The sequence below is a fragment of the Dama dama genome, chromosome 18, assembly GCF_033118175.1.
Source record: "Dama dama isolate Ldn47 chromosome 18, ASM3311817v1, whole genome shotgun sequence".
Classification (NCBI taxonomy): domain Eukaryota; kingdom Metazoa; phylum Chordata; class Mammalia; order Artiodactyla; family Cervidae; genus Dama; species Dama dama.
In genome coordinates this window covers 27,147,359-27,219,447 of record NC_083698.1, presented here as the reverse complement: position 1 = coordinate 27,219,447, position 72,089 = coordinate 27,147,359, and the positions used below count along the sequence as shown (strand labels likewise).

General features: G+C 37.5%; 1 protein-coding gene across 1 annotated transcript; it reads left to right on the top strand.

Moving 5' to 3' along the window:
• The first annotated feature begins 27,753 nt into the window (after window positions 1-27,753).
• Window positions 27,754-52,957, top strand: MACC1 (MET transcriptional regulator MACC1). The gene is made up of 4 exons (XM_061166315.1): window positions 27,754-27,868; window positions 29,344-31,388; window positions 34,291-34,479; window positions 52,745-52,957. The coding sequence occupies exons 1-4, from the start codon at window positions 27,754-27,756 to the stop codon at window positions 52,955-52,957; spliced, it is 2,562 nt and encodes an 853-aa protein (XP_061022298.1).
• Window positions 52,958-72,089: the final 19,132 nt, after the last annotated feature.

Sequence of the window (72,089 nt, the reverse complement as noted above, 5' to 3'; positions counted from 1 at the left end):
CCCCAGAGTAATATTTTTGCACTTTGGCTCTTGACTCTTTTACTTCTTTGCTGTATGACATTAGGTAAGTAAACTAATCTCTACATACCTCAGTTTCCCTCACTGCAAAATGGAGATAATAATATCACTTACCTACTATGCAGGTTAGAGGAGATAACAGATGTAAAGTACTTAGAACACTACCTAGCACATGGTATACCTAGTAATCTTTAGCTGTTATTAGTTACTGCAAGTTTAAGTTAACCTATATTAGACAAACTCTTTCTTACTTCTGTCAAATTTCCCTTATTTTCAGTCTATTTTGTATTATTTTATTCTCAATGATTTTTAAATATTAATAGTAATATTTACTGTATTCTCCATGTTTACCCTTTTCCCTTTGTAACTAAGCAGATTAGGTATTCTTTTAAAAATTATCTTCATAGACTAAAATCTACTTAAATGTTCCATATATTTTCTAAGTGCCATCTCATTTTTAGCTTGGACATCCAACCTTATCCAAAGAAACCTCCTTATATTCTTGTCTTTCTTCCATGATTACATGTCATTTTCAGTCAATTTGTCTCTTTGGTTAAGTTGGAATGTTCATTTTGGTTATTGTTTGACTATCAGAATATATATTTTAGAATAATACATGTTTTTATATAGTCTTATAAAAGCTTGTAACAGATATTGTAGGATATATATTGTAATAATGATAATATAATAATGTAAAATAGATATTACAGTCTTATAAGAACTTACAACAGATATTGTAGATAGATAGTGGTGGAATTTTAAAGAACAATTTTTCAGTCTCTTATTAATTCTTAAAACAGCAAATTGTAAACCTCTGTACAAATAACACTTTCTTAGTAACTCGGGTTCAGCATTTTACTTCTTAAGAGATGACTGAGACTCCTCCTCCATAGTGTCACCAGGAGGCTAAAGAGACGCATGATATATGTTTAGAAACTTGGAGTAGGGAATGAAAGGAATATTGAAAATTTTATCAAACCAATAAAAGAAAGAAAAATAAGTAAAAATATGATATGAGGTGGTAGAAATAAGTAAAAATCATGACATTTAATGACTTTTAAATGATTATAAAATGATAGAATTCAACTATTTAAAGACAGAGATTAACAATCAATGTGAATTCTTAAAAATCCAGCTGTTAGCTGTTTATGGTAGCATATCTAATAACCAACCAGAAGTGCTGAAATAAAGAGAAAAAGATGTCACACAAATACTGAATTTCCCTGAGTTTCAGGCACCATTCCATTTTAAAACACAACCTGAAATACCAGAAAACAGAAAGTCACCTCAAGTCTGACATTAATTGTTTATGCATTTTGATTTCTAAGATTTTAAACTGTGTAAAAAATGTGCCTTAAAATTGTGAAATACAATAATGAAAAGTATGTTGGTATGGAAGTATTAATACCACATAAAATAAGATTTAGGTCAAAAAAACATTTATAGTGATAAAGAGAAATGCTAGAGAAAAATAAAGAGAAAATCCGTTAAAGAAACATAACTACTGCTTCCCTGGTGACTCAGTGGTAAACAATCTGCCTGCGATAAAAGAGTCACTGGTTCAGTTCCTGGGTTGGGAAGATCCTCTGGAGAAGGAAATGGCAACCCACTCCAGTATTCTTGCCTGGGAAATCCCATGGACAGAGGAGCATGGCGGGCTACAGTCCGTGGGGTCGCAGAGTCGGACATGACTTAGCAAGTAAACAGCAGCAGCAGAAATGTGTGTAGTCTTTTTTTTTTTTTTAAGTTGGAGGCTAATTACTTCACAACATTTCAGTGGGTTTTGTCATACATTGATATGAGTCAGCCGTAGAGTTACACGTATTCCCCATCCCGATCCCCCCTCCCACCTCCCTCTCCACCCGATTCCTCTGGGTCTTCCCAGTGCACCAGGCCCGAGCACTTGTCTCATGCATCCCACCTGGGCTGGTGATCTGTTTCACCATAGATAATATACATGCTGTTCTTTCGAAACATCCCACTCTCACCTTCTCCCACAGAGTTCAAAAGTCTGTTCTGTACTTCTGTGTCTCTTTTTCTGTTTTGCATATAGGGTTGTCGTTACCATCTTTCTAAATTCCATATATATGTGTTAGTATGCTGTAATGTTCTTTATCTTTCCGGCTTACTTCACTCTGTATAGTAAAGCCTTTAGCCTTTGAAGGAAAAAAACTGACAAAATTACAAGAAAATTTGACAATTTAAAAATGTGGTTAGCAATTTTATGACATCTCCAGCAGAAATTTATAAATCAAACAGGTGTAAAATTAACTGTAAGGACAGAGTAAGCTTGAACAATGTAGCTTAAAATTTTCATCTAGTAAGTACAACTGGATAGAACAATTTCATACATAATGTTAGTAATTTGTCCTTTAATTTCAAATATTCTGTTTGTGTTTTTCCAAATTTTAAAATGAGAAAAATGAAAATGTATTGTATATCACACAAAACCCTGAACTTCTTTCCTACAAATGTAACAGAAAACTACTAAAACACATGTGCATGAAATACTATATAGTTAATATAGATGTATAAAAAATATTGCTTAGTTCCAGTAGCTTAGAAATTCATAACCCCTTTATTTATACTATCTTTATTTTGCAGTGGCTACTTATGATTCTGATGTTCTATTGGTTGAATTTGAAATGAAACTTTGCTGTTGTTGTTCAGTCACTAACTCATGTCTGATTCTTTCCAACCCCATGGACTGCAGCACACCAAGCTTTCCTGTCCTTCATTATCTCCCGGAATTTGTTCAACTTCATGTCCATTGAATCAATGATGCTATCTAATGATCTCATGCTCTGCTGCTCCCTTCTCCTTTTGCCCTCAATCTTTCCCAGCATCAGGGTCTTTTCCAATGAGTTGACTCTTCGCATTAGGCGGCCAAAGTGTTGGAGCTTCAGCGTCAGCACCAGTCCTTCCAATGAATATTCAGGGTTTATTTCCTTCAGGATTGACCAGTTTGATCTCCTTGCTGTCCAGGAGGCTCTCAAGAGTATTCTCCAGCTCCAGAGTTTGAAAACATCAATTCTTGAGCACTCAGCCTTCTTTATGGTCCAACTCTCACATCTGTACATGACTACTTGAAAAACCATAGCTTGACTATGGATTTTTGTTGGCAGAGTGATGTCTCTGCTTTTTATTATGTTGTCTAGGTTGGGCATAGCTTTCCTTCCAAGGAGCAAGATCTTTAATTTCATAGCTGCAGTCACTGTCTGCAGTGGCTTTGGAGCCCGAGAAAATAAAGTCCATCACTGCTTCCACTTTTTCTCCTTCTATTTGCCATGAAGTGATGGGACCAGATTCCATGATTTTAGTTTCTTTAATGTTGAGTTTTAAGCCAACTTTTTTACTCTACTCTTTCATCTTCATCAAGAGACTCTATAATTCCTCTTCACTTTCTGCCATTAGAGTGGTATCATCTCCATATCTGAGGTTGTTGATATTTCTCCCAGCAATCTTGATTCCAGTTGTGATTCATCCAGCCCGCATTTCACATGCTGTACTCTGCATAGAAGTTAAATAAACAGGATGACAATAGCCTTGCTGTACTCCTTTTCCAATTTTGAATCTGTCTGTTGTTCCCCGTCTGGTTCTAACTATTGCTTCTTGACCCATATACAGGTTTCTCAGGAGACAGGGAAGGTCGTCTGGTACTCCCATCCCTTTAAGAATTTTCCACAGTTTGATGTAATCCACACAGTCAAAGGCTTTGGCATAGGCAATGAAGCAGAAGTAGATGCTTTTCTGGAATTCTCTTGATTTTTCTACGATCTGAGGAATGTTGGCAATTTGATCTCTGGTTTCTCTTCCTTTTCTAAATCCAACTTGTATATCTGGAAGTTCTAGTTCATGTGCTACCAAAGCCTTGCTTGAAGAATTTTGAGCATAAATTTAATAGCATGTAAAATGAGCACAATTGTATGGTAATTTGAGGATTCTTTGTCATTGCCCTTCTTTGAAATTGGAATGAAAATCGACCTTTTCCAGTCCTGTGGCCACTTTCCAAATTTGCTGGCATATTCAGTGCAGCACTTTCACAGCATCATCTTTTTAGGATTTCAAATAGCTCACCTGGAATTCCATCACCTCCACTAGATTTGTTTGTAATAATGCTTCCTAAGGCCCACTTGAATTTACACTCTAGGATGTCTGGCTCTAGGTGAGTAATCACACCATCATGGTTATCCCGGTAATCAAGGACTTTTTTGTATAGTTCTTCTATGTGTTCTTGCTACCGCTTCTTAATCTTTTCTGCTTCTGTTAGATCCTTACCATTTCTGTCTTTTGTCAAGCCCATCCTTGTAGGAAATACTCCCTTGATCTCTCCAATTTTCTTGAAGAGATCTCTAGTCTTTCCCATGCTATTGTTTTTCTCTATTTCTTTGTATTGTTCATTTAAGAAGCCCTTCTTATCTATCTCTCCTTCCTATTCCCTGGAACTCTGTGTTCAGTTGGGTATATCTTTCCCTTTGTCCCTTGCCTTTCACTTCTCTTCTTCCCTCAGCTATTTGTAAAGCCTCCTCAGACAACGATGTTGCCTTCTTGCATTTCTTTTTCTTGGGTATGGTTCTTGTCACTGCCTCCTGTAAGCAATTTGACTTAGGTCATACCTTAATGGCCTAGTGGTTTTCCCTAGTTTCTTCAATTTGAGCGTGAATTTGCAATAAAGAGCTGATGATCTGAGCCACAATCAGCTCCAGGTCTTGTTTTTGCTGACTTTATAGAGTTTCTTCATATTTGGCTGCAAAGAATATAATCAGTCTTATTTTGGTATTGACTATTCAGTGATATCCCTGTGTAGAGTTGCCTCTTATGTTGTTGGAAATGGGTGTTTGCTGTGACCAGTGCGTTCTCTTGACAAACTTTGTTAACCTTTGCTCTGTTCATTTTGTACTCCAAGGGCAAACTTGCCTATTACTCCAGGTATCTTTTGACTTCTTACTTTTCTATTCCATTCCCCTGTGATGAAAAAGGACACTTTTTCGGTTTTAGTTCTTGAAGGTCTTGTGATAGAACTGGTAAACTTCAGCTTCTTCAGCATTAGTGGTTGGGGCGTAGACTTGGATTACTGGGATGCTGAATGGTTTGCATTGGCAACAAACTAAAATTATTCTGTCATTTTTGAGATTGTACCCAAGTACTGCATTTCAGACTCTTTTATTGACTTTGGGGCCTACTCTATTTCTTCTAAGGGATTCTTGCCCACAGCTGTTGATATAATGGTCATCTAATTAAATTCACCCATTTCTGTCCATTTTAGTTCACTGATTCCTAAGATGTCAGTGTTCACTCTTGCCATCTCCTTGACCACATCCAATTTACCTTGATTCATGGACCTAACATTCCAGATTCCTATTCGATATCGTTCTTTCCGGCGTCAAACTTTACTTTCACCACCAGACACATCCACAATTGGCCGTCATTTTCATTTTGGCCCAGCTTATTCATTCTTTCTGGGGCTGTTTCTCCACTCTTCCCTAGTAGCATATTGGGCACCTTCCAACTAATGGGGGCTCATCTTCTGGTGTCATATCTTTTTGCCTTTTCATATTTTTCATGGGGTTCTTGTGGCATGAATACTGGAGTGGTTTACCATTCTCTCCTCTAGTAGACCATGTTTTTGAGAACTCTTCATGATGACCTGTCCATCTTGGTTTTCCCCACATGGCATGGCTCATAGCTTTCTTGAGTTATGCAAACCGCTTTGCCACAGTAAGTCTGTGGTCAATGAAGGGGACCATGTTTTGTCAGAATTCTTCACTATGACCCATGTGTCTTGGATAGCTCTGCAGGGCATGTCTTATAGCTTTATTGAGTTATGCAAACCCCTTTGCCACAACAAGTCTGTGGTCAATGAAGGGGACCATGTTTTGTCAGAACTCTTCACTATGACCCATCTGTCTTGGATAGCTCTGTAGGGCATGTCTTATAGCTTCACTGAGTTATGCAAGCCCCTTTGCCACGACATGGCTTTGATCCATGAAACTTTAGGTTTTAGCTAAAAATATTCCTTTGAATTTAGGGAAAATAAACGTATTGTTTTCCCAGAGAGACTGCCAATAGGTCCTAATGAGAGGTTCACATGTTATGTAAAATTTGTGTATTAAAAGCTGGAAAGCTTTTACTGGGAAATGTTAACTAGGGGGGTGTTCTTTGGGGATATATCTATATGTATGTTTGTTTGTAAGTGATAAGCTGGAAAATGCTACCCTGAACATAAGGAAACTCTTTTGGCCTAACATAACCAAGGTTTATGCTAAAAACAGGCTTTTGTATTACTTTAGTATCCAAAAGTGTCTGCATCTTGATCTTATAATACTAAGAGAAAGAAAAGAGGAATACATAAACCCCAACAAAGTGTGCTAAGGGAGAGAGTATTTGCCCTTAAAGCCTAAAGTAGCACTGGTCTTCGAAATGATCCCTGGGCTATACCAGGAAGGGCCATGCCACTTACAGGAAAGAGAGAATCCTACATGTTTCCTTTATCACCTTGAAATCCCATGCCTCTTACAATGTCCCAATAATTGTTTTTGCCCCAGAAGGTTTGCCTTGTAAAGATGGACATCTTGAACTGCTTATATTTTATGATGTACATTTTATGCTTGTCTAAAACCAAGCAAAATGAAACAAATATATTCAACATATATATTCTCATACATATGAGAATATTCTAATATTCAGCAATATATTCTTATCACCTTTAAATATGACTCAGTGGCTCTCAATGTTTGTTGTGCATCAGAATCTTCTGGGACATTTTCATGAAAAATAATGATACTTGGTTCTACTCCAGGCTCTTGTGACAGGTTCTGGACATCAGTATTTTTTTTGTTTTTTTTTTTTTTAAGTTCCATGGTTGATGATGCAGAAGAATGGCTGCAAATCTCTATTTTACATTAAACTAGTTAAGGCAATTGGAGAAGGCAATGGTAACCCACTCCAGTACTCTTGCCTGGAAAATCCCATGGACGGAGGAGCTTGGTAAGCTGCAGTCCATGGGGTCGCTAAGAGTCGGACTCAACTGAGCGACTTCACTTTCCCTTTTCACTTTCATGCATTGGAGAAGGAAATGGCAACCCACTCCAGTGTTCTTACCTGGAGAACCCCAGGGATGGGGGAGCCTGGTGGGCTGCCATCTATGGGGTCGCACAGAGTCGGACACGACTGAAGTGACTTAGCAGCAGCAGCAGCAGTTAGGACAATCAGTCAGGGGGCTGGAAGCAAGACCATCACAAAGCTCCAAAGCAGCCGTCCAGGAGGACCCCGACTAGGCACCAGATGGTGCTGTGGGCACAACTCTGAGCCTCCTTCCGGTTTCCTCAGCTGAACACATGGAGTTCACCAACTCTCACAGAGCAGTGAGGGTCTCAGCAGAGGGAGGCGCAGCCCTCTACCTTGAGTGTTTCACCTGCTTTGAATGAAAGGCGAGAGGTGGAGGAAGGGAAAGGAAGAGTTCCTTCTGGAAATGTTCGAATTTCTTTTGGGGGAAGTGAGAGAGTTCAATTTTTCAGTCTGATTTAATGAAATAAAAAGGACAGTGATGGACAAGTCTATTCATCCCATTCTGGATGGTTTCCTTTGTATTTAATTTGCTATTTCTATTAGAATTTAACACATGAAAATAGAACCAACAAAGTCTAATTTAAACATTAAAATTTGCCATTCCTGATGGCTCAGTTATGGGTATGTTTACTTTTTTCCTCATGATGATTTTAAGTATTTAAAAATATTTACAGATAGAAGGAATGTATATTGACTATTTCACATCCTCTATGTGGGACCATAGAAGTTTGTACTATGTTTGTACTCTAATATAGTGCAATTACTGGAGAAGGAAATGGCAACTCACTCCAACATTCTTGCCCGGAGAATCCCATGAACAGAGGAGCCTGGCAGGCTACGGTCCATTGGGTCACAAATGTTAGACACAACTTAGCGACTAAACAGCATAGTGTAATTACAGTGACAACCATCCTGGTTTCCCTGGACTGAGAGGTTTTAGTTTCAAAACAGGACAGTCCTGGGCAAACCCTCATAAATAGTGTGTCTCCCTACTTGTAACCCATATATTCATTTGGGCAGCTGTGTTTTCCTGTTATTCATGCCTTTGAGTAGGGCTCAGCATCTCTTATTAGTGATCCACTATAAGCCTTTTTTACATCAGTGTTCATGCTGTTATCATTTAATAGCAGCTGAACATTTGTACTGTCTCTCTGTCAAGAAGGTAGACTTTATATATGTAAATGATTTACACCAGCATTTTAAGTTCAAACCTAGGAAGACTGAGTATACACAAAATATTTGTCAGAGGGTGTTCTTTCCTGGCAAAGAATTTGGGGAATCTTATAATTAATTCAATTCAGTAACAATGGGGCAAGTATTGGCTAAAAAGCATTAGATTTTGTTGCAAAATAACTGAGAAAAACTAGTTAGGAAAAAATACAGTAATTTTTCAATTACCCTTCTTAGAGAGATAAAAAGATCATAGTTGAATATCAATCATGTTAAAAGAGCAATTAAACTTCCAAAGTACTTTTTCTGGTTCCTCTTTTCCAATATTTCTTAAGTATCTTTGTCAGTAGCTACTTGTTACTTATGCTAAAACCAACTTTGATGTGATTTTTTCACAGATATGAGAAAAATAAAACAAATAAGAGCTATCATTTTCAGCAGTAATTGGTATTAATTTGGGATTTATGGTATTCAGTTTAATCTTTACAACAACTTTTTAACCAAAAAATCTGCAGCTTTATTGATATATAATTCACATACCACTAAAACAACTTTTAAAATATCTTTATACTTTGTTGTCAAGAAAGTGATGCTCAGACCAGTGAATTCAGTTGTCAGCTTTGTTTTGAAGTTGTATCTATCTAATTTCAAAGTCTGCATTCTTTCTCTTGCACCCCAGTCCCTCTGTTGTCATAAGCCCACCACTGTTTTTGACAGGAGTAACGCAGATACCTATTAAAATGTTCTATGAAGAATGCCATCATTCTTCATAGAGATAGGAGATAGGGTCCCAAAAGACAACTGACTAGCAATTATTTATTTTCCCGTAGGGGCTGAGGTCAGGGTCTCAAATCATCTGAATAACAGGAGAAGCTTCTGGAATAGGCCTAGTTGGAGAAATTATTTCTATATGCACAGGAATAATAGGAAGGAGGGAGAATCAACTGGTCCTACCACTTTTTATATAGTACTTTGACTATTAAAGCAGCACAATCAATGTGGGCTCATTAATAGCAATAACAACAACAATACTTATTATTAGTCTTAATTTTTTACAGATGATAAACAGTCACAGGATGTTTAGTAACTTTCCTTAGTTTATACCCAGGGGTCCAAAACAAGAGAATTCTAACTTTAAAGCCTCAATTCTTTGTACCTTGCAGAAATGCATTTACACATAAAAACAGAAACAAACACTGCTGATCAGGGAAAACTACTGAGATCTCATAATGTTAAGTATTCTATAAAGTGGTGGAGTTTTGCAGGGTGTAAAACTTATAAGAAAACAAATACAGCATTAGTCTCAGGGTCCTGGAAAGGGCTATGCAAGTCAGAGACCTACAGGTTCAGCCCTCTTAATCACAATAAATTTGACTCTAGCTCCACCCTTTCAGAATCAGCACTTCACCTCTGTACCTTTTGAAAAAATACAAGCTGAGAGACTTCTCTTGCACTGAACAATGCAAAAATTTTGCTTAAGTTCACTATTTAGACAGTCAAAGTAATACCTAGGAACTCATGCAACAGTTAAACTTGTTCAGTTATCTACCAGCTCTCTGAAAGTGTCACCTTAATTTATTCACTTGTTTTGTTTTCATTTTATTTTAACTGAACAACAATATATACTTACTTGTTTAAGTGCATTGTATTGTTTTGAGTATTTGTAAACAGTCTCCAACTTTTTTTTTAACCAAGAAAAATTGTGTGTGTGTGCATATGCACATTAAAAAAAGTTTTGTAGATAATTCATCTTCCAAGATTTGCTAGGAATATATATTTCTTAAATTTAAACTTAAGAGACATATTACTAGGGATATTACATGGCAGCAACAGACATTTGATAACACCTTCATTAAATGTTTTCCACAGTAAAAGTACTAACTTTGTTCTATGACTCAGAAGGTTAGTACCCATATGTTTCTATGTGGGAGCATTAACACAGCTGTGATCTCAGGAAGATTTCAGCCCATGTCATAACTGTAATATGCAGAGGTAGAGTGATCTGTTCAGGTTTGCGATTTAGCTACTCCTCTTAATTGCACAAGTGGGAGTGAATCCCATCTTTAGCTTAGCTGATTGTTTGGATCAAGAGATAATGCTTCTCTGGATCCTCATCAAGAACTGGAGCATATAAATCTGTGTGGGTTGAAATGTGTAAACAGAAACTCAGTTGAGAGAAACTAAGTCGATTGGGCTTTACTGGACCCGATGATCTGTGCTGCCCTTTTGTAACCTAACATTCTTCTATTAGGACGGGGAAATAAATAGCTGCTTAGTTGGACCCCCTGCTCTCTATTCAATTTGACAGAATTGCCCTGGGAGAGATGCCATCAGCACAGAGTAAGAGAGAATTCCATGATGGAGACTCACAGTGTTCAATATGCAGTAAAGGGTGGGCCAGAGATGTCCTTCCTAGCAATTACAAGCTCTCCCACACTCCCAGTGATGTTGATGCTTCCGGTAAGTGGTTGGTTTGTATCAAATGCTCACTGTGTAGCTATAACCAGGAATGTTTTCCTTATTGTGGTCTCTATGAGAAAGTGGAGAGACAACTTTTTGGTCTATTGCTAATAATATACTGGAACTTACAGCATGATGTTGGTAAAATTATTTATTTTTATTTCCTACTAACTCTCTGCAAGTATCACCCTAATTTATTTGCTTATATGTTTTATTTTTTACTGAAGAATAACACACACTTACTTGTTGGGTAACTGCATTGTGCTATTTGAGTATTTGTAAGCATTTTCAAATTCTTTTTTAAACCAAAGTGTGTGCATGCATACACACACACACAAAACTCCATCCTTAAATGAACATACTGAAAGGACTTCAAATTAATAAAACAAAATGTTTACTGATTATCAATTATGTGCTTAGGTCAATGTTAAATATTGATGATTTATAATGAATATTTATAAGAAGTAAGAAGTATATAATACTCTCTGAAACACTTCTCTCTCCATGGATTAACCTCTGAACTTTTGAAAGGTTTCTTACCATTTTTTAAGTGTTGGTTACATAGTTCTGCTCTCTGAAGTAAAAGGCAGGGTGTTGCAAGAGTGAGATAAAGTCAGGATGAGTAGAACCAACTTTGCCAAGGAAGTGATTTTTCTTTGCTTTGGCCAAATGTCCTACCTAAAAAGTCCTTGTTTGGTAGGAGGTACAATGTATGAGGCTGGAGACCACTTTATTTTACTCTCATTGAATTAAATTTTTTATTATTTTTGGTTCAAAGTCTTAAAATTTAAGCCATTGTTACTTTTGACCTCATATAGCATCAGAATTTTAAAAGATCTCATGTGTTGTTCTTATAGAACTCATGGAAATGGCTAGAATTATTCTCATACTCTTCTCATAGAGTTCAAATCAGGAGGTGAGAGTTTGATTCTTGCACCTACCAGTGATGATTCTGGTGTCTTGGGCAACTCATTTAACCTCTCTTCAGCTCAGTTGTACCATCTGCAAAATGAGCATTCTTTGTCTAAAATAATGCTGTTCTCTTTTCTTCATGGTCCCTTGTAACTGCAGTCACTTCCATTAGTTCTGAAGGCTAAAAATTGCCAACTGCCTGAGCCAAGACCACACCATAGTTTGCAATGCCCAGTGCAAAATGAAAATACGGAACCCGTTGTTCGAACATAGTACTTCAAGATGGCAGCAGCAGAGTATTAGGGCAAGCATGAGTCCCTGCTGAGAATGGGACCCTGGTTCATACATTCTTCTCGTGGGTCCTGCTAACTTGGTAACAATCTCTTGGGATCAAGATTGTGACTTGATGATACTCTCCAGCAACAAGGCTGGGCATAGCCTCTCATCTTACTTCTTTGTTCTGACCAATGGATAGGAAGCATACTGTAGGGTTCAAAAGCTTGTTCTCTAGAATCATTTATCCCTAAGTTCAAACAACGGCTTTGCTGTTTAGTACCTACGTAATTTTGGGCAAATAAACTCCCAAAGCCCGATTTCCTTATCTTTAGAACCAACTTTCTAGAGTTGTTGCAAGTTATAAATGAGAAAATTCATGCATGACACTGGGAATGATAATAATAATAGCTCTTATTATGAATTGTTGTTGTTGTTTAGTCTCTAAGTAGTGTCTGACACTTGTGATCCCATGGACTGTAGCCCGCCAGGCTCCTCTATCCATGATATTTTCCAGGCAAGGATATTTAAGTGGGTTACTATTTCCTTTTCCACTTATTATGGATATGTTTTATTATCTTTCAGGTCTGAAGTATTCCTTTTGTGTATTTGTTTAGAGTCCTTTACACTTTATATTTCAGACTACGGTTCCTGGGGAAGTTTCTTGGCTACATCATGAAGCTGAACATAAAACAATTTCCACCGTACTGTTTCTTTGTTTCTGATTTGTACTTGCTAATATGATGTTATCCTGCATAATTATTGTAATTTTCCAAAACTTCAGCTCTGCCAGTGATGGAAGGGTGGTAAGATAAAAAGGACATGATAGAAATCTTGACAAGGTTATATTAACACTATGATATATTGATAGAATGTTTTGAGTCACAACAATTGGAGGCATCATAGAGATGATTGTCCATTACTAACACTGCCTAATGCACCAGGGTCCCTGCTGCCCTCCCTGGAGAAAAGCATAAAGCTATTTTTCTTGGGACATGTGACTGCTGATATTTTCCCTGTCAGGTCTTTTAAATCTTTGATCATAATTACCAGAGGTAACACTCAAATGGTTTAATGACTAATGGTAAGGATATATGCAATACCAATCAAAGGTTGCCAGTATACAATCAAAAGGTGCCCTGGGGTTAATATCCAGTGAGGCCATACACATGATGAAAACATCCAGTGAAGTCACAGCAGGTAAGCATCATCACATTGATTACAGTTCTTCTGTGTTCCATTGAGACTTTTTATACCAGTTGCATTTTCAAGAAAGTGCAAAGTTATTTAGGTAGGTTTGGCCTTTTGGGAGTGAAGTCCACTAATCCAATAATTGCTCTTCTGACATTTTAGCATGTACTGTCACCTATAAGAGTTATAACCTAGATGGAAGTATTTTTAATATCACATAGGTCAAGAATTAAATGCAGTACAGATCATAGAAATATAAAGGAGATCTGAGATATTCAAGGACAAGTTGGAAAATACTTTGAACCTGCTGCTGCTGCTGCTGTTGCTAAGTCGCTTCAGTCGTGTCCAGCTCTGTGCGAGCCCATAGACGGCAGCCCGCCTCCCCCGTCCCTGGGATTCCCCAGGCAAGAACACTGGAATGGGTTGCCATTTCCTTCTCCACTTTGAACCTACTTGGTAGCTAAAAATAGCAATCTTTCCTGTATAATGACTAGCATAAACATAATGACTTGAAATGAATGCATTTTAAAGGAGTAACTCTGTTAAATGGTATTGCTTCTCAGGTTACTCTTGGAAACACTGCCCCCCTTCTGAAAAAAAAAAAAAATCTGCAATCTTTTACTAAGTTATACACTTGGTAAATTTTCTGTCACTTAAGGTCTAATTTAAACATTAAAATAAATGAAGATCAAAACTTTACTCATTGGTTCTTTAAGAAAAAAAAAAGTAGATCATGTAGAATCAGAATAATTGTGTTGTAAAAGCATACTGGCAAGAGCATGTCCCCAGTTAAGTTAGTAAGGTAGTAGATTGCTCTTTTCCTACTTACTCATTCCAACAAAGACTGACTCATGCTTCTTTAGATGAAGTTTAAAATTTCCCGTTTCAGACAGCAGTTGCAGCTGAGTATGAAGTTTAACTAGAAGAAAACACAAGGAAATGATAAATGTACCTAGTGCTATTTGCACCTGTGTAAACACGCACTACCCTCTGCATGCCAGCACCGTGTTCCTTCCACTCAAGAGCTTTTCCCTTATACTGCCTGTCCCTATATTTATAGGAAAAGAATTCCAGATTTAGGAGAAAGTCCAGTGAGGTGTGTGTGCATGTGTGTGTGTGTGTGTGTGTGTGTGTGTGTGTGTGTGTGTTGATACAGAAAAAAAATTACAAGAAGAAAGATCTGTTGGGGGGTAGTGGGTACAGCCAGAAGATAGGAGAAATCTATTGGGAAAGAAATTAGCAGGGTGGTTTTTAGAATGTGATTCTTAAAATGTGTCCTACCCCAGAACCACTGCATCCTATCATTTGGCCACTTCCTTAGAAAAGCAAATTCTCAAGTGCAACCCCAGCCCTTCTGTTAATAGATTAGAAGGGCTGATGGGGTGGCTCCAGCAATCTGTTTTGTTTGGTGTTTGTTCAAACCTTTCGTGTCATTCTAGTAGGGTTGCATTTTACAACTACCGGCTTAAATGATAGTGCAGATCTTCTTAGGTGACTGGAGAAGAGGGCTACTCCACAAAGAATTCCAGCACAACCACCTTGTCCCTTTGTTTCTGAGGAGTTATGGTCCTACAGGAGCATAATGTCATAAGGCATCACTCCTGGTTCTTACATGTTTGAGATATTCTCACTATATCCCATTGGGACATCAAGGGTTATTTGCTGCTAAATAATCCTTGGTATAAATTATTCCTTTCTGTATTTTTTCTATAAGAAATTAAAGAGTTAGATTTCTGTCTAAATTGGTTTTCCATTTAAAATGTACTTTACCTTTTTGAGAAATACTTTTTTTATTTAAGTATTTTTCCTCATTTTAATTCGCTTAATTTTGCTGAGGGAGGTGAACTTAGTTTTCCTGTTTTAAAGTTTTGGCTACACTATTTCAAAGTGTTCTAAGGATTTTAGTATTGGGCATTACATTTGGTAAAATCAACCAGAGAATTTTGAGAATCTGCCAGGAAATGAGGTTCAGTATAAAACGCACATATAATTCTGCTTTTCACCAAAACTTTCCATGTAGCTTCACCTGTTAGAGAAAAAAACTGCTATTGCGCCATTTTTTAATGAGATAATTTTTGAATTTGCTTATACACCATGTTTGGGTAAAGTGCCTGCCCGCAGTGCGGGATACCTGGGTTCGATTCCTGGGTCGGGAAGATCCCCTGGAGAAGGAAATGGCAACCCACTCCAGTACCTTACCTGGAAAATCCCATGAACGGAGGAGCCTGGTAGGCTACAGTCTATGGGGTCACAAAGAGTTGGACACGACTGAGCGACTTCACTTCACTTTCGTGTTTGGAAAATATGACTGCTTTTTCCTTTTCTTTCTCCACCTTCCTTTTCTTTGGCTGTGCCACACAATATGTGGGGTCGTAACTGCCCAGGCAGGGATTGGACCTGCTTCCCCTCCGTTGGGAGCATGGAGGGAGTCTTAACCAGTGGACTGGCAGGGAAGGTCCTTCTTTTTATTTTCTTTTCCTTCCTCCCCTATTCTCCTTTTTCCTCTTTAATGTTTTTTCTTTTTTATCAGAAAAGGCTTTTTATTTCCTTAAAAAATAAGTTTTTGAAATAAAATGTCAAGAACTTGAAAGTAATGTACGGCAAAAAAGACAAGTGAGAGGTGAAGGAGGTGTGGTTAACAGATGGACGGCAGGAAGTAAGGTTAAGCAACAGTGGAAACTGTAACTGGAAGGTAGGATAGTCTCAGAATGGAATGTTAGGAACCTTGAGTCTGAGAAGGGATAAATGGCAGCTTGCATTATGGAGTGTATGGGTTAGCTGTAATGTGCATGAGTAATTATGACTGGTCAGCCACTCGCCAGCTATTCGATCTTGTAGGTTACTTATGTTCCATGGCTAAGATTCATTTTTGGACTCTATGAAATCTGATTTAATATACCTGTTTTTCAGTGTTGTCATAGGTCTCAGAGAAAACATATATGTAAAGAAAGCCGAAGCTCATCAATGCTGTGTCTACAGTTAGTACATGCTGATACTTCTACTTGTAATTCATTTGTTTTCATAGTTGCCTGTTACTCCATTGTACTATAACACCACAGTTTATTAATTTATATAGCAAAGGATATTTTGATTGATTCTAGTTTTTTGGTAAATATATAAAGAATATTCTTATGTATTTCTTCTAATGCGCATATGCAAGGTTTACTAGAAACAAATAACTGAAATTAAAATTGCTAGGTACCACCATCCCAGGTGGTGCTACTGGTAAAGAATGCACCTGCAATCCAAAAGGCCCGGGTGGGGAAGATCCCTGGGATAGAAAATGGCACCCCATCTTTGTCTGGGAAATCCCGTGGACAGAGGAGCCTGGCAGACTATCATCTATGGGGCCACAAAGAGTCAGACAGGATTGAGCACGCACACACACACACACACACAGACCATAAGCATCTCTCCTAGATAATACTAGATCGATTTCTAAGTGGCTGTGCTTATTGACACTCCCACTAGGAGTGTATAAAAGTTTGCTGTGCTCCAATAATTAGTGTTTCCAGATTTTAAAACTTTTCCAAATTTCATGGTTGATAATGGTATCTCATGTGGCATCATTTAGCATTTCCCTGATTACTGATAAATTGAGCATATTTTAATATATTTGTTTGATATTAACAAGAGGTGGCAAGAATACACAGAAGAACTACACAAAAAAGATCATAATGACCCAGATAACCACGATGGTGTGATCACTCACTTAGAGCCAGACATACTGGAGTGCGAAGTCAAGTAGGCCTTAGGAACAATCACTACAAAGTTAGTGAAGGTGACGGAATTCCAGCTGAGCTGTTTCAAGTGCTAAAAGATGATGCTATTAAAGTGCTGCACTGAATATGCCAGAAAATTTGGAAAACTCAGAAGTGGCCACAGGACTGGAAAAGGTCAGTTTTCATTTTAATCCCTAAGAAAGACAGTGCCAAAGAATGTTCAAGTTACTGCACAATTGCGCTCATCTCACACACTAGCAAAATAATGCTCAAAATTCTCCAAGCTAGGCTTAACCAGTACTTGAACTGAGAATTTCCAGATGTTCAACCTAGATTTAGAAAAGGTAGAAGAACCAGAGATCAAATTGCCAACATCCATTGGGTCATAGAAAAAGCAAGAGAATTCCAGAAGAAACATCTACTTCTGCTTCATTGACTACGCTAAAGCCTTTGACTCTGTGGATCACAACAAACTGTGAAAAGTTCTTCAAGAGATGGGAATACCAGACCATCTTACCTGCCTCCTGTGAAACCTGCATGCAGGTCAAGAAGCAACAGTTAGAGAAGAAGGTGGCGGAGGAATAGGTGGACATGCAGTACATCTTTCTCCACAGATACAAATAGGAATACACCTTCAGACACAGAAGTGCATGGAGAACACCAGGTGAGAGTGGACAGGAGTACCTGACAAGTGGAAAAGAATATATAGAACCACGCAAAACTTGGTAGGATGAAGGAACTAGGGGGAAAAACAGGAGTGTTAATAGGACTGAACCTGCTCTTGGTGGGTGGGGGAACTGAAGCAGGGGTCCAATCCCCATATTGGGGCAATTGTCTGAGTCAGACAATTTAAGGCTGAGAGTGAAATAGCTGATCTGTGTCAGCCTAAATGGAATGAGAATCAGAGAGTCCTTGCTACAGCCATATGTACCCTGGACAGGAACGCTGGTCCCCTGGAAGGCGCAGTGGCTGGGAGCTGGAGTTAAGGGATTGTGGGGCAATCCCAGGGCGAGGGCTGCTGTTGACTCCAGAGAGATGGATTGAGGGGATGTGAGGGAGGAGATCATGGTGGGAAATGCCTGTGGAGGAAAGCCAGGTAGCCATGGAAGCAAGGCGATGCTGCTGAGTCGTGTGTAGCAGGTAGAACCATCACCATAGCCTCTCTCCCCACACGCCAGCACCGGCAGCTGAACAATAGAGAGGCTGGCCCATCAAACACCTGACGCACTGAACTACAGAGTAGGACCCCACCCAGGGTGCTCCTTTAAGTGATTGATGCGCCAATCTACAGAGTAGCACCCCAGTCAGGGGGCCCCCTCTATGTGCCTGAACAGGCAGAGCTATGGAGAAAGACTGGCCAAAGAGGCCTTCTGATTGCCAGCTGCAAGAGGCTTGAAAAAAGACTCTGATAGGGCCGTCACTCCTGCGGCAGAGGCAGCCAATGTCCCTGCACACTTGGCTTCACCAGGATCCCTGCAAGCCAAGCAGCTGCTCCACCTTCACACTCAACTCTCATTGGGGCAGAGCTGCCGCAGGCAAAAAAAGTCTTGTGTCTATGCACACAGGGTCGCTTCGGTCGTGTCTGACTCTTTGCAACCCTGTGGATTGTGGCCTGCCAGGCTTCTCTTTCAGAGAAGGGGTTGTCCAGGCAAGAATACTGAAGTGTATTGGCCAATAGTGGTTGCCATACCCTTCTAGAGCACTATATTTCCTGCTGTCCTAGCCACCAACCCCCCTGAGTACCTGGTGTTGCCAGAACCCCTGTGACCCAAGCAGCTGCACCACTTCCACACCTGGCCCTCACAGAGACAAACCCAAGTCCTCCAGGGCAGCCTCAGGAGCTAACCCCCAGTGGGTGACCCACATGCAGAGGTGGAAATAAAACCACAGTTGAAACCCAGGGGCAGTGTGGCTAAGGAAGAAGACCCAAAACCTTCCCACCAGCTGTATGAGCTGCAGATTAAACCCACAGGATCAACTAGGCAGACGTTTTGTCTATGGAATATATAAAAGGCCGTTGAGAGCTCCCACAAAAGAAAATGCAGTAGCTCTGATAGCCGTGGACATTGAAGGCAAGACACACAGGAGGAGGACCAGATTAGAATCTGAGCTGCCCCCACAGCAGGTCCAGAGATCAGCACAGTGTTGGAGGGCATCCTAGGGAGGTGAGGTGGACTGTGACTCCCAGCACAGGAAAGGACTCTGACAGCAGTCACTCAAGAAAAACATTTACTATTCTTATTTTTTGAGTTCTTCTGTAGATTCTTTTTGATATTTTTTTATTTTCTGTTTTTTCCCCCCTCTATTGTAATTGTTGATTTTATTGGCACTAAGAAATCCAATTAAGCCTTGGAAAAAAAATTTTTTTTAAGTCACATTTTTATTGTTATAAACCTCTGCTTGTACATTGGGCTTTTGCAGCTGTGGAGGTTTCTGTTTTTAGTTTTCTTTTCTCTTTTAAATTTAAATTTTTAAATCTGTTATTATTTTTTCTGCGTTTATTCCTTTGTTTGCTTTCCCTGCTGTTCTTTTCCTCTTGCAGTTAATCTTTAACATGTATAAATCTTCTTTATCTACCTCTATTTAACTTTGCATATCTATTCTTTCTTTCCTGCTCTCATTTCCTCTCAACAGATTTGTTAGTTTTATTTTTATTGCTTTATTCCCAAATTGGCACCTTGCTTTAGTTTTCTAGTTTGTGCTTTAGTTTTTATTCTGGTAGATAGAATTTTTGATTTCCTTTGTTCGCTGGGTCAATCTATTTGTACTTTATTTTTATTGGACTGTTTTGATTTTGCTTATGGGTGTATATGTATATGTGTGTATTCAGTCACACTGTTTATTGTTATTATAAATCTCTGGCTCTTCCTTTGGCTTTTGCAGTTCTGTGGTGTTTTCTTTTTTTTTCCTCTTTTTCTTTCTTCTGATTTTTCTTCTTTTCTCTTTTTTTATAATTTTAATTTTTAAAAACCTATTATATTTTTTCTACATTTATTCCTTTATTTGCCTTTCATACTGTTCTTTTCCCCTTGCAGTTAATCTTTAATGTATATAAATCTACCTCTATTTAAGTTTGCACATCTATTCTTTCTTTCTTTTCTTTCTTCTCCTTTTCTCTCAACATATTTGTTAGCTTTGTTTTCATTTCTTTATTCCCCACTTGGCACCTTGCTTTAGTTTTGTTTTCCAGTTTGTGTTTTATTTAGTTTTGTTCTTAACTGCTAAATATAATTTTTAATTTCCTTTGTTCACTGGATCAATCTACTCTACTTTATTTTTGTTGAACTGTTTTGACTTTGCTCATGGGTGTATATGTATATCCCAGTATTTTAATTGTTATTTGCCTGATTTAGTAACTGCCACTTATCTGGAGTTCATCATTGGTTTCTCATTTTTGGATATTTGTTTTAATCTCACTTCATGCCATAACAAACCTCTTGTGGAATCTTTGTTCCTGAGCAGATATCAAGCCCTGAGCCTTTGGAGTGGGAGCACTGACTCCAAGACCCTAGACTACCAGAGAACTAACCCTAGGGAGTATCAAATAATGAGAACTCACACGAAGGAAACCACTTGAATACAAGACCTGGTATCACCCAACCACCAGTAGCAGCCTGTGCAGGATGCCTCATCTGAATAACAAATGAAACAAAAATACAAACCCAATCACCAGCAGACAGGAGTACCGCCTCACTCAGCCTTGCCCATCAGAGGAAAAACAAACAAACAATCAAACAAACAAAATCTCAGCACAAATCTCACCCTATACAAAGCTTACAGAAACCACTGGACCAAACTTAGGAGGGCAGAAACCAAAAAGGAGAAAGAATTCAACCTTCTTCAAGGAAAGAATTCAACTTTCTTTGAAGCCTAGGAATAGGAGACCTCAAACAAATAACTTAAAAAAAAAAATAATGAAAAGGCAGAGAAATACTGTACAAATGAAGGAATAAACTGGAAACACAGGAGTCCAAATAAAAGAAGAGGAAATAGGCAAACTATCTGAAAAACAATTCAGAATAATGATAGTAAAGATGATCAAACACCTTGAAAACAAAACGGAGAAAACGCAAGTATCAATTAACAAATTAGAAGAATTAAAGAATAAACACACAAACAGCACAATTACTGAAATGAAAAATACTCTAGAAGGAATCAATAGCAGATTGTCTGAAGCAGAAGAACGAATCAGTGAGGTGGAAGATAAAATGGTAAAAATAACTTCTGAAGAGCTGAATAAAGCAAAAAGAATGAAAAGAACTGAGAACAGTCTCAGAGACCTCTGGGACAATATCAAACACACCAATGTTCAAATTATAGGGGCCCCAGAAGAGGAAGAGAAAAAGAAAGAGTATGAGAAAATTTTTAAGAGCTATAGTTAAAATATTCACAACATGGGAAAGAAAATAGTCAATCAAGTCCAAGAGGCACAGAGTCCCATACAGGATAAACCCAAGGAGAAACATGCCAAGGCACATACTAATCGAACTAACAAATATTAAACACAAAGAATATGAAAAGCAGCAAGGGGAAAGCAATAAGTAACACATAAGGGAAACCCCATATGCTTAACAGCTGATCTTTCAGCAGAAACTCTGCAAACCAGAAAGAAATGACAGGATATATTTAAAGTATTGAAAGGGAAAAATCCACCCAGCAAGGAAAAATGTGCTTGGCAAGGATCTCATTCAAAATTGATGGAGAAATAAACAGCTTTTCAGACAAGCAAAAGTTAAAAGAATTCAGTACCACCAAACCAGCTTTACAGCAAATGTTAAAGGGACTTATATAGTCAAGAAATACAAGAGCAGAAAAAAAGATTTACAAAATCAACCCCAAACAAATAAGAAAATGGAAATAGGAATATATATATATATATATATATATATATATATATATATATATATATATAATCACTTTAAATGTAACTGTATTAAATGCTCCAACCAAAAGACACAGGTTGGCTGAATAGATACAAAAACAAGACCCATATATATGCCATCTACAAGAAACCCACTTCAGACCTCAAGACACATATAGACTGAAAGTGAGAGGATGGAAAAATACTTTCCATGCAAATGGAAGGAAAAGAAAGCTGGAGTAGCAATCTTCATAGCAGACAAAATAGACCTTAAAATAAAGATTACAAGAGAAAAGGAAGGACACTACATAATGATCAAGGGATCAATCCAAGAGGAAGACATAACAATTGTAAATATCTACACAATCAACATAGGAGCACCTCAATACAAAAGAAAAGCATAACAGGCATAAAAGGAGAAATTGACAGTAACACAATAATAGTAGGAGACCTTAACACCCCACTCACACCAATAGACAGATCATCAAAACAGAAAATTAATAAGGAAATGCAAGTCTTAAGTGATACATCAGATGAGGTGGATCTCATTGATATCTTCAGGACATTCCATCCAAATGCAGAAGAATACGCTTTCTTTTCAAGTCCGCATGGAACATTCTCCAGGATAGACCGCATCTTGGGTCACAAATCAAACCTCAGTAAACTTAAGAAAATTGAAATCATATCAAGCATCTTCTCAGACCATAATGCTATGGGACTCGATATCAATTACAAGAAAAAAACTGTATGAAACAACAACACATGGAGATTAAACAACACATTTCTAAATAACCTAACAGGTCACTGAAGAAATCAAAAGGGAAATCAAAAAATTTCTAGAAACAAATGACAATGAAAACACAACAACTCAAACCTATGGGATGTAGCAAAAGCACTTCTAAGAGGGAAGTTTATAACAGTACAATACTACCTCAAGAGAAAAGAAAAACATCGAGTAGACAACCTAACTTTACACCTAAAACAACTGGAAAAAGAAGAACAGAAAGAAAAAAACAAAATTAGTGGAAGGATAGAAATCATCAAGATCGAAGGAGAAATAAATGAAAAAGAAAGGAAAGAAACAATAGTAAAGATTAATAAAACTAAAAGCTGGTTCTTTGAGAAGATAAACAAAATTGACAAATCGTTAGCCAGACTCATCAAGAAAAAACGACAGAAGAATCAAATCAACAACACTAGAAATGAGAAATGAGAGGTTACAAAAGACAACGCAGAAATACAAAAAATTATAACAGACCATTAGAAACAACCATATGGTAATAAAATAGATAAACTGTAGGAAATGGACAGATTCTTAGAAAAGTTCAATCTTCCAAGATTGAACCAAGAAGAAATAGAAATTATGAACAACCCTATTACAAGCACTGAAATTGAAGCTGTGATCAAAAATCTCCCAAAAACAAAAGCCCAGGACTGGATGGCTTCACAGAATTCTATCAAACATTTAGAGACGAGCTAATGCCTATCCTTCTAAAATTCTTTCAAAAAATTGCAGAGGAAGGAACACTGACAAGCCATTTCTACGAGTCCAGCCTCACCTCAATACCAAAAGCAGACGAAAACAACACACACAGAAAAAGAGACGCAGTTGTACAGAACAGAATTTTGGACTGTGTGGGAGAAGGCGAGGGTGGGATGTTTCAAGAGAACAGCATCGAAACATGTATATTATCTAGGGTGAAACAGATCACGAGCCCAGGCTGGATGCATGAGACAAGTGCTCGGGCCTGGTGCACTGGGAAGACCCAGAGGGATCGGGTAGAGAGTGAGGTGGGAGGGGGGATTGGGATGGGGAATACATGTAAATCCATGGCTGATTCATGTCAATGTATGACAAAAACCACTGCAATATTGTAATTAGCCTCCAACTAATAAAAATAAATGGGGAAAAAAAAAAGCAACACACAAAAAAGAAAACTACAGGTGAATATCACTGATGAATATAGATGCAAAAATCCTCAACAAACTTTTAGCAAACAGAATTCAGCAACACTTCAGAAAGCTCGTACACCATGATCAAGGTGGGTTTATTCCAGGAATGCAAGGATTCTTCAATATATGCAAATCAATCAATGTGATACACTGTATTAACAAGTTGGAAGATAAAAACCATATGATCATCTCAATAGATGCAGGAAGAGCCTTTGACAAAATTCAGGACCCATTTATGATTGCTGCTAAGTCACTTCAGTCGTGTCCAACTCTGTGTGACCCCATGGACGTCAGACCACCAGGCTGCCCCATCCGTGGGATTCTCCAGGCAAGAATACTGGAGTGGGTTGCCATTTCCGCCTCCAATGCATGAAAGTGGAAAGTGAAAGTGAAGTTGCTCAGTCGTGTCCGACTCTTAGCGACCCCATGGACCGCAGCCCACCAGGCTCCTCCATCCATGGAATTTTCCAGGCAAGAGTACTAGAGTGGGGGTGCCATTGCCTTCTCCCCATTTATGATTAAAACTCTTCAAAAAATGGGCATAGAAGGAACCTACCTCAACATAGTAAAGACCATATATGATAAGCCTACAGCAAACATTATTCTCAATGTTGAAAAACTGAAAGCATTCCCCTTAAGATCAGGAATAAGATTAGGGTGTCCACTTTTGCCATTATTATTCAACATAGTTCTGGAAGGCCTAGCTACAGCAAACAGTGGTGAAAAATAAATAAAAGGAATCCAGATCAGAAAAGAAGAAATAAAGTTCTCACTGTTTGCAGATGATATGATACTGTACATAGAAAACCCTAAAGATAGTATCAGAAAGTTACTAGAGCTAATCAATTAATTTAGCAAAGTTGAAGGGTACAAAATCAATAAGAAATCACTTGCATTTCTATATACTAACAATGAAAAATCAGAGAAATCAAGGAATTAATCCCATTCACCATTGAAACAAAAAGAATTAAATATCTAGGAATAAGCCTACCTAAGGAGACAAAAGAACTGGACACAGAAAAGTATAAGTCACTAATGAAAGAAATCAAAGATGACATAAACAGATGGAGAGATATTCCATTTCCCTGGGTAGGAAGAATCAATATTGTGAAAATGACTATACTACCAAACACAATCTACAGATTCAATGCACTCCTTATCAAATTATCATTGGCATTTTTCACAGAACTAGATCAAAAAAGTTCACAATTCATATGGAAATACAAAAGACCCCAAATCACCAAAGCAGTCTTCAGAAAGAAGAATGGAGCTGGAGGAATCAGCCTTCCTGACTGCAGATTTTACTACAAAGCTACAGTCATCAAGACAGCATGGTACTGGCAAAAAACAGAATTATAGGCCAATGGACAAGATAGAAAGCCAGGAAATAAACCCATGCACCTGTGGGTGCCTTATTTATGACAAAGGAGTCAAGAATATACAATGGGGCAAAGACAGCCTCTTCAATAAATGGTGCTGGGAAAACTGAACAGCTACATGTAAAAGAATGAAATTAGAACGCTTCCTAACACCATACACAAAGATAAACTCAGAATGGATTAAAGACCTAAATGTAAGGCCAAAAACTATAAAACTCTTAGAGGAAAACATAGGCAGAACACCTGATGACGTAAATCAAAGCAAGATCCTCTATGACCCACTTCCTAGAGTAATGGAAATAAAAACAAAAGTAAACAAGTGGGAACTGATTAAACTTTAAAACCTTTTGGACAGCAAAGGAAACTATAAGCAAGGTGAAAAGACAACCCTCAGAATGGGAGGAAATAATAGCAAATGAAACAACTAATAAAGGATTAATTTCCAAAATATACAAGCAACTCATACAACTTATACCAGAAAAACAAACAACCCAATCAAAAAGTGGGGAAAAGACCCAAACAGGCATTTCTCCAAAGCATACATACAAATGGCTAACAAACAAATGAAAAGATGCTCAACATTGTTCATTGTTAGAGAAATGCAAATCAAAATTACAGTGAGATATCACCTCACTCCAGTCAGAATGACCATGATCAAAAAGTCTAAAAACAATAAATCTGGAGAAGGTATGGAGAAAAGGGAACACTCTTGCACTGTTGGTGGGAATGTAAATTGATAGAGCCACTATGGTGGACGGTATAGCGATTCCTTTAAAAACTAACAATAAAACCACCATATGACCCATCAATTCCACTCTTAGGCTTACACCCTGAGGAAAGCAAAATTGAAAAACACACATGCATCCTATTGTTTACTGCAGCATTATCTACAATAGCTCCCTCTCTACTTGATCCCTCTGGGTCTTCCCAGTTTTTTTGTAACATTGTCTTATTTTGCTGATTTGTAGAAGTCTTCAATATATTTTGGAATCCAATCCTTTTTTCTTCTTCAGTCATATAAAATTAAAATATCTTCTCCAAGTTTTTGGCTTGTGTTTTTACTTTTTGTGAACAATGTCCTTTGATATATAGGATATCTCATTTTTTTTTAAGTTTGCATTTTGTGTTTGTGCTTTGCTTCAAAATTGTTTCTGAACACCATCAAGATAAGTCTTTAGACTCTACTTTTAAAGTTTTGCTTTTCAGTCTTTAAATCTCTTGGAATAAATTTTTGAATATGATCAATGTAATTTATTTCAGCATGAACCACCGATTGTCCCATCACTGTTAATTGAATTATCTATTTCCACACTGCTCTGCCTGGCCATCTCTATTGTATTTAAATATTAAGTTTTCATTTGAGGGTGATACTACTTCTGGGGATATTGTGTGTCCTTCAGTTCAGTTCAGTTCAGTCACTCAGTCGTGTCCGACTCTTTGCAACCCCATGAATCGCAGCATGCCAGGCCTCCCTGTCCATCACCAACTCCCTGTCCATCAAGTCAGGCCTCCCTGTCCATCACCAACTCCCAGAGTTTATCCAAACTTACATCCATCAAGTCAGTGATGCCATCCAGCCATCTCATCCTCTGTCGTCCCCTTCTCCTCCTGTCCCTAGTCCCTCCCAGCATCAGGGTCTTTTCCAGTGAGTCAGCTCTTCGCATGAGGCAGCCAAAGTATTGGAGTTTCAGCTTCAGCATCAGTCCTTCCAATGAACACCTAGGACTGATCTCCTTTAGGATGGACTGGTTGGATCTCCTTGCAGTCCAAGGGACTCTCAAGAGTCTTCTCCGACACCACAGTTCAAAAGCATCAATTCTCCGGCACTCAGCTTTCCTCACAGTCCAAGTCTCACATCCATACATGACCACTGGAAAAACCATAGCCTTGACTAGACGGACCTTTGTTGACAAAGTAATGTCTCTGCTTTTTAATATGCTATCTAGGTTGGTCATAACTTTCCTTCCAAGGAGTAAGCATCTTTTAATTTCATGGCTGCAATCACCATCTGCAGTGATTTTGGAGCCCAAAAAAATGAAGTCTGACAGTTTCCACTGTTTCCCCATCTATTTCCCATGAAGTGATGGGACCAGGTGCCATGATCTTAGTGTGTCCTTAGTATATTTCTATTCCAAATCCACATTGTCTTACTTAGCACCTATTTCTAATAAATGATGATATCTGGTATCACACATCACTTCTATCATATCCTTCTGGATTGTCTTGAATAGCCCTTTGCTTTCCTTCGTAATTTTAAAAACAGTCTAAATTACAAACAATCATGTACCTAATATGTTATTTTTCTTGAACTGCATTGAATTTATAGAAGGATTTGGAAAGAATATCCATTTTAATGATTTTTTTAGTTTTTCAATCATCAAACAAGAAATGCCTATTTAGTGGAGTGTCAAAGTACTATTCTTTTTGTTATCCTTGGGTTTTTCATCATTAGTTTTTTATAGTATAGTATCCTTAATGCATTTCTAGGTTTGTTTGTTGCTATTAATCCAGAATCTGAGTGTTTTTCAGTGGAGTATTAATATCTACATTAGGATATCTAGTCAAGCATCACACCAGAAGTAGAGGATCTGTGCAGAGTATTTTTATAGGTAGTTTTCTATTTAAAGCTGTGGATTTCTTTGAGTTTGGTTTCTATGCCAACCTGTTTATATTATCTTGTAAGAAATATACATATATATATAGCATATATATATGCATATATATTGTTTACTTTGTAGGTGGAATAATGTTAACCAGTGAAAAAGCCCATCTTTGGTCAGGAGGAATTTCACGAAGTAGGTCTGAAGGAAATCTGTTTGACATGGAAGCCCAAAAATCCTCAAGAAATTGTGATATTACAGGTACAGCAATTTATATTTATTGAAATTTTTTCTATCCATCATGACTAATTATTGGGGGACTACTTCTGAAAAGTGTTACAAACAATTAAGAGAATTGTAAAATCACAACTTTATCATTGAAATACTTACACTATCATTAAAAAGATGAGAAAAATAAAATAATCAAAATAAAATAAAACAGGTAATAATAAGTATTACAAGGAGACAAAGTTCTTTATTAAATGAGCAGTATATGCAGTAAATACAGTGAATTTTGAGGTCAAAGAGATCTGTAGGTTGCAGTGGGCCAATAAATCCAGTATAAAAGAATTGAATAGATTCTCAGAGGAAATGTAGGTTTTAAGAGAGTTTGAAGGTCCTGGATTTGAAGAAAAGTGTAAAAATAAAAGAAATGCAGCAATTGTTTTTCAAAATATATCTTAACATTTTTAATATATGACACTTAAAACTAATTTCAATCAATATATAGTTCTATATATAACAAACCAAAACATCTGAAAGCTTACTTGAATTCATTTTTCTATTTTAGCTTTCATTTTCTCTAAAGCAGCCACAATTTTACAAAGTCCACAGATTCATTATCAATATTTATTGAAAAAGTGATCAAATATAATTTGCTCTAAACATAAATAGTCTGTATTTTTTTGAGATATATAGAAATTCATTACAGTTGATATAGAAGTATTTGAATGTGTTGCTGATTCTTAAAATGCCAACTTTCCAAAGTAACAGTGTATTTCCCTTTTGTGGTGGCAATAAGCCTGTTCTTTGCCATTTTAAACTTTAAAAAGCTCAGTGAATTCCTTCAAGTAGTAAATCTAATGGTGGTCTATTTTTTCAGTGCTTATTTTCATGAAATGTTCATTTTTCATGAAAAAAAATCAACCTATTAAAATTTATCAATATGAAATTTTCAGAAAATATTCTAAGGAATCCATGCGTGTCTAGTTTGTTATTTTTTTTTTTAACATTTTAGCTGTTTATAGATATATTTGATATTTTTCACATCTTGAATATTATCAGGAAAGAAAATGTTAAATAAATAATCTAGATGTAATGAGACCAACCACTGTATATTTAGAAAAATCTGGATAATAGGCTATTCTGTTAATTCACAGGTACTCATTATGAAAATGACATATTAAATGAGACATAAATGTATGTAGTCTGAGTAATTTTCACAAATATGTGTTAAATGATTATTATTGAAATTTCTAAATGTTTTTGTTTATAAATCATTGTGTCTTAAGATAAAATAATGTTTCATAGAGTCAAAATAACCTGGTTGAACAATTTCTCTTTCCTCTCAACATGGAAGTTTGACCAAACTTAACATTAATTTTGTAGTACTTAGACTGGAGATCAAAGACAAATAAAAATTCTTCAATTTTTAAGCTATAATAAAAATTAATCTTGGTTGTATCTCAGAATGCCATTTCATCTTTGTTTTGCTTTATTTTGGTTTAAACAACAAGAATGTCCAGATCCTGGTTTGCCTCTTGATTGGCCAGAGGATTTCACACTTCATGACAATAATGCTTCCAATGCTACAAATCCATTCTGGAATGAACTGTCTGCATCTAACCCATTTTTGGATGATATAACTCAGCTAAGAAATAATCAGAAGAGAGATAATATTTCTATCTTGAAAGAAGATCCTTTTCTTTTTTTCAGAGAAATAGAAACTGGAAACTCTTTTGATTCATCTGGTGATGAACTTGATGTGCATCAGTTGCTTAGGCATTCTTCTTCAAGGAAATGTGGAAGATCTAAAAGTGTTTCAGAACTTTTGGACATTTTGGATGACACTGCACATGCCCATCAGAATGTACGTAACTCTGACCGGATCTTAGAACAAGACTTAGAATGGCTTCGAAACGATCGAGAGGCTTATAAAATGGCTTGGTTAAGTCAGCGCCACCTTGCCCGTTCCTGCCTAGATTTGAGTACAATTAATCAGAGTCCTGGATGGGCCCAAACACAAGTTGCAGAGACTACAGTGGTTTGCAAATTAAACCACCAAGGAGGGTCAGTACAATTACCTGAATCAGATATCACTGTTCATGTGCCCCAAGGCCATGTAGCTGTGGGGGAATTCCAAGAGGTATCTCTAAGGGTTTTTCTAGATCCTCCACAAAAGCTTAACCATGATTTTTCATGCACCATAAGCCCACTGTTGGAAATCATGTTAGGTAACCTTAACACAATGGAAGCCATTTTGCTGGAGATGAAAATTGGGGCTGAAGTGAAAAAGGATCCTTTCAGCCAATTCATGGCAGAAATAGTGTGTTTACACAGTCTGGATAAAGAAGGCCCTTTCAAGGTATTAAACAACTGCTACATTTATAAAGACACCATCCAAGTCAAGCTAGTAGACTTAAGTCAAGTGATGTATCTAGTGGCTGCCGCACAAACTAAAGGTACTCAATCACCAGCTGCCACCATCTGGGATTATATCCACAAAACCATTTCAGTTGGAATTTATGGACCCAAATATATCCACCCCAGTTTCACTGCTGTTTTCACAGTTTGTGGACATAGTTATTTGCCAAGAAAACTTACCATCTCTGATATTAAAAAAGGTGGGAACCCCAACACACCTCCAGTAGTATTTCAGCTCTGGGGGAAGCATTCCTTCTTACTTGAAAAGCCACAAGATTTAATTATATCTGTCTTATCATGTGATCCTGATTTTGAAGTAAAAGCAGAAAGAAAAAGGAAAGAAGTTGAGCAAAAGCACTTGCAATCAGGTCAAGTAGTTCATGAACAATTTTTCTTCTCTTTAGCTGGCTCCAGAGAAATGCACTTGTTTGTTTTCTGTGTTCAGGTGGAGCCTCGCAGTGGTAGTCCAGTGACACAGTTCTTTATAACTTCACCCGATCCGGCTCCAAACCTAAAAAGGCTGTCAAATCTGCCAAGTGATTTGCAGAAAAAGAAGGAAATCAAATCTTCTCCTTTATTACCAGCAATGCATGTTAAATATCCTACATTTCAAGACAAAAAATTGAACTTTACCAGTTATGGAATAACCCAGAAGACAGTGATAAGACAAAATAAGATTGAATACTTACTTGAATATTTCAAAGGGGACACAGTAGCTCTTCTTGGAGAAGTCAAAGTAAAAGCCATTGGACAGTCCAAAGTGAAAGAATGGTATGTGGGAGTCCTGAGAGGTAAGATTGGACTTTTACATTGCAAAAACATCAGAGTGATTGCAAAGGAACAAGTAATGTCTATGTCAGATAATGTCTTCACAACCTGGAATCTTCTTGAACAAATTACCCTGCCTCTTAAAAAACTGACTTACATCTACTCAGTTGTCTTGACCTTGGTGTCAGAAAAAGTGTATGATTGGAAAGCTTTAGCTTATGTCCTAGGCTATTCACATCTGGCACTGGAAGACTTTGATCAACTACAAGCAGACAAAGAATCAGAAAAAGTTGCTTATGTTGTAAAGAAGTTAAAGGAAGATTGCCATGCAGATAGAAATACCAGGAAGTTTCTTTATGAACTTACTGTGGTGAGTATTGCTTGATCACAGGAATTTACTTACCATGGAGAACTCTATTAACTTGGCAATATTTATAAGTAAACATATGAGAGTAGTTTAAAAATCTCTCAGCAGTCTCAAATAAATTGAAGTCACTTCAGAGCTTTGCGTACAAGATCATATAACTAGTTTCTTAGATTTGACATTCAATTGTGATTTTCCCAGAAACTAGGCCCCAAGGATCATCCTTTAATGGAAGATTAAAGATTCTGTTTGTGCTAAAACATAACAATTAAGAGATCCCTTTTTTTTTCCTCTCTCAAATATTTAGATAGCTCTTAAAATATCAGAGGAGCTCCAATTACATGAAAGTAAATAAGACAAAACTGAAACAAAACTACGTAACTTGGGCATTGCTGTAGATTCACTTTTTAGTGTTTTTTAGATGTATCACCGATGTCCTTACCTTTAGCAATTTAACATTTGTCTTCTGTATGCAGTGCATCACAATCCAAAAGTGATATTGCTAATTCTCTTCTTAATCTTTATGTTTGGATAGGACTCTAAGAATCATGATTTTTTTCAACATAGCATTCACCCCAGTGTAAGGCTCAGCAGAGAACTATAAAAAACATAAAGAACTGTTTTGTCTTAAATTTGGACATTCAGTAATTTATAAAAGTAAAAAAAAATTAAGAACATATTTCTAAAAATGGCTAAAATGTGACTGTGTAAATAATAATGATGTATACCACTTTCCTAAGGATTTCTATATATTTGGCACTGTGCCCAGCACTCTATACATACTCTCTCATTTGGCCATTTTAACCACAATATAGGATGAGTCTAGTTAGTATCTCCATCTTCAAATAGAGGAAAGTGAGTCTTGGGAGGTTGGGCAACTTGTCCAAGATCTGCCAGTTGGTTAGTATCAGAGATGGGATTTGAAATCTTTTTGGTTCCAAAGCCACACATAAAACTACTACTTTCCCTGAAACAAATTTTTTAACAATGTACATAATGTATATAAAGATATTTAAGTATGTGTGTTGGTGTGTAGTAAATATCATTATAACTGTGCAAAACTGGTGCCCTATAAGAGATGAGTGGTTCATGTAAGATGAGGCAGATTCATATAGAGGAGTCAAGTTTTAATCAAAGTGCAAAATGGGAGAAAAAATTTTTGGCAAGGAGTTTGTGATGTTAACAATAGCTAACATGATGTAGTATATACATGCATATGGGCTTATGGGCTTCCCAGATAGCTCAAATGGTAAAGAATCTGCCCGTGGTGTGGGAGACCCGGGTTCAATCCCTGAGTCAGGAAGATCCCCTGGAGAAGGGAATGGCAACCCACTCCAGTATTCTTGCCTGGAGAATTCCAAGGACAGAGGAGTCTGGTGTGCTATATTTCATGGGGTTGCAAAAAGTCAGGCACGACTGAGTGACTAACACACACACACACACACACACAGATACTCTTCAATTGTGTACCTTTTTCTTGGGTTGTATACTTGGGATTCTAGCTTGGAGTAGCTGGAAATGAACTTACAGAGATTGTGAGTTACAATCTCCTTAATCATCTCTAGACATTAAGACTGTCTTTATATATTTTGGAATTTGATACTCTAAGCACTTCAGCATCTAATTCAACTTTCATAATTATTATAGGGGGTTAGATGGGGTAGTATTACTATCATATCCACTTTAAAAGTCATTAAATAGAGACATTTTGTGATTTATCTAAATTCCTATTCTTTGTGGAGTTGGATTTTAAACTTGGGTTTTATAACTTTAAGTGCAAATTTATTTTCCTTAAAACAAGGAACTGGTATAAAGCTAAACCCACTCCACAGTTTACTAAAAGCACCCTCAGAGGCCTGCTGTCTCAGCACTGCTTTTCTCTGAGGTCACAACTCCTCTCCATAAATTTGCGGATAAATATAGTCTATGTATAGAGACCATGGGTAGTTCTCCTAATGCATCCATAAGAATGAACATTCTTTCGACTTTAATAGTTGCTTCGCTCAGTCATTCATTTTTACTTATTGCTTCATAATGATAGATAAAGCTTTTAAGTGCCATTAAATGAGGAGGGACTACTGAACATTTTTATTTAAACAGAAAAGAAATATAGATAAATCTCATCTTGTACTTTAAAAATATATTCAAGACAAAAGAGAAACTTGTAGACCTGTTTGAAACATGCATGGTGACTGACAAAGCTCAGATGCTTAATTAAGGAAGAAAAAAGAGTCTGAAGGTTTTCTTTTTTGCATTGTTGAAACCCAAGTGTTTTATATTTGATACCTTGTGATTTAAATTTAGCATTAACTACATTGATGATAAAGGGAGAGAGCTAATTTTTTAAGTTATTAATAGCAATAGCTTTGTTCAGGTTGTCTAAGTTTCTCATTTTTATGCAATACACATAATTCTGGGGAGCTTTAAATCATATTTTGATTAAAAAATTAAATAATATTTACCAACAGCTGTGTGCTCACTCTAGAAATCCTATAGCCAGTCCTCTGGAAGGAAAGTAATTACTGTTTGTATAGTGAATAATCATGGGTTAATAAATTATTAACTGCTAAAACCTCAGGGTATCTTTGGAAGTGGCTAATTCAACTTCCTCCTTTGGTAATTAAGGCTATTAAGAGACATATTAGTTAAGTGGTTTATTTAAGGACCTATAATTAGTTACTGAGTTAGCCCTAAAACTCCCCTTAATTCTGGTCTAGTTTGTATCCTCTGTACTTTGCTTGTTGGATTTGCTTAAAAGTAAATCAACTCTTTGAATTTTAGAAAATTCAAAATATATGTGTGGTGAATAAAAGGATGCCAGTTCCCAGAATATGTAATAACAGATTTAATTTCTAGATAAAAGTTCAAATTAGTTGCTTTACATTATGACATGCAGTTGTTGCTGCAGGCTCTGCTGAAGATGGATTGCCAAGGGTTAGTAGTGCATCTTGTCCAGGAGGCTGCTATTCTGACTTCAGCCGTCAAGCTTGGGAAAGGCTGGAGGGAACTAGCTGAAAAGCTAGTGCGACTCACAAAGCGACAGATGGAGGTGTATGAAATTCCTCACCAAGGAAAATCTGGAGATGTGGCTGCAGAGGTAAGCTTTCTGTTCATCTAAGTAGTAAAAAACTGCAGATAAAGTAAATCAAATGCAGTCAAGAGTCCACTGCATATACTAACTGATTGAGGGAGTGTCCTAAAGGATCCACTCACTGAAATCACTGCACCTATAACCATTGATGTTATCTGAAATATACACATGTCACTCTTTGATGGCATTAAGAGCCTTTAAGATATATTGATGTTTCTCCTACTGGATTGCATATGGTCTTTTATCAAATTGACCAAATCAGATAGGCAGTTGTTATGGAGGGCTATAAGGACTTGAGGCGGAGAAAAGATAAACTTTGAAGGAAAGAGTTGGGACCTGGTCAGGACAAGGAAAAGGGACACAATAGTAAGTATTTATCAGCTTCAAAAATAGAATTAGTCATTGGTGATAAATAATGTTTGGTGACAAAAAAAACATTTAAGAGAGTAAATGATGTGAGGTCGTTGGTAACAATAGCTAGAGATATCTGTGTGCGTTATCTATCTCCTTCACAATTTTGCATACAATAACTATAGACATCAAATACAGAATGATTTCAACTTAAAATATAGTCACAAACTAGAAGTTGAGAGTTATGTTTTATTTGGAAATTTGGGGGAGTTAAGCCTGGGAGGCAGCATCTCAAGCAGCCCTGAAAGAACTGCTCTGAGGAAGTGGGGGGAGGAGTCAGGTCATATAGAAGTTTGTGACAAAGGGCAGGTCGTCTGAACATCAAAAGTTTCTGGTAAATTCCAGAAAACCAGATATCTCAAGTTAAGGAATGTAGCACTTTTCTGTGTATGCGAACATACAAGAGTCTGGGCTTACTGAAATCATTCCTTTCATATGCATCTCAACCATCTGGGCCCAGCATCCTGCATTTTTCACATCCAGAATTCCTCCATGCTCACTGTAGGGAGCGACTGGCCCAATGGGCCAGAGAGGTCAGTTACTCTTCCTGGGTACCCTTAGAAGTCAGGAATTCACATTTGGAGGGTTGGAATCACTGATATCTGTGATCCTTGTTTGCTGGCATGGCAGGAAATACTCCATTTCTCACAGCATGTAAAACAAAGCAAATACATAAAATGCAAAATTTTTATTAATATTAAAACAAAGTATACTATTCAGTGTAAGTTATATAAATATTTTTTCTATTTACCACAAAGACATATGAGTCATTTTTTTTTATTGACTAAATCAAATCCCTTACAATTATATATTAGAAGTGACAAATAGATTAAAGGGATTAGATCTGATAGAGACAGTGCCTGAAGAACTATGGAAGAGGTTCATAACACTGTACAGGAGGCTGTGATCAAAACCATCCCCAAGAAAAAGAAATGCAAAAAGGCAAAATGGTTGTCTAAGGAGGCCTTACAAATAGCTGAGAAAAAAAGAGAAGCAAAAGGCAAGGAGAAAAGGAAAGATATACCCATTTGAATGCAGAGTTCCAAAGAATAGCGAGGAAAGATAAGAGAGCCTTCCTAAGTGATTGATACAGAGAAATAGAGGAAAACAACAGAATGGGAAAGACTAGAAATTTGAAGTACCAAGGGAACAAAACATTTAGAAATACCAAAAAATTAGAAATACCAAGGGAACATATGATGCAAAGATGGGCTCAATAAAAGACAGAAACAGTATGAACCTAACAGAAGCAGAAGATATTAAGAGGTAGAAAGAATACACAGAAGGACTATACAAAAAAAATCTTAATGACCCAGATAACCATGATGGTGTGATCACTGACCTAGTGCCAGACCACCTGGAGTGTGTGGTCAAGTGGGCCTTAGGAAGCATCACTATGAACAAAGCTAGTGGAGGTGATGGAATTCCAACTGAGCTATTTCAAATCCTAAAAATAATGCTATTAAATTGCTGCTCTCAACATGCCAGCAAATTTGGGAAACTCACAAGTGGCCACAGGACTGGAAAAGGTCAGCTTTCGTTCCAATCCCAAAGAAAGGCAATGCCAAAGAGTGTTCAAACTACTGCACAATTCCACTCATCTCATACGCTAGCAAAGTAATGCTCAAAATTCTCCAATCTAGTCTTCAACAGTACATGAACCTAGAACTTCCAGATGTTCAAACTGGATTTAGAAAAGACAGAAGAACCAGAGATCAAATTGTCAACGTCCTTTGGATCACAGAAAAATCAAGAGAATTCCAGAAAAATATCTATTTCTGCTTCATTGACTCCATTAAAGCCTTTGACTATGTGGATCACAACAGACTCTGGAAAATTCTTAAAGAGATGGGAATATCAGACTACCTGACCTGCCTCCTGTGAAATCTGTATGCAAGTCAAGAAGCAACAGTTAGAACTGGACATGAAACAATAGACTGGTTCCAAATTGGGAAAGAAGTACATCAAGGCTGTATGTTATCACCCTGCTTATTTAACAGGGTGCAGAGTGCATCATGTGAAATGCCAGGCTGGATGAAGCACAAGCTGGAATCAAGATTGCTGGGGGAAATATCAAAAACCTTAGATACACACATTAAACCACCCTTATGGCAGAAAGCCAAGAAGAACTAAAGAGCCTCTTGATGAAAGTGAAAGAGGAGAGTGAAAAAGCTAATTTAAAACTCAACATTCAAAAAATGAAGGTCATGGCATCCAGTCCCATCACTTCATGGCAAATACATGGGGAAACAATAGAAACACTGACAGACTTTATTTTCTTGGGCTCCAGAGTCACTTCAGATGATGACTGCAGCCATGAAATTAGATACCTGCTCCTTGGAGAAAGGCTATGAGAAATCTAGACAGCATATTAAAAAGCAGAGACATTACTTGTCAACAAAGGTCCATCTAGTCAAAGCTATGGTTTTTCCAGTAATCATGTATGGATGTGAGGTTTGGACCATAGAGAAAGCTGGGCACTGAAGAATTGATGCTTTTGAACTGTGGTATTGGAGAAGACTCTTGAGAGTCCCCTGAAAACAAGAAGATCAAACCAGTCAATCCTAAAGGAAATTAGTCCTGAATATTCATTGGAAGGACTGATGTTGAAGATAAAGCTCCAATACCTTGGCCATCTGATGTGAACTGACTTATTGGAAAAGGCTTTGATGCTGGGCAAGACTGAAGGCAAGAGGAGAAGGGGACAACAGATGATTAATGCTTGGATGGCATCACTGACTCTATGGACAAGAGTTTGAGAAGCTCCAGGAGTTGGTGATGGACAGGGAAGCCTGATGTGCTGCAGTCCATGGGGTCGCAAATGAGCGACTTAACTGAACTGAACTGAAATAAAAATACTCCAGTGATGAGCACATATAAAGTGGTCTGTATCTCCATTTCATATGAGTGGAAACATTTTCAAGATATTTCAGTTAAGGAAAAATTCTCTCTCTAGTTAGATAATGACTTGATAGGCAAAATCTATATTCTCTGCTTCCTTTTTGAGCATAGAACTGGGTATTGATTTCTTGAGAAAATTTTCTTACTTTGAAGTGACTATGTCACCTGTGTGTACAGTGTGTGTCTGCAGACTAGAGCCTGGCAGCCTACAGTCCATGGGGTCTCAAAGAGTCGGATACAACTGAGCATAAGCACACACTCACACACCTATTAGAGTAGCCAAAATCCAGAACACTGACTGCACCAAATGCTATTGAGAATATGAGTAACAGGAACCCTCATTCACTGCTCGTGGAAATACACAGTCACTTTGGAGTGTCTTGGCTGTTTCCGGCAAATGAAACATACTCTTGGTATATGATCCATCAGTCCGGCTCTTTGGTATTTACTAAAGGGCATTGAAAACTTTTGTCCACACAAAAACCTGTCCATGAATGTTTACAGCTTCTGTATTCATAATTAGTAAAGCCTGGAAGTAACCAAGATGTCCTTCAGTAGGTGAATGTGAATGGGTAAGTACACTGTGGTATAATAGAATATTACATGACAATGAAGTTTTATTCAGCACATAAAAAAATGAGTTATCAAGCCATGAAAAGACATGGGAGATCCTTCAAATCACATTACTAAAGAAAAGAACCCAATCTGAAAAGGCTATATACTGTATAATTTCCAGATATATGATGTTCTGAAAAAGTCAAAACTATGGCGACAGATCAGTGGTTGCCAGAGGTTGGAAGAGAGGAATAAATAGGCAGAACACAAAGGATTTTTATGACAGTGAAAAACCTCGATATGATACTGTAGTGATGAATACATATCATTTTATATTTGTCCAGACCAACTGAATGTGCAAAGCTAGGTGTTAACCCTACACTATGGACTTTGAGTGATTATGATATATCAGTGTAGATTCATCAGTTGTATCCAATATACCTCTATGGTGAAGGATGTTGATAATGGGGAAGGCTATGCATGTGTGGAGGCAGGAAATAAATGGGAAATCTTTGTATCTTCCTCTCAATTTTACTGTGAACCTAAAACAGTTGTAAAATATATATATATATATATTTCCAAAAAAAGTTGTCCAGTTGAAATCAGGACTTGTTTTTTTTTCTCATTAAGCTCTGTTTTTAAAAAGATTTTACTTAGAGTCGTTTATCAAGGAATTTTGTTAAATATCCAACTTCTCTCAAATCGTGGTTGTTTTCAGTTTGTCCTCCCCCCGAATCTTCATAGAGGCCAGCTAACAGCCTACTTTTCCTTTATTTACTTTAGCACAGCCCAAATCACGAATGACTCAGTCTATGCCTGAGGCTGATAAATACTCAGAAGCAGAAAGGAAACATTCTGTGTGTCTTTCAGGCCTATTGTTCAATTTATCGTGATGAACACTAACACTCTTCACTTTGTTGCTGGCCTGGCTAAGTCGCTTCAGTCGTGTCTGACCCTTCGCAGCTCTATGGACTGTAGCCCGCCAGGCTCCTCTGTCCATGGGATTCTCCAGGCGAGAATACTGGAGTGGATTGCCATGCCCTCCTCCAGGGGATCTTCCCGACCCAGCAATCGAACCCATGTCTCTTGCGGCTCCTGCATTGCAGGTGTCTTCTTTACTGCTGAGCTTTACCCGGGAAGCCCTCATCACTTTGGTGCATATGGTTAAATGTTTAGAAACTAATTCATAGTATATTGGCTTGAAGCTATTCCAAATAATCTATGAGAATCTTTACCTTTTAGACTATGTACTGTAAAGGGTAAATGTATGCTGATGTCCATGTCTCTGGAAAAAAAGAGAAAAAAACTTGTACAATATTTTTCTCCTAGGGAGGAGATGATTCTTCAATAAGATTAGTTTACAGGTTAAGCAGTTGATTTCAAAACATACTTTTATTAGTTCTGGGTAGGGTATGTATGCAGAGGGAGGGAATTGAAATTGGGGCAAGGCGATAACAAGTTCTCGTGGTTCCCATGCTACTTTTTATTTCCTTTATCTCACTTCCTCAGTGGACACACATTTAGAGAATTTCCTCCTATGTGTGCCAATGCCTACAATCAGCTTCTTTTCACTCACTTTCCTTGCTGTTCAACTTCTCCCTTTTTCCTTTGTTCTATTTTTATTTTATCTAACAGTTATCTGGCACTTACTCTGTGCCAGTCACTATTCCAGTAACAGTTCAAAAATTAACTTATTTAATTCTTTCAACAAAAAACTTGTGGGGTGGATACTAATGTTATCTAAGCTGTAGGGAGGCTAAGTAACTTGCTCAGACGTGCATAGCTAGAAACTCACAGAACCAAGTTTGGAGCACAGGCCTTTGACTTTGGAGTCCTTATACTTTAAACCCTACACATTGACCAGCAATCCAAATACAGTATAGTGGCTGAGTGGCAGAGCTGGGAGTTATGGTTGGGACAGGGAATTTAAAAAGCTTATTTCATTTTTTTCTTTTTTTCAAGCCATGTCATGATTCTATCAAAATTTGCCTCAACATCTTCATCAAGCCCCAACCAATTTAAGAATGGATTATTAAAAGAGTGTCTGTCACATTTTTCTTTTGGCCACTTTTTATTCTTTTATAAGATGAAAAAAAGCTGCTCTCTGGAGATTTCTGTGAACACCAATTTTAAATTAACCATCTCCCCAAGTTAAATTTTAAGAAAAGTTATTCAATTTTTCTAATAATGTCACAATTCCTGCATAAAAAGCAAAATTACACAACCTGGAATATGATTATAAGCAAAATGTGTTTTTCAGAGCATTTCTTTTGGGAAAAATGTATATTTATACTATACAAAGAAAAATTATGTTAGTAAAAATTCATTGGAGTTTTTCTGAGCTTTTAATTTAAAAAAAAAAACAGGTATCAATAAAATATTTAAAAAATAAGTCCATATTAAAAAGCAGTTGTATTTTACAAGTAGAATGCTGGGGATTTCGGGGTCAAGACACTCACTGGCCTAAACTAGGTATTCTTTATTTAACCTTCTGGAGATTATTACCATTTATGACAGAAGTGATTTCCTTAGCAACTGTTTCACATTGGTCCCCTGCCTAACAATAAAGGCTGTGCTCTTTCCATCTTATTCAGTATGAACATTTATTCACCAAGGACACTTAAGATTCACTTCCCTTTTTAAACTACCTTCTGGCAGCGCCCACTGGGCTCCACCGCCACCTCGACAGGCACCAATAAACCCGCGGAGGCTGATCTCTTATCTGATTTACCAAAATGGGCCATCCTCCCATAGAAAAGCCCAGTGAAGTCAACTTTCCTAATGGTAATATTTTTTAACCTCAGAAACCACTCACCTATAGAGAGTTGTAACAGGCAATATTTATATGTTCTGCCATCTGCACTTAATCAGTAAGAAGATAATTCTCTGTCTTATCTTTCAGTTACAATCTTTTCCCTCCTCATTCTCCAACTGGCTGCTGTCGTGTTCAGAGCACTTTATTCTAAGTCTAGCTTTAAAATGGTAAAGTAGGAATTCTTAAACAGGTAATTTTATTAATGTTTTTATAGCTGAGTGAAAGTTCTATATGGAATTCTTCCTACTTTTTTAGACTCTCACTGCTGTAACCTTGCTCAGTATTTAAATCATCCATACAATTAACATGTTTTCTGCGATTATCAGTTCTCAACATTGGAACATAGGAACTACAACAAACACAGAATGAAAGATATGATTTTTTTCTCTCTGAAGTCATATTTCATTTGGCATGGGACTTGGGATAAACTGTTAATGTTTGAATTGTTATATTTCAAAGACATATATGATTAGATGCTAAAATCAGTTCAGTTCAGTTGCTCAGTCGTGTCCGACTCTTTGTGATCCCATGAAGCACAGCACGCCAGGCCTCCCTGTCCATCACCAACTCCCAGAGTCCACCCAAACCCATGTCCATCTAGTCGGTGATCTCATCCTCTGTTGTCCCCTTCTCCTCCTGCCCCCAATCCTTCCCAGCATTAGGGTCTTTTCCAATGAGTCAACTCTTCACATGAGGTAGCCAAAGTATTGGAGTTTCAGCTTCAACATCAGTCCTTCCAATGAACACCCAGGACTGATCTCCTTTAGGATGGACTGGTTGGATCTCCTTGCAGTCCAAGGGACTCTCAAGAGTCTTCTCCAACACCACAGTTCAGAAGCATCAATTCTTCGGCATTCAGCTTTCTTCACCGTCCAACTCTCACATCCATACATGACAACTGGAAAAACCATAGCCTTGACGAGACAGACCAGTGAATATAAATAATAGTGAGAATAATAGTTGTTGCATGTTTACTGTGTGTCATCTAATCATTATGAGCATTTTCTTTACAATATCTCCTTTACTTCAACAAACTTTTCAAGGCAGACATTAAACCATTCTCTTTTTACAGATATGCAAACTGAGTGAATACATTTGTGTCAGCTATCCAGAATTACGTGGCAGATAAGTGGCAGAACTGGGATTTAAATCTAGGTTTGTTTTACACACAGTTCTATTCACTGTGCTCTACTGATGATACCTTTTTTCAGAGTTAACTAAATAAAAGAAAATCAAAGAATCAGGAGCTTTCAGAGGGCATATCTTAGTCCTGAAGGACAGGTAACATGTTAATAACTGGTGAGGACTAGAAGGGGATTTCAGGGCTCTGGATACAGTGACTTCTAGAGACCACTGAGGAGAATATGAGTGTTTGAGGAGAGAGGTCATTTTAATAATTATGGGGAGATGTGGCTGGACATATATATTTTGGAGACTCTTGAATGACTGCCAGAGCATTGGTTAAAATTCCTGGTCTGGATTTCTGTTCCAGCTCTACCAGCTATTAGCCCTAAGACCTTGGACACGTTACTTGACTTTTTTTAGGAATCATTTTTTTCTTGTCTAATGAAGCAAATAATACTCTCCTATTCTTCAGGTGTTTGAAGAATTGAAATATGTGAAATATTTGGGACAATGCTTTGCACACTGTAATAGCTAAATACATGTTATTTATTATTTTGTCTAAGAGGAATAAGTGAATTTGACTACTGTGTGACAATGCATGATTTTGAAAAAAGGAATGAAGTATACTAATTTTTAAGTAATATAGCCAAGAGTAACTATAGAAAGAATATAGATAAGGGAAAAATCCACAATGATTTTAAACCTTCTCTTCTGAGAGACTGGCAGACTGGTAATGCATGGAAAAAATGAGGAGGGGAGGGACTGGCTGATCAGCTTTTTCTTACTGGCTTAACAGCATTTAATTTTCTTTCGAAAATATCTCTTACAAAAAGTAAAAGGAACATCCTTGCACTCTTAGGTTTTCTGGCTCACGCTGCATCGTATGGACTCTGCTTACAGGATGTGGTATTGTCTGGTTTTATATCTGGGCCTGGCTCAGGTCTAGCCTTGGTGCTTATGTCTATGGTTTGCTGCTGTTTTACAGTAAGAAATATATTAATAGTTTCTTCAAAAAGAGAAAATATTATATGAAAATTTATCTACCAGTGGTAAAGTGTATAGAATAATTTCTCAGATCTTCGTTGTTTGTACTAGGGATCTGGCACAGTGACATAACATTTAGACTATCATGGTTTACTTTGTAGAGTACTATAATGCTTGGTGCTATAATCTGTAATTCTAAAAATATACTTCTTCTTTTTTGAGATGATGGAATAAAGAAAAAAAGACATCACTGTGTAATATATGGAGTAACACACTGTATTCCTACGATATTTGGTTTAATTCTGCATTATATATCTGATTGGGTTCCCGGGTGGCTCAGTGGTAAAGAACCCACCTGCCAATGCAGGAGATGCAGATTTGACCCATGGGACAAGAAGATCCCTTGGTATAAGAAATGGCAACTCACTCCAGTATTCCTGCCTGGGAAATTCCACAGACAGATGAGCCTGGAGGGCTACAATCCATGGGGTCACAAAGAGTTGGATACAACTGAGTGACTAAACAACAACAACAATGTATCTGATTACTACACTAAAAATCAAATAGAAGTAATAGTCATATTAGGTTAAATATTACAAAGATATTTTAAAATGTATTTATAAACACTAATATTTGTATTAGAATTTAGATTTTTCTCTATCAGGTTTTATTATTAATGATCACAAAAAAATCAGAAAACCAAAGCCTAGCTTAAATTAGTATTTAAGACTTAAATTAGTATTTAAGACTTAAATTAGTATTTATTAAAAATCTAATACTGAAATGAATTTGTGGTAATACTTTAGTGAAATGGCCTCATATTCATAGCCAGGTGACCTGGACTCTTTTCCTACCTAGGAATTGGTGAGAATAGCTTGACCAACAGGTTTTCCTAAGATGTTAGACTATTTTGATGCAGTAGCAAGGAATGGGTCTTCTGTCTCCCTCTGACTCATGCTTAGTCCCTGAAGTTTCAGGAGGTTATTTCTAGAGCACTGCAGCTATCTCTGCCCAAAGAGACTTTTCCAAAAGAATCTTAGGTCACATTTTATCCAAGTCCAAGTGCTGTCTCCTTTCTAAGGAAATAGGGACCCCTGATATGTTAGTCTCCCTTCTTTTCTGAAGATAATGGCAACCTCATCTTCAGCAATACTTATCTACTTACCAACTACAGGTGATGGGAGGACCACCTGGATATTGTAAATGGTGCACTGAAGATAGAATGCATTTAATAATCACTAATGAGGCAAATTTGCCTTGATACATCAGATAATTGTACTTAAAATGAAACATTGCTTCTATAGTTTTATGAGGAAAGTAGGTGGATTATTAATTCTTTAATGTGGCAAAATGTAATTATCTCAAGGTAGTTAAAACCACTTGCATTCTTTATACTATTCATATTTTATGAGCTAAAATAAGATGAAGAATGCTTTGCTCAATCTGAGCTGCTTTTGTTCATATTGCATTTCATTATCTAGTGCATTATCTAATAAGTCTGATTGGCTTTTAGGAACAAGCACTCTGAATTTGGAAAACTCGATCCTGTTTCATTTCTTCTGGCATTGCACGTTAATGTTTCACTGATCCTTTACCTTTTTATTTGTCTGCTAGTATCTGAAAGATAAATCAAAGGCATATTCCTACTATAAAAATTCTGAGGATTTGGAAACTGCTCAGACTTCATAGGTTAAACGCTTGCTGATGCTGCTGCCCTTTATACAAAGAGATCATAGCATAGAGATGAGAAATTAACAACTCTCTGCTTTCATCAGCCTCCTGCTTCCTATTCAAGGATACACATGAACACCATCAAGTTAACATAAAAAAATCTAAGAGTAAAGAGATGAGAATGATGCCTCTGTGTCAAGTATTTATGATAAAGATGAGAAGGCTAATGGAAATTGTTTTGTCATTAGGAAAAAAATTCGACAAAAACAAACTTTCAAGAGCATGCTGTCCTTTTGATTAGTTAGAGCATTAGTGCAGAGTTCCCGAATATCTTTCCTTAAATCATAGCATTGAGCAAGACAGGAAGAACTATTTTTAATCCACTGAATAGATATAAGATAACATAAACCTGGAAGAGTTCTTGGCAGTCTACAACTCATTTCCAATTTTTTTAGTTTTAACTTAGATCACCCTAAAAAGAAAATTGTTTATTCTACTCATTTTATTCATTCAAACTTTTCCAGAGAAAATAATTCTGTTTTCTCTTTAATTTATTATAAAGTTTAAAATCCTTTGTTTTCTTAATGTGTATGTATATTTGGATATAATTTCATAAAGTCCATCAGTTCAGTTCAATTCAGTTGCTCAGTTGTGTCTGATTCTTTGTGACCCCATGGAATGCAGCACGCCAGGCTTTCCTGTCCATCACCAACTCCCAGAGCTTGCTCAAACTCATGTCCATCGAGTTGGTGATGGACATAAAGGCCATAGTTAATTAATTTATGCAAGTTATGTTTTTTGTCTTTGCCTATGATAACATATATTCACTTGTTAAGAAAACTAGAATGATTTTAGACAATAAAAAGTGCTGAAGAAAGAAAAATGTAAGTATTTAAGAATTTGAGCCCTATTGTCATATATTTATACCACATAGGACAACAAACAACTGATTAGACTATTGCATTGATGAAAGCTGGACCTCTCTCACGCTTTGTTAAGGCAAATCTTAATATAGAAAAAGTTATATTTACTGTGCTTGGCAGAGGTTTGCTTTTTGAGGGAAAATATAGATCCCCAAATTTAATATTTCTCTTCAGTGTATCAAGTACATAACTACAACATATGCTTTTGATCTAATCCCTTCTCAATTATTCTTGATACTTGCCCCCTTAATTACCTGCCCCAACTCCATAATTATTTTAATGTTTGTCTGTGTTTATGTCTTTTCTGCCTAAAGAAAGTTGACTTTTCTCCTTGAGTATGTTACATTTGCTACCTCTTTAATCCTCAGCAGCCCTAAATTCTCCATCTGGCTAAGTTAGGATTCAAACCAAATTCTCCTTTCAGTTATATAATATCACTTTTTACAGATTGTTTTCCTTTGAAACATAGTTTTATCTCCCACTGCTTCTACCTCTTCCTTTAACTTCCAAATTCCAGATGCGACCCGTTTGTTCTGTGGCTTCCAGTTCCTTGGCACCTACTTATACCTGCAGTCTGCCTTTCACCACCCTCTTGAAACTGCCTCCTCCAAGGTCACCAACGTCCTATTAGTTGCCAAAACCCTGAATTTTCTCCATTTTCTTTCCATGTTTCCATATCACTTGATGTTCTAAGTAGCAGAAGTAACAGAAGAGAGACATCTTCAGTGAGAGAGTGCCATGCTGAAAGAAGTTTTACAAGTTTGTCCAGGGAGGAAAATTTATAGCTTTTATAGCTTTTGCCAGTTTCTTTGGTGTAAATTCTTCCAACATGGATGACTTTAATCTTCCAGCGTGTCACTGAACATGGAATTGGGAGGCTGCATGATCATAAACTTGTGTGAGCAAACCACCGAATGTCCTTTGGGGGATACTATCAGCCCTTAACTTCTGCTGCATGAAGCAATCTGCTTCATTTTTCTACTACTCTAACACCAACTTTTCTCCACCCTTTTATTGCTTCTGTTTCTTAACTGTGGTCCCCACTTGTAGACTTCATTATGGGTTAAACTTTTTATACCTTTATTTTCCTCCGTGGCATTTTCCTCTACTCTTCTGCTTTTCACCATCACTTTAGCATGAGTTATGCTAAACCCCCGCCTGCTCCCTAGAGGTCATCTCTCTCTTTCAGTTTCTTATTGGGAATAACAGATAGCCCCTCCTTTACTTCAAACTCGGTAAGGCTAAAACCCTACTGCTTCTCTTTCCCTCACCAAAAAGTACAATCATATCCTATTGAAAAGTATTAAATGCATCCTATATGCCAGACACTTCATGAGGTGTTTTGGACACAGACACAGAGATTATTATCAATGTTTTATATAATAAAACTTCAAAGCCCTGATAATTTGATAAGTTTACTGCAACTATCCCATGTCTTGCCATACGGTGCTAAGTTGCTTTAGTCATGTCCTACTCTTTGAGACCCTACGGACTATAGCCCATCAGGCTCCTCTCTCCATGGGATTCTCCAGGCAAGGATGCTCCAAAAGAAAAAGGAAATTGGATATGAACCCAGGATTCTGAAATCAATGCTCCTCTTTCTTTCTATTACAGCATAGTGCTTCTCAGTTGATGGAACTGCCATTTTTTGGTCTTACATTGAATTACAATATGCAAGTAGTTTTTGAATTTTTCTTAATTATTATTTACTACCAAATCTTGTCTATTCATACATTAGGCTACTGTTTCCACAAGAATCGATCTCCCTTCCATGCTATAAAACTTCTAAAAACAAGAGCTCTGCTATATTCATTTTATTCCTTTTTGTAACAAAATTCCTTATAGCAGTAGCTCAATAATTTTGGTTTAATATTTGAAATAACTAACAACAATGTATTTCAAACATTTTCATTGAATGTGTACCACAGTGGTATTTCTCTGTCATCTGCATTGAGAGCCACCAATGATATTATTTATAGCAGAACATTTTTCCACTGAAGGAATATCCAGGTTTAGTTTGCAGCAAATAGGAGCAAAAATGGGATGCAAAATGTGCTCATGTTTTAGTACAAATCATGAAGTTTACCATGTGTTTATACTCCAAAACCACTATATCTATTTCTAGGTAGCTTATAGTTTAGACTCCAGGGTATTTCTAATGAGTGTAGCGGCAATATGCCTCCTTGTATTTCTGACAAATACAGAAGACTCCTGGGAAGTCATTTCACACTTCAGAGGTCCTAATTAGGGTCTGGGACTCAGCAATCTACCCACATTTCTCTGAATTGCAAAAACTGTCTATACTGTTATGCTATCAGTACAAATTACCAAACTTGAGGGGATTATATGGCCCTCTGCCTTAGTAAGTGGGTAAATATACCATTGGACTTCTGAATCTGTAGTTTCTAATTCTCATATCACCTTGGTGTATTACGTGCTTCTGACAGCACCAAGGGGCTGCTTTGTGACTGAGTATGCCTCAGGCCTTTTCTATACATAGCAATCTGCTGTGCTGTGACAAGGTACTTGAAACAGAGCTTTTCTACCCAGGAAAGTTAGTAAAGGTATATACTTTGAATCTGCATCGTAGTGCACAACCTGAAAATTACCCATTTGCTGTCCTTAAGAGACATCTGTTCTCTGTGATACTGTGTCATTATCTTGGTACTGATGCTCTCAGTTGCTGTTTATCATATCATCAAATACATCTTTTTATCAGACTCAGTCACTGGGGAGCTTAAAATAAAATCTTAGATGTCTTTAGCTATAAACATTAGCATTTTAAACAATATATAAAAAGTTGAAAAATAATGCACCAGTTAGTTGAACATCAGGGAATTTTAAATGAATTCAACATAGATTACAAGTTTAAAGCTTTTACAGAGGTTTAGGATATAGGTTTGGATATGGATTTAGAAAAGGCAGAAGAATCAGAGATCAAATTGCCAACAAGTGCTGGATCATTGAAAAAGCAAAAGTTCCAGAAAAACATCTACTTCTGCTTTATTGACTACGCCGAAGCCTTGGACTGTGTGGATCACAACAAACTGTGGAAAATTCTGAAAGAGATGGGAATACCAGACCACCTGACCTGCCTCTTGACAAATCTGTATGCAGATTTGTCAAGAGGCAACAGTTAGAACTGGACATGGAACAACAGACTGGTTCCAAATAGGAAAAAGAGTACTTTAAGGCTGTATATTGTCACCCTGCTTATTAACTTTTATGCATCATGAGAAACGCTGGGCTGGAGGAAGCACAGGATGGAATCAAGATTGCTGGGAGAAATATCAGTAACCTCAGATACACAGATGATACCACCCTTAATGCAGAAAGTGAAGAAGAACTAAAGAGCCTCTTGATGAGAGTGAAAGAGGAGAGTGAAAAATATGACTTAACACTCAACATTCAGAAAACTAAGATCATGGCATCTGGTCCCATCACTTCATGGCAAATAGATGGGGAAACAATGGAAACAGTGAGAGACTTTAATTCCTGGGGCTCCACAATCATTGCAGATGGTGACTACAGCTGTGAAATTAAAAGATGCTTGCTCCTTGGAAGAGAAGCTATGATCAACCTAGACAGCATATTAAAAAGCAGAGACGTTACTTGACCAACAAAGGTCCATCTAGTCAAAGCTATGGTTTTTCCAATAGTCATGTATGAATGTGAGAGTTGTACTGTAAAGAAAGTTGAGTGCTGAAGAATTGATGCTTTTGACCTGTGGTGTTGGACAAGACTCCTGAGAGTTCCTTGGACTGCAAGAAGATCCAACCTGTCCATCCTAAAGGAAATCACTCCTGAATATTCATTGGAACGGCTGATGCTGAAGCTGAAATTCCAATACTTTGGCCACCTGATGTGAAGAACTGACTCATTTCAAAGACCCTGATGCTGGGAATGATTGAAGGCAGCAGGAGAAGGGGACAACAGAGGATGAGATGGTTGGATGACATCACCGAGGTGAAGGACATGAGTCTGAGCAAGCTCCAGGGGTTGGTGATGGACAGGGAGGCCTGGCGTGCTGCAGTCCATGGGGTCACAAAGAGTCGGACACGATTGAGTGACTGAACAGAACTGAACTGAGATATACCCACTACAGAATAAACTATTCGTGCATCTTAGCAGTGATAGGCAAGACTGAATCTGACAGTAAGGCTCTATTACTGTGTCTCAACTCATCTTGCATGGCAGAGTATTAGTGGGACCTACACTTTGGGAAGTTTGGTTTCAGTGTGAGTGTTCAAGAAAATAGATGAGAGACCCCTCATTCACAGTTTACCAGTGATGGAAGATACAGTTCTTTATAAATCAGCTTGATGAAGATAAATCTTATATACAGAAATATGGTATGATTTCTGTTGCTGCATCAAGACCACATCAATATGGTTTAACTGATAATTATCTTCCATTCAGTATCCTGAAGAATCAAGCTTTGCCTGGAGAGGTGAAAATACAGGAGTTCATGGCTTCCCAGGAATGCCAGTTGAATAAAAAACACCAAATTATACTTTGGTCTTGATGCCTACTCTTTTATTAATATATAGATTGAAATGAAACATAGCAGAACTCCTTAGTTAGGTCTTTAATTCTGTTAGCTTCAATTGTAGAGTATATGGGGATATCAGTGGAGGGTGACAATTAGATCTCAAGGCCCTGCTTCACATGATGCTACTGTTAATGGAGGCTCTATTTTATTTTATTTTTATTTATTTATTTTTTTGGGAGGTGGTGGTTTATGCATGTTGTTTATTGAACTATACAAGTTAAAAGAACACTACCACACCTTACATATTTTAATTTTGTTTTGAATATCCTGGTTTGTCTACTCTTGGTAAAGGATTTTATTTTTTAATATAAATTTATTTTAATTGAGGCTAATTACTTTACAATATTATATTGGTTTTGCCATACATTGACATGAATCCACCACAGGTGTGCATGGGGCAGCTCTGCATAATATGTCACTCACAGTCTGTCTTCCTGCACTTTGAAAGTAATAAAATCACAAATGAATTAGTTTAGCGAACCCAAGAAAGTAGCAAGTAACAAAGTTTATATTCCAAATATTCTGATTACAAGTCCAAGGTTTATTTTGTTATTATCCTAGAAAAAATGTATTTTAACCTGGCTATGTGTCTGTGTGTGTGTTTTCTACAGTTTGTCTTATTTGGTCAGCCTTTGTCTCTATTCTCTCTGAGGCTGGTTGCCTTGGTTACCATTACATACACCCTCTTTTGTGAGGTTCCTCTTTGACGTACATTTATTTCTATGGAAACAATGAGGTCATTGGTATGGGTAGGTGCTTTAGAGAAAGCACAATGAAGTATTGAATATCTATCCTTCTTTTGGTTATTAAAATGTGTTATTAAATTAGTTTTTAATTAGAGAAGTATATTTCTGTGTTCCTTTTGCCTTGATTATGAAGCTACATTTTTACTTATTTATAGACTGGCTCATGGCAAATAGATGGGGAAACAAAGGAAACAGTGAGAGAATTTATTTTGGGGGGGCTCCAAAATCACTGCAGATGGTGACTGCAGCCATGAAATTAAAAGATGCTTGGAAAAAAAAAAAAATAAAAGATGCTTGCTCCTTGGAAGAAAAGCTATGATCAACCTAGACAGCTTATTAAAAAACAGAGACATTACTTTGCCAACAAAGGTATGTCTACTCAAAATTACGGTTTCTCCAGTAGTCATGTATGGATGTAAGAGTTGGACTATAAAGAAAGCTGAGTGCTGAAGAATTGATGCTTTTGAACTGTGGTGTTGGAGAAGACCATTGAGAGTCCCTTGGACTGCAAGGAGTTACAGCCAGTCCATTCTAGAGGAAATCAGTCCTGAATATTCATTGGAAGGACTGATGCTGAAGCTGAAGCACCAATACTTGGGCCACCTGATGCGAAGAACTGACTGATTAGAAAAGACCCTGATGCTCGGAGAGTTTGAAGGCAGGAGGAGAAGGGGACGACAGAGGATGAGATGGTTGGATGATGTCACTGACTCTATGGACATGAGTTTGAATAAGCTCCGGGAGTTGGTGATGGACAGGAAAGCATGGCATGCTGCAGTCCATGGGGTCACTAAGAGTCGGACATGACTGAGTGACTGAACTGAACTGAGACTTGCTCAAATACAATGACTTAAAGCATTAGATATACTGTTTAGCTCCTTCTTGTTTTATGTGGTGTGATAAAGATCACCACAGATATATATAACAATAAAATATATATAGATAGATAGATATGTAACAATAAAAGGGTTCTGACTTAAACCTTAAAAGTCTGTCAGAGAGTGAAAAGTTTATCTCAGTAATATTTGTTATAATAAAAAATTGCACAAGGAATTCACATGAAGAAAATGAGAAATATTTAGATGAATCTAGAAAAAAAAAAGCCCTATTTATGGTCACTGTTTTTAAAATCTAGAGTTTTAGAAACACAGGGATATAACAGAGGAGTGATAGTTATTAAAACATATTTTCTATGATATTGGGCTTGCCAGGTGGCACTAGGGGTAAGGAGCCCATCTGCCAATGCAGGAGACATAGCAGACACGGGTTTGATCCCTAGGTTGGGAAAATCCCCTGGATGAGGAAATGGCAGCCCACTCCAATATTCTTGCCTGGAAATTCCATGGACAGAGTAGCCTTGCAGGCTATATAGTCCACGGGGTCACAAAGAGATGGACCTGACTGTGCGACTGAGCATCATCTGTGACATTAAATAAGTGTGTGTAAATATGCATATATATACATATATATATATATATATAATTAGTATTCTGTTTTCAAGTTTTAAGAGCCTTTTAAACTCTTTTTTAAAGCATCTGTTTTCTTCCCTGACTTATTTACAAACTAGTCTAATTTTTTTTCTTTATAGATGATGTGGAAACCTGCCTATGATTTTCTTTATACTTGGAGTGCTCACTATGGAAACAGCTACAGAGATGTGTTACAAGACCTACAATCAGCTTTGGACAGAATGAAAAGCCCCGTGACCAAACAGTGGCGAGACTTAACTGGCGCTTTAATACTAGTGAATTCTTTAGAGGTTTTGAGAGCAACTGCATTCTCCACTTCTGAGGAAGTATAGAAATGAAGGATACATTTTTAAGAGGAAGGAGTAGAGGGAGAAAGGGGTGTGTGTGAGAGAGAGAGAGAGAGGAAAAGAGTCTCAGAAAAGTATTGCTTTTAAGAAAAAAAAAAAAAAAGTGTTTCCTGGTGAAAAAATATCCTAGCACAAAATCCAAGGATGGGTTTTATAATCAAATATGTATTTTTGTGTCTCCCTTTCAAATGCAAATATTAAGCTGCTTTATTGTTGAGAAAGGAAAGAAAAAACTCTTTCTCCCTTTCAAAGTTACTTTTAATTTCTTTTAGTTAAAACAAATGACTGCCAGCATAATTACATCACACAGAAACCCAGATAATCCAGAGGCTCTCAGTATAAATACTGGGATTTTTCCAGCAGACAGGTAGAGGAAGAGAAGGAAGCAATGCTCTGTGGCCAGGCACCGGACTACATACTTTCTCTACCTGCTCTTTTTTATTTCCAGTGGCATTTGCTAGGATTATTCCCATTTTTCATGTGAAGAAACTAAGGACTGGAGAGGACAGTCAGGGCTGTGCAGCCAGTGTGAAGCAGGTTTTCTGTTTGCAAAATCTGGCTCTGTTATTTTTTAAGAAAATATAGCACATGGAAATATAGTTTTAAAAAAAAAACAAAATGCATATTAAAACTTATAGGTAATTATTTCCTTTTAATTAAGCTCTCTGCTCTATTCTACCATCTCATGAAAGTGCCGGTAGGAAGATACGACTGGAAATCTGTTGTCTGCATCCACCGACTGGAATTTTTACCACCTTCCTCCATCATCTTGAAGTCTAGCTAATCCTTCAACTTTTTCTTCAGTATCATAATGCTGAGTAATTCTTTTAACTCTCAAAGATTTTTTAAAAACAAGGGTTATTTTTTAAAAGCCTGATTTATCACTGCTGAACGCAGCCATCTTATCTACCAGAAACACTGATGCCTATGTGTGTGCATGCTCAGGTGTTTATGCAATTATGTGTATGTGTGTATATTTCAGAATGTTTTATACATCTTTTGGAATACAAAGATTGTATAGAAATTTAGGCAAGTATAAATGCTAACTGTTAGAGAGTTGATAAGTGATGGTCTGTGCTTACTCCAGTGTTCAATCCTTTGGCTGCCTGCCTCTGTTGATGTGTTTTAGACAGTCATTCATTTATTGTCGTTCAGTTGACAGAGTGTGTGTACCCACTCTGTGGCAGATGCATAGATGTTTGAGGTTAATAATGGGAGAAAAACAGCATGATCCCCCTGACTTCAGTACTGCTGAAGTGATAGAGGCAATGATAAAGAATTATACAATTAAATTTAAAATGGCATCTGCAATACCAGCTGCAGAGGAAAGGCTGGAATGCCAAGAGATATAGATTTGGAGGGGGGTGGAAATCATGCGGATCAGGGAGATCACATAAGTTTTCCCTGGTAAAGAAATGATGAGCCTGAAGGAGGATCAGACATTGCTTCTTGTCTGGAGAGCATGGAGGAGGCAATTCCTCAATGACCTGAAGACCTCAGGCAGGAAGGGAGCTCAGGAGATGCAGGTATCCAAGGTGAAGGGCTGGAAAGGGTAAAGGAGTGAAGGAAAGAAAGAGAAGTCTTCAAAGGTAATGTGGATGAGCTGAATAAGGATTTTATTTAGAGATCCTGAATAAAACATGTCCATTTGGCTAAAAAGTAAAAGCAGAATCATTTTAGAGCTTTTAATACACCCACCCTGAGGTATTTGGTATGCTGGCAAAGGTAATTTGAATTAGGATTTAAGATCTTTAAGGCTTTTAATATTTATATTTGATGATAAGTGAATACAGCCTGCCCAAGGAGTTATGTACATACATTCAAGGACAGAATTTATTTCAGTTGAAAATGAATTCAGGGAGAAGGGAGAAAAAAAGAAACAATCTGTAAGTTCGGAACACAATCATTTTTAGTGGTGATTTTGCTTTTGCTTTCTTTAGAACATTCTTGGAATCTTATTAGCATGTCAGCAAACCGGAGAATTTCGGGAAAGGATAATAAGGAATTAATAACTGGGTTTTTCCAGGCTCTAAGATCTGAGACAACAGAGATCTTGTGAGTTGATTAGGGCAGTAAGATTAAATAAATCACTCAGGTTTATCACATCATGTGTTGTGATTGTGGTTGGAAAGTTTAAGAAGAGTTTTAAAAATGAACAGCATTATCTCTGTAATTTAAGGATGAAACAACAGTTTAAATATTAATATATACAAAGATATCTTACAATCTCATAACAAATCCTTTCAGAGGAATTTTAAACCCATGTCCAAACATTCTGTTCTTTTAAATATATTCTAACATTTTTATAAATCATTTCCACTTTTCTGAATTTTATATTTTTCTTCCTATAATGGATTTTCATAATCAGAAAAGATTAGCTCAGTAATCACAAATTGCCTTTAACATTTGGCAGCAAATCAAGAGAATTAATAAGGCAATTAAATCCCATCCTTGACATCATTAAAAGCACCAAAAGCCATTAATGTAAAACTTCTTCAAGCATTTGGAAACTGGAAAAAGCATAGCTGATTCTTTCGGTTCCTCAGGCTTTTTGTCTAATGATGAATTAGGATGAGATTCTTGTTCAGTGCTCAGCTTGCAATGTAGTAATTTTTCTATGTAAGCCACAGATCCTCTACTTCCTCCTGTTAAAGCCTTAATGTGAAAGTCAGTTAAGGAGGTGCAAGTAACAGTGCGTCATTAGCTGTTCATGCCAGTCATGCGTACAACACACTTTCATGTTCTGTAATGTAGAAAATACCACATGAAGTTTTGAAACTGGGGATAACTAGGTCTCTGGAAGGAGCAGAATGCACTACATTAATGGGTGGTGTTTGTCAAAGAAATTTTGCTATTGCTAAATAGCTTTGAATATGTTATATGTAAATACAATGAAGAAAATACATTCAAAATCGTACAATACTATACATAATTGGACATTTCAAAATGAATTTTCATACTGTGCTGTTGCAAATTATATTTCCTATAATTTTTTCATGTCTAAGGAATATTTGAAGCACTATAAAGGAAAGGGAGATAATAAAAATTATGTCTCTGAAGGCTTTTCTAGTTAAAATAGATTTTTTCCTTTTTATATATACAAACTTCTTCCCCTTACTTCTGTATGAAGTTTCCTTCATGTGCTGCTGTATAGTTTAGTGAATTCCAAAGTTCTAAAGAGGTGGGGTTAACCCAAAGACTTTCTTCAGAACAACATAATTGTTGAAAGTTGGTTTCTTGCATGCTTATTTTCTAGTCCACAACATGAAATATAAAGTGACTATGGATACACTACAGTATTTCAGTATTTCACTAACTGTTGTAGAAATCTGTGGCTTTTGCATCCATATTTTACCTTTTCGTTTTATACATTTCTAGGCCTATGTAGGCCAGAAACCTTTAAATCTAATAGCTTTGCAATTCTGAATAAAGTGTCAGTTCATACATGAAGGGGGTCTTCCCTAGTGGCTCAGATGGTAAAGAATCTGCAATGCAGGAGACCCAGGTTCTATCCCTGGGTCGGGAAGATCTCCTGGAGAAGGGTATGGCAACCCACTCCAGAATTCTTGCCTGGAGAATTCCATGGACAGAGGAGCCTGGCAGGCTACAGTCCATAGGGTCACAAAGGGTCAGACATGACTGAGCAACTAACACACACACACACACACACACACACATACATTCATGAAGGAGTGATGGAGAGATTAGTACTGGGTAATAATTAGTAATGGCGAACGAGAAAGTTCCAGAGCAAGCAGTGCTATTGTGGTAGTGAGTACAACATGAAAGGCTTCTTCTATAAGATACTAGTCCAGGAATTGCAGCTGTGCCTTCTAATTTTTTCCTATCACATCGTAAGAGACTTTTGACCTGTCATTCAGCCTCCCCAGCCTTCAGTTTTCTCATCTATAAAATGAGGGGCTCGAACTGGGTAGTCTCAAAACTCCTCTTATGCTTAAATATTTATGAGTGTATAATGAATGGGATATTTTATGGGTTTTATAGATTTATTTTGCTATGAGGGAAAAATGTAAACTAAAACTTATAGCCTGAATATCAATTATTTACATTAACATAAAGTCCTGCATGTGTGAGGCATAGCATACATAAGCTCACTAAGCACTGTGCAGATACTATCTCATTTATTACTCACATAGCCTAATGAAACTGGTTACACAATATGCACTATTTTGAATAGTTGAAAACCATCAACTATTCAGAACAAACTAGACTAGAGGTATTAATAGGTCAGCAATGGTTTTGCTTGGAGCTACCGAAAGCACACTGTCAAATATGCTCCCTTCCCATTGCAAAGCCTTAGACCAAGCAACCTCTGTGCAGAGGTTCTTCAGCTTTAGCAACTGCAGGATCACCTGGAGGGCTTATTGGAACATAGACTTCGGGGCTCCACCCCACAATTTTGATTCAGCGGGTCTGGGGTGCTGCTTGAAAACCTGCATTTCTGTTAAGTTCTCAGGTGATAGAGATGCTGCTGGTCCAAAGACTCTCCTTTGAGAACCATAGTGTTACACATCCTTCATCTCTAAGAATAAAGGAGTCTTTGTAAAACCAGAAAACCTGACTTCTGGGTAACAAATTTTTATGTCACTCAATCAAGAAAAATAGTTTTTGAATTAAAAAAAACAAATCAGATTATATAATGGCTCCATTTTTATATGTAAAGTGAACTCTTACATGAATTCATAAAAGCTTCAAAATGAATTTTATTAGAAAACTAATTAAAATAAAGATCTCTGTGTCTCATCTAAAATGTAATCACATTTGAATAAAAAGATTAATAATTTGAGAAATTTATTGTGTGTTAAGATGATTTTGCAAAATATATGTACTTGTTTCTATAAAATACCTTGGGAGTAAGCCTTGTTTTTACTGCCCCATCACTTGTTAAATGTCTTGCTGAATTAATTTTTCCCCATTTGGGAAAAAATAAACGTTTCTAACTAATGTGATCAATACACCCATCTCCATGCCCCACTTTCTTTGTAGAATTACAAAGTGACCACAAACATTGTTGATAAGGTAAGATAGATGTTCTCTTTCCAATGAGTTTCACATTTAAAGGGATGGTGGCTCTGATAATAGGTGATGAGTTGAGCAACCTCACTTTGACATTAATGTATCATATCTTTTGCTAAAAGTTTCTTTTTAATTACTTTTTTTTTTAATTCTTAGAGACATTTGAGACTCTCTTTTGGCACTTGGAAGCAGATTTTAAGTATTCCTTATATGTAAGTTGACATTTAAACCCTTGGAATGTGCTGAGACATTTAACATATTTATATAAATATGATTAGTAGTTGAAAGTCAAACTTAGCCATGATGATATTACTGGTTTTACTTAAGCTGATTCTGCAAAAGTCAGTCATTTAAACAGAATTTGGGATTGACAAGTTTGGTATGATGTTGACCTTACACTTATTAGGTTAATGGCACAATAAAATTATCTACTTTTTTTTTTTTTTTTTGTATAGTAGAAAAATTCATTTGACAGGAGGAAAATATACTGTTTTATTCCAGAAAATGTGTATTCAGTGTTCACCCAGTCCCCTTTATCTCATGGTGGAAAGCAAGGAAAGTGTGAAGGGGAGATAGGAAACAGTTTGATTATGGTCTAATGAAAGGAGACTATTCAGGGACAATGGAAACTTCTTTTTACTGGTCTTTTTAAAAATGGAAAATAGGGGAGGAGCCAAGATGGCGGAGGAGTAGGACGGGGAGACCACTTTCTCTCCTACAAATTCATCAAAAGAATAACTGAACGCAGAGCAAACTTCGCAAAACAACTTCTGATCGCTAGCTGAGGTCATCAGGCGCCCAGAAAAGCAGCCCATTGTCTTCGAAAGGAGGGCTGTATAGTTGGAGAAGTCCTGAGACTACAGGAAGAATAAAACTGAAATCCAGAGGCAGGAGACTTAAGCCCAAAACCTGAGAACACCAGAAAACTCCTGACTACAAGGAACTTTAAGTAATAAGTGACTGTCCAAAAGCCTCCATACCTACACTGAAACCAACCACCACACAAGAGCCAATAAGTTTTAGAGCAAGACATACCACGCAAATTCTCCAGCAACGCAGGAACATAGCCCTGAACATCAACATACAGGCTGCCCAAGGTCACACCTAACACATAGACCCATCTCAAAACTCATTACTGGGCACTCCATTGCTCTCCAAAGAGAAGAAATCAAGCCCCACGCACCAGAACACTGATGCAAGCTTCCCTAACCAGGAAATCTCGACAAGCCAATCGTCTAACCCCACCCACTGGGTTAATCCTCCACAACAAAAAGGAACCACAGACCTCCAGAATACAGAAAGCCCCCTCCAGATACAGCAATCTAAACAAGATGAAAAGGCAAAGAAATACCCAACAGGTAAAGGAACATGAAAAATGCCCACCAAGTCAAACAAAAGAGGAGGAGATAGGGAATCTACCTGAAAAAGAATTTAGAATAATGATAATAAAAATGATCCAAAATCTTGAAAACAAAATGGAGTTACAGATAAATAGCCTGGAAACAAAGATTGAAAAGATTCAAGAACTGTTTAATAAAGACCTAGAAGAAATAAAAAAGAGTCAATTAAAAATGAATAATGCAATGAATGAGATCAAAAACACTTTGGAGGGAACCAAGAGTAGAATAACGGAGGCAGAAGATAGGATAAGTGAGGTAGAAGATAAAATGGTGGAAATAAATGAAGCAGAGAGGAAAAAAGAAAAAAGGATCAAAAGAAATGAGGACAACCTCAGGGACCTCTGGGACACTGTGAAATGCCCCAACATTCGAATCATAGGAGTTCCAGAAGAAGAAGACAAAAAGAAAGGCCATGAGAAAATACTCGAGGAGATAATAGCTGAAAACTTCCCTAAAATGGGGAAGGAAATAGCCACCCAAATCCAAGAAACCCAGAGAGTCCCAAACAGGATAAACCCAAGGCGAAACACCCCAAGACACATATTAATCAAATTAACAAAGATCAAACACAAAGAACAAATATTAAAAGCAGCAAGGGAAAAACAACAAATAACACACAAAGGGATTCCCATAAGGATAACAGCTGATCTATCAATAGAAACCCTCCAGGCCAGAAGGGAATGGCAGGACGTACTGAAAGTAATGAAAGAGAATAACCTACAACCTAGATTACTGTATCCAGCAAGGATCTCATTCAGATATGAAGGAGAATTCAAAAGCTTTACAGATAAGCAAAAGCTGAGAGAATTCAGCACCACCAAACCAGCTCTTCAACAAATGCTAAAGGATCTTCTCTAGACAGGAAATGCAGAAAGGTTGTATAAACGTGAACCCAAAACAACAAAGTAAATGGCAACGGGACCACACCTATCAATAATTACCCTAAATGTAAATGGGTTGAATGCCCCAACCAAAAGACAAAGATTGGCTGAATGGATACAAAAACAAGACCCCTATATATGCTGTCTACAAGAGACCCACCTCAAAACAAGAGACACATACAGACTAAAAGTGAAGGGCTGGAAAAAAATATTTCATGCAAACGGAGACCAAAAGAAAGCAGGAGTCGCAATACTCATATCAGATAAAATAGACTTTCAAATAAAGGAAGTGAAAAGAGACAAAGAAGGACACTACATAATGATCAAAGGATCAATCAAAAAAGAAGATATAACAATTATAAATATATATGCACCCAACATAGGAGCACCGCAATATGTACGGCAAACGCTAACGAGTATGAAAGAGGAAATTAATAGTAACACAGTAATAGTGGGAGACTTTAATACCCCACTCACAACTATGGATAGATCAACTAAACAGAAAATTAACAAGGAAACACAAACCTTAAATGACACAATGGACCAGCTAGACCTAATTGATATCTATAGGACATTTCACCCCAAAACAATCAACTTCACCTTTTTCTCAAGTGCACACGGAACATTCTCCAGAATAGATCACATCCTGGGCCATAAATCTGGTCTTGGAAAATTCAAAAAAATTGAAATCATTCCAGTCATCTTTTCTGACCACAGTGCAGTAAGATTAGATCTCAATTACAGGGAAAAAATTGTTAAAACTTCAAACATATTGAGGCTAAATAACACGCTTCTGAATAACCAACAAATCATAGAAGAAATCAAAAAAGAAATCAAAATATGTATAGAAATGAATGAAAATGAAAACACAACAACCCAAAACCTATGGGACACTGTAAAAGCAGTGCTAAGGGGAAGGTTCATAGCATTACAGGCTTACATCAAGAAACAGGAAAAAAACCAATTAAATAACCTAACTCTACACCTAAAGCAATTAGAGAAGGAAGAAATGAAGAACCCCAGAGTTAGCAGAAGGAAAGAAATCTTAAAAATCAGGGCAGAAATAAATGCAAAAGAAACTAAAGAGACCATAGCAAAAATCAACAAAGCTAAAAGCTGGTTCTTTGAAAAAATAAACAAAATTGACAAACCATTAGCAAGACTCATTAAGAAACAAAGAGAGAAAAACCAAATTAACAAAATTAGAAATGAAAATGGAGAGATCACAACAGACAACACTGAAATACAAAGGATCATAAGAGACTACTACCAGCAGCTCTATGCCAATAAAATGGACAACTTGGATGAAATGGACAAATTCTTAGAAAAGTACAACTTTCCAAAACTGAACCAGGAAGAAATAGAAGATCTTAACAGACCCATCACAAGCAAGGAAATCGAAACTGTCATCAAAAATCTTCCAGCAAACAAAAGCCCAGGACCAGATGGCTTCACAGCTGAATTCTACCAAAAATTTAGAGAAGAGCTAACACCTATCTTACTCAAACTCTTCCAGAAAATTGCAGAAGAAGGTAAGCTTCCAAACTCATTCTATGAGGCCACCATCACCCTAATTCCAAAACCAGAGAAAGATGCCACAAAAAAAGAAAACTACAGGCCAATATCACTGATGAACATAGATGCAAAAATCCTTAACAAAATTCTAGCAAACAGAATCCAACAACATATTAAAAAAATCATACACCATGACCAAGTGGGCTTTATCCCAGGAATGCAAGGATTCTTTAATATCCGCAAATCAATCAATGTAATACACCACATTAACAAATTGAAAGATAAAAACCATATGATTATCTCAATAGATGCAGAGAAAGCCTTTGACAAAATTCAACACTCATTTATGATTAAAACTCTCCAAAAAGCAGGAATAGAAGGAACATACCTCAACATAATAAAAGCTATATATGACAAACCCACAGCAAGCATCACCCTCAATGGTGAAAAATTGAAGGCATTTCCCCTGAAATCAGGAACAAGACAAGGGTGCCCACTCTCACCACTACTATTCAACATAGTGTTGGAAGTTCTGGCCACAGCAATCAGAGCAGAAAAAGAAGTAAAAGGAATCCAGATAGGAAAAGAAGAAGTAAAACTCTCACTGTTTGCAGATGACATGATCCTCTACATAGAAAACCCTAAAGACTCTACCAGAAAATTACTAGAGCTAATCAATGAATATAGTAAAGTTGCAGGATATAAAATTAACACACAGAAATCCCTTGCATTCCTATATACTAACAATGGAAAAACAGACAGAGAAATTAAGGAAACAATACCATTCACCATTGCAACAAAAAGAAAAAAATCTTAGGAGTATATCTACCTAAAGAAACAAAGGACCTATACATAGAAAACTATAAAACACTGATGAAAGAAATCAAAGAGGACACAAACAGATGGAGAAACATACCGTGTTCATGGATTGGAAGAATTAATATTGTCAAAATGGCTATTCTACCCAAAGCAGTCTATAGATTCAATGCAATCCCTATCAAGCTACCAACGGTATTTTTCACAGAACTAGACCAAAGAATTTCACAATTTGTATGGAAATACAAAAAACCTCGAATAGCCAAAGTAATCTTGAGAAAGAAGAATGGAGCTGGAGGAATCAACCTGCCTGACTTCAGACTCTACTACAAAGCCACAGTCATCAAGACAGTACGGTACTGGCACAAAGACAGAAATATAGATCAATGGAACAGAATAGAAAGCCCAGAGATAAATCCACGAACCTATGGACACCTTATCTTTGACAAAGGAGGCAAGGATATACAATGGAAAAAAGACAACCTCTTTAACAAGTGGTGCTGGGAAAACTGGTCAACCACTTGTAAAAGAATGAAACTAGAACACTTTCTAACACCATACACAAAAATAAACTCAAAATGGATTAAAGATCTAAATGTAAGACCAGAAACTATAAAACTCCTAGAGGAGAACATAGGCAAAACACTCTCCGACATAAATCAAAGCAAGATCCTCTATGACCCACCTCCCAGAATATTGGAAATAAAAGCAAAACTAAACAAATGGGACCTAATGAAACTTAAAAGCTTTTGCACTACAAAGGAAACTATAAGTAAGGTGAAAAGACAGCCCTCAGATTGGGAGAAAATAATAGCAAATGAAGAAACAGACAAAGGATTAATCTCAAAAATATACAAGCAACTCCTGCAGCTCAATTCCAGAAAAATAAATGACCCAATCAAAAAATGGGCCAAAGAACTAAACAGACATTTCTCCAAAGAAGACATACAGATGGCTAACAAACACATGAAAAGATGCTCAACATCACTCATTATTAGAGAAATGCAAATCAAAACCACAATGAGGCACCATTACACACCAGTCAGGATACTGCTATCCAAAAGTCCAAGCAATAAATGCTGGAGAGGGTGTGGAGAAAAGGGAACCCTCTTACACTGTTGGTGGGAATGCAAACTAGTACAGCCGCTATGGAAAACAGTGTGGAGATTCCTTAAAAAACTGGAAATAGAACTGCCATATGACCCAGCAATCCCACTTCTGGGCATACACACTGAGGAAACCAGATCTGAAAGAGACACGTGCACCCCAATGTTCATCGCAGCACTGTTTATAATAGCCAGGACATGGAAGCAACCTAGATGCCCATCAGCAGATGAATGGATAAGGAAGCTGTGGTACATATACACCATGGAATATTACTCAGCCATTAAAAAGAATTCATTTGAACCAGTCCTAATGAGATGGATGAAGCTGGAGCCCCTTGTACAGAGTGAAGTAAGCCAGAAAGATAAAGAACATTACAGCATACTGACACATGTATATGGAATTTAGAAAGGTGATAACGATGACCTTGTATGCAGAACAGAAAAAGAGACACAGAAATACAGAGCAGACTTTTGAACTTTGTGGGAGAATGTGAGGGTGGGATATTTCAAAAGAACAGCATGTATACTATCTATGGTGAAACAGATCACCAGCCCAGGTGGGATGCACGAGACAAGTGCTCCGGCCTGGTGCACTGGGAGGACCCAGAGGAATCGGGTGGAGGGGGAGGTGGGAGGGGGGATCGGGATGGGGAATACATGTAAATCCATGGCTGATTCATGTCAATGTATGACAAAACCCACTGGAAAAAAAAAATAATAAAAAAAAAAATGGAAAATATATGTCATTGATTCTCTTTATCTGATCAGTAATAATGTACAAATTAACTATTGCTTGGTTTCCTCTGGATGAATTTAATGCTACTTAAAACTGTTCCTTGAAACTATTAAGAAACTTCACTAGAGCAAACACAGTGGCTCTTTGTTAAGGTTGTCATTTAGCAGTCTTTCAGGATCTGGTGTCAGAAAACCTATTGAACAGGTTTAAGCACAAAGGATTTATTGTCTCTCACAATTGAAAACCTCAAGGGCAGTTTCAGACATTCCAGGATTCTGGGCTCTAAGGGTGTGATCAAATTGCCTGTTTGTTTTTCACCCTCCTCTGACTTTGATGATCTTAGTTTCATCCTTGGGCTCCACAAAGCAGCCCAGCAACTCTGGGCTGTCCCTTCCTGGGACCTGATAACTGTGGCAGCTCCAGCCTCACATTTCTCCATGTTCTAGTTTCAGGCTGTGGTGACTGTGTAATGTGTCATCTGGGCTAAACTAAACGATGTTTCCCCGAGTCTTTCTCACTGACTGTTTCCCGTTAGGGTTAGTAACAAGAGTCATCTGTGGGCAATTTGGAAGGTCACTATGGAGCAGTAGCCACTGTGATTCTTGGAAGGTGAATGTAAGGTAAGTCTCCATGGCAGCTCCTAACTCAGCTTTTTGGTGAGGGGCAAGTGACTGGCTTGCCATTCTGCAGCCAGAGCATCACTTGTCCTGCAGATTATCCACAGCAGCAAGGTTGCAGGCTTGGAGTCAGAGAAGGACCAACAAGGGTGCCAATAACAGACAAACGAGATTCTAGTTGTCCCTGCTCTACCTCAGTCAAGTATTTATCTTTTCTTTCCCTTAGCCTGACCTTAAACTTCAAGCTCAGTGCCATAGAAGAAAGAGCCGGGCCAAGACTCTGACCAGGTCTCACATATGCATCAAATCAAATCACTGCAGTAAATCCTTATTGTATGTCAGTGCTGATGGTTCTGCTTTCCTTATTGAACGTTGATAGGTAGGGCTGCTGCTGCTGCTGCTGCTAAGTCGCTTTAGTCATGTCTGATTCTGTGCGACCCCATAGACGGCAGCCCAGCAGGCTCCGCCGTCCCTGGGATTCTCCAGGCAAGAACACTGGAGTGGGCTGCCATTTCCTTCTCCAGATAGGTAGGGCAATAATAAGTATTTCCTGATAACCCCAGTAGAAGAGTCCTTCTGATGAGACTAGTTTAGGTTTTGTGCTCATCTTTCAGCCAGTCACTAAGGGCTGTAACCAGGGATCCTTTGGTCAGACCTGGGTCTTTTGCGCCTTCCTTCACCCCCACCACCACCCTGTTCAAACCACTGGATTTGGGAGTCTTTGGTCAACAGGTAGAACTGAGTTTTGTTGCTGGAATTGGGAGGAGGTGGATGTTGGGGATGTCAACAGCAATTTTCCATTAAAAATGTGATATTACATAACCTCAGCACTATTTCCTATACCAGGAAAAACTTTTTCCCTCGAGTGTAATTCAAGACTCTAGTCATCTGAGTCCTTCTCACGAGACTGGGCAGTGGGCCCACTTCTATAAACTTCTGCACTAAATCAAATGCTAAGTAAGTGAAACCTCACCAGCAATCTGCCCTTCACATACCACTTTATAAAATATGGATGACATGGCTGAGCCATCTAAAACCCCATCAAGATTCTGAGTTCCCCTGACCCGGGAGGTCCGGGGCAGTTCTCTTATTACTCCTAATTGTTCTCTTTTAAGCAGTACCTGTAACTTAGTCAATGCACCTCAACTGCTGCCAGAAAGAAGCTGACTGGGAGAGAGAGAGAGAGGAGGTATTCCCAGAATGACTGAGAGAAAATTGTAGTTTAGATTGAGTGGCAGGCATCACTTGCCTGTGAAAAAAAAAAAAATGATGGCAAAATCCTTTGAACAGTCTTTGAAAATTATGAAAGCAAGTCCAAGGTTAGGAGTATTTCTATCTTTCTCAACCATCTGACTTTTCATTGGAGACCTTTATCTCTACTTCTGAATCAGTAATAACCTCTAAATGCTGCCCAAGGGAAAAGTAGAACAGCAGTGTGAACAAAGTGAATCGACAGCAGTGAAAAATAGGACAAAGTGATACAAAAGGGCTACACGGACAAAGGTGGTGTATTTCTTTGCTTGTTTTGTATACAGAACAACTTTATACAGATAAAACTCACAATTCTTCTGGTCTATTTTTAAGAGCCTATAAACATTATCTTTCTTAATACAAGTTTCTGTTTAATATGTGTGTTTAATATATGTTCACTTATAGTCATCAATTACCCTGAGTCAAGAAATGTTCTTCAGGAGGGAATATCATATTGTTATGTTTTTCAGGGTGAAATTAAATGCTGTGGGTTGTGGAGAAATAAGAGATTAGTGAGCAAGGTTATTCAGGAGAAGATGAGAGAGCACTTGATGTTACATTCCTAAAGCTATTTTCAAGAGGTTTCACTGATAGGTTGGAAGAAAACGTATCTAAAGTCCTACTTTCATATTCTTAGAGAATGTTTCTATTTATTTCCATTTGGACTGCTGAGAAGCTTACTATATTCCTAGGGATAACAGTCCAAGTTCTAATGTGAGAGCTGAAAACTCCTGTAAGTAATTAATCCAATGCCCTGGGTTCTTGCCTTGAGCAAGGTTCTAAATCTTTTTTTAATGAAAGCTCATTTTGACCACTTAGTATGTTCTGTATTTATCTACTAGAAAATTTTATTAGTTTGCTAGTTACTCCCATAACAAAGTATCATAAAATGGGTGGCTTAAAGACAAAAATTTCTTTTCTCCCAGTTCTAGAGGCTAGAAATCCAAGATCAAAGCTTTGGCAGGGGTGGTTTCCTGTGAGGGCTGTGAGGGAAGGATGTGTTCTAGCCTGTCTCCTGTCTTGTGTAGATGGCTGTCTTCTCGGTGTCTTTACATGGTTTTGTCTTGGTGCATGTGTCTGTGTCCTAATAGCTTCCAGTATTGGAGTAAGGCTGATCCTAGTAACTTCATTTTATCTTAATTACCCTTTAAAGTACCCTATCATCAAATCCAATCACATTCTTAAGCCCTTGGGGGTTAGAAGTTCAACATATGAATTTGGAGGAGACACTATTCAGCCTATAACAAAAATGATTCTTTTTTTTTTTAATTTAGTGAAATCAGCTACCTTGTTTGAATGCATTTTATATAATCCTACACTGAGTCTTTTAAAAACGTTGCATACTTGATTCTCTATCATAGGCAAATCATAGATGCCTGAGAAATGATGGATGTCCACAGAATGAGCAGATTGTAGTGAGGTGGCATGCCTAGACAGCTGGACCTTTTCACTACATTGTCCTTTTATTTCAGGCAAGATGTAGCATCAGGTTCTGCTTGTTAGAGCTAATGAAAAGTATCGGTGTAGATAAACATACTCATAGATAATTTCTCCTGGCTCTTCTTTCTTGTTATTTTAGGATCTGAGTGCTGCAAAAAAAAAAAAAAAAAAGAAGAAGAATGCTCTTTCTACAGGTGGGGAACATGAAGATAGTCTAAGAACAGTGTTGTGAGTAAGGATTATGACATGATTCTGGACTTTTTGGTGTGAACACGAATATGCCTGGGAAAACAAATATAATTTATTGAGCAAAATAAAATAATGGGAGGCTTAGATCACCCAGAAAGCAAAATGAGCAAATCTGGGAAATTTGTCCTGATGAGTGTGGTGGGTGGGGAGGGAAGAAGAGGTATGCTGGACTCCCTAGGGAGTCGAGTACATCATCCTGGGCAGAGATTTAAGAGAAATGGCAGAAAAATCTCTAGCTGGGAATAGCACTTGAGAGTGAAGGGTAAAAAATCTTCCCCACCATTGTTTCTCACAGGCCTTTCAGGGACATCAGGGTAAACAAGCCTGGAACTGAGGGGTTTCCTGAGACTTGGAATTTTCTTTGCTGAAACCAGGAAAGTCCCAGGCATACTGAAACAGTTGGTCACTCTAGGTATAAAACGCTGAAAGATACTGCTGAAAATAAGAGTGGCAACTGGGAAGAATAACACTTTCAATTATTATCAGGTGCAAATTATTATTTGCACCATAGGTCAAATAATCACAATACTTAAAGCTGTGTTAGAAAAAGACACAGGATATTTTTATAGATGAAGGGAGACATGGAAAGTACCAAGAATGTGTCACTGACTTGGAGACAGATTGTCTTGAGAAATGGGCAAAACTGAAAGTAAGTACAAGATGCAGAAGTTGACAGGGAGAGATAATGAATGCAAACTTTGCTAACTACAGTTGTGGCTGAGGACCAGAACTGATAAAACTCTTGCCACTCTGATGTGGATAATCTTTGGAATGATACCTGTAAGTGTGCTACTTAATTATCAGTTTTTTTGACCACAAAGCACTGAATTATTAACTCAGTTCAGTCAAAAAATAAATACAGTGATTTAAAAAAGTGCAAATTTACTGAGCAGTATATGGGAATGATATTTGTCAAAGTGGTTATTTTTGTTTATAAAGACCAGTATTAAGTGTAACCATTTGCACATTCAATTAATTCATTGAACTATAGTCACTAAACTGTCTCTGACTCTTTTGCAACCCCATGGACTATAGCCAGCCAGTCCATGGGATTTCCCAGGCGAGAATACTGGAGTGGACTGACACTTCTTTCTCCAGGGTATCTTCCCAACTGAGGGATCAAACTCTTGTCTCCTGTAATTGGCAGGAGGATTCTTTACCAGTGAGCTGCTTGGGAGGCCACATAGTTGATTTACAGTATTATGTTAGTTTCAGGTGTGTAGCATAGTGATTCCATATTTCTAAAGATTATAATCCATTTAAAGTTATTACAAAACAATGGCTATAATTCCATATGGAATTGTGGCTATAAGCAACAATATATCCTTGTTGCTTACCTATTTCGTACATAGTAGTTTCTGTCTCTTAATCCCATACCCCTGTCTTGCCTGTCCTGGCTTTTCTCTCCCCATTGGCATCTACTTGTTTGTTTTCTGTATCTGTGAATCTGCTTCTGTTTTGGTATATGCATTCATTTGTTTTATTTCCACATTAAGTGATGACATACAGTATTGCCTTTCTCTGCCTGACATATCTCACTAAGCATAATACTCTAAAGGTCCATCCATACAGAATTTCATCCTTTTAAGGCTGAATAATATTCCATAATATACAAATACCCCATCTTCTTTATCTGTTTGTCTGTTGACATACACTTGGATTGTTTCCATATCGTGGCTATTGTAATTAATGCTGCTATGAACATTGGAGTGCATGTGTCTTTCTGAATTATAGTGTTTTCGTTTTCAGCTATGTACACAGTGGAATTACTGGATTATAAGGTAGCACTATTTTTAATCTTTTGAGGAACCTTCATACTGTTTTCCATACTATCTGTGCCAGTTTACATTTCCATCAACTGTACACAAGAGTTCCCTTTCTTTATTCTCACCAACTTTTGTACTTGTAGACACTTTGTTGATAGCCATTCTGAACGGTGTGAGTTGATATGGTTATTTTGATTTACATTTCTCTAATAATTAGTGATGTTGAGCATATTTTCATGGATGTTGAATTTACAACACTTTATTGCATGTTTTCTGGTTGTTTTTGTAGTTCTTCTCTGTAAGTTTTGTTTCTTCACTTGTGGTGTGATGATTTTCTTTAGTAGTATGCTTGTGTTCATTTCTTTTTAGTTTTTGTGCATCTATTTTAGCTTTTTGATTAGTAGTTACCATGAAATTCACATATGTTGACCTATAACTATATCTACTTGTGTTTTATACTGGTAGTCATTTAAGTTCAAACATATTCTAAAAGGTCTACATCATTTACTCTGCTTCCTTATGTTTTGTCTTTGACATCATATTGTACATCTTCATGTTTATCCCTTGACTGTTTATTATAATCACAATTACTTTTACAGCTTTTTGTGCTTTCATCTTCATACTAGCTTATTTAAGTGGTTGATGCGCAGTCCTTACTCTATACTTGCCATTCCCAGTGGGATTTTCCCTTTCTTATAGATTCTTACTTCTTTTCTACTTAGAAAAGATTTTTTAACATTTCTTTTAGAGTAGGTTTAGTATTGATGAGCTCTTAGTTTTGGCTTGTCTGAGAAATTCTTTCTCTTTCCTTCTATTCTAAATATTAGTCCTGCTGTGCAGATTATCCAGTTTTTCCCTCTCAGCACTTTGAATATATCATATTACTCCCTTCTGGTTCGTAAATCTTCTACAGAAAAATCAGCTGATATACTTATGGGGGTTCCCTTTTTTATGACACTTTGTTTTTCTCTTGATGCCTTTAAAATTCACTGTTGAACTTTGGTATTTTAATTATGATATATATTGGTAAGGGTCTGTGTGGTTCATTTTACTTGGGACCCTCTATGCTTCCTGACCTAAATACCTGTTCCCTTCTTCAGGTTTGGGAATTTGAACCCATAATTTCACCAAATACATTTTCGATCACCAAGTTTCTCTCTTCTTCTGGGATCCCTATAATGCAAATATTGCTTTGCTTGATATTATCCCCCCAAATTTCTTAAACTGTTTTTATATTTATTTTCTCTTTTTGCTGTTCTGATGTGTGGTTTCCATTATTCTAACTTTCAGATCACTTATGCAGTTCTTCTGTATCATTTAGTCTGTTGTTCATTCCTGCCAGTATGTTTTTCATTTTAGTTACTGAATGCTCCATTTCTGATTGGGTCTTCTTTTGTATTTTCTAATTCCTTATTAAATTCTTACTTTGTTCATTTATTCTTTTCCCTAATTCAGTTAGCATTCTTATTATTAGATGTGGTTTGAATTATTTATCTGTTAAATTTTTATTACTGTTTTATTATTTCTTTTTTTTTTTTCCAACAGTTTTCTGTTTCAATTGAGACCAGTCCCTCTGCCTTATCATTGCCTAACTCTCTCTGCCTCTACGAATTTAGGTAGAACAGTTACTCACTGCAGACATGAAGGGGTGTCCTTATCTCAGCGGGTCCTTAGAGAGCCTGCTGTGCCCAGAGCCTTTGGCTGAAGGGCTGGATATGCTGTGCGTGCTTCTCAGTCTCCTCAGGTTACGCGTGTACCCTCCCCGTGATAGGCAGTGGGGTTGGAGGTGGAGTGGCTAGATCCAGAGCTGAATTTGAGGCAGGGCTTCTCATCTGCTGGGTGTCTGTTTAACCCCATTTTGTGGAGCTCTTCCCACAGAGGAGAGCAGTGCTGGAGCCTGAGGGGCCGATGCAGGCGCTTTTGTGGGCCACGGTGTGGGTGTGTCAGCCACAGGGGTCCAGGCTGCCTGCGGCGTGCCGTGTGGGTCGGCGCCGGCAGTCGTGGCCCTCGCCTGCTTTCCGTTCAGCCTTCCGTCTGCGCCTTCTTTATCCTCACAGCTGGGCCTCCCTCCAGTCTGCCCTGTCCCCGCCCCGTGGTGGAGTCTCTCCACAACGCAGGCGGGGCGCACGGGGTCTCTCAGTATTTATGAGGGGGCGGATTGTGGTGGACCGGCCGTGTTCCAGGTGGCTTCTGATGCACTGCCTAAGTCTGTGCCAATGATTACGAGCCCCATTCCACCTACAAGCCGCTCAAGGTCCAAGTTGCCTCAGTGTCCCACAGCCGAGTTCTCTTTCTCTTGTGCT

Bases quoted from the DNA above. Each gene is read 5' to 3' on its own strand.
- MACC1 (XM_061166315.1), top strand. From the start codon at position 27,754: ATGTTAACCAGTGAAAAAGCCCATCTTTGGTCAGGAGGAATTTCACGA. The intron at 27,869-29,343 runs GTACAGCAATTT...TTAAACAACAAG, and splicing joins AAGAAATTGTGATATTACAG to AATGTCCAGATCCTGGTTTG. The intron at 34,480-52,744 runs GTAAGCTTTCTG...TTTTCTTTATAG, and splicing joins CTGGAGATGTGGCTGCAGAG to ATGATGTGGAAACCTGCCTA.